The 72089-nt window shown below is 40.0% G+C and overlaps 2 protein-coding genes and 2 non-coding genes across 4 annotated transcripts; 2 read left to right on the top strand and 2 right to left on the bottom strand.

The window, feature by feature from the left end:
• Positions 1 to 11924: 11924 nt before the first annotated feature.
• On the bottom strand, positions 11925 to 12031 carry LOC131222005 (small nucleolar RNA R71). The gene has a single exon (XR_009159715.1). It is a non-coding gene; the product is annotated as a small nucleolar RNA R71 (small nucleolar RNA).
• A 25101-nt stretch (positions 12032 to 37132) lies between these two features.
• On the top strand, positions 37133 to 58818 carry LOC131219974 (uncharacterized). The gene is made up of 8 exons (XM_058214955.1): positions 37133 to 37313; positions 38110 to 38219; positions 54520 to 54764; positions 54942 to 55425; positions 55872 to 56130; positions 56701 to 56754; positions 57121 to 57689; positions 58810 to 58818. The coding sequence occupies exons 1-8, from the start codon at positions 37133 to 37135 to the stop codon at positions 58816 to 58818; spliced, it is 1911 nt and encodes a 636-aa protein (XP_058070938.1).
• On the bottom strand, positions 53403 to 53509 carry LOC131222245 (small nucleolar RNA R71). The gene has a single exon (XR_009159951.1). It is a non-coding gene; the product is annotated as a small nucleolar RNA R71 (small nucleolar RNA).
• Positions 58819 to 65120: 6302 nt separating the features above from the next.
• On the top strand, positions 65121 to 66018 carry LOC131220396 (RING-H2 finger protein ATL74-like). Its single transcript, XM_058215326.1, has one exon. It carries the CDS (start codon positions 65264 to 65266, stop codon positions 65948 to 65950), a length of 687 nt encoding a protein of 228 aa, XP_058071309.1. The 5' UTR covers positions 65121 to 65263; the 3' UTR covers positions 65951 to 66018.
• Positions 66019 to 72089: the final 6071 nt, after the last annotated feature.

Below are 72089 nucleotides of genomic sequence, written 5' to 3'. Positions count from 1 at the left end.
ATCATTAACATCAGGAGCAATGAGAATCTTGTGTCGAAAATAATGGTGGAAAAACTACAACTAAAAACAGAAAGGCACTCATCTTCGTACATGATTGGATGGATTAAGGAGGTCAACAAAACAAAGGTAACCAAACAATGTTGTATATCCTTTTCTATTGGTAAATATTATAAAGATGAAGTAATGTGCAACGTAGTCAACATGGAAGCCAATCACATGTCACTTGGTCAACCATGATAATATAATATTGATGCTACACATAAAGGTCGGGATAATGTATTTATTTTTATTAAATACGGTAAAAAGATTATCCTTGTCCCTATGGGAATGAAAAACCAACCCAAGACTTCTAAAGTGGAGGGACGGTCTCTCATAACCGAATAAAATTTTGTTAAACAATCGGATGAAACAAGAGATGTAGATGCATCAGTTGAAAAGGAAAAATATATGGAGCCTGGAATATCCTAGAGGATTTGAAACCAGTGTTGTAAAAGTTTAAGGCGATTGTGCTCGATGAACTCCCTAATAAATTGCCTCCCATATGAGATATACAAAACCATATTGATCTTGTCTCAGAGGCAAGTTTGCCTAATTGGCCACATTATCAGAAAGGATGCGAGATTTTGCAGGTACAAGTAAAGGAACTGATCCATACTAGTCAAGTCAAAGAGAGCATGAGTACATGTATTATGTTAGCTCAAGAGCCTAATGCAAAGTACAAGGAGAAAGCTGAAAAACATCAGTGCCAGAAATTATTTAAATACCATGAGCAAAGTCCCTTAAGTAAATCGAAGAAGAATTTTTTCCAAGTGGAGGGTTCTGATGTGGGACGTGGCATGGATACATTCCTATCGTGGTTGGACCAAAAGAAGGTGAATCCTAAATTGGCCATAACTTTTGATCCGAGTATCGATACAGGGCACACAAACTATCAGCAACCAAAGGTGTTCAAGGTAAGCGATCAAGTTATAATCCATCTATGCAAAGAGAGATTTCTGACCGAGACTTACAACAAGTTGAAGAACAAGAATATTAGACCGGTATCGATCCTCCGAAAGATCAATGACAACGCTTACGTTGTTGATCCTCCAAAAGACATGGAGATCATGCATACTTTCAACATCGTAGACCTAACCGAGTATAATGAACCGAAGTTGGACGAGAATACGAGGAAGAGTTCTTTTGAAGTGGAGGGGACTAATGTAGAGTGGGTCGCGAATACTTTCATGTCCAAGATGGACCAGAGAAGGCTCAATCGGAGGCGGAGGTGATCTAGACCATTAAAACCTTACAATAGGTGTATCTCGCAAACCAAAATGATTTACTCAACATACCATGTATGATTTTGGTGTAAGAGAAGCTACTTTAGGCAATCCTTTATTTCCATCTTTACTATTTATAGTAAGTTTTAATTTGATTATAACTCTTCATCCGTTGAGCTTTAGGAGTTGTGTCCAACATGAAAAGTGTTTAGAAAAATTAAGAGAATAATGTGGTTAAGCCACATAGGTCACTTACTATTTATAGTAAGTTACAAATTTTAGAGAGTTTTAGTTGTAGTTTAATTTTAAAACTTCTTCCAAGGCTTGGTATCCATATTTGAAGGGCCGTAGACTCATTTTTTCAATTATCAATCAATTTACAAATTTCTATAATTTATTTCTATTTTTCCTTATTTTCCCTCATGGATTCGAAAAGTCTCTGTGAGGAGTCCAGATAAGCTCCGTGGATTCGGAGTAGTTACCCCCTTAAGGAAGACGGTGATCGACCTCATCACACCCATCCCTATGTCACAAACTCATTCCTTTCGCACCACCAATGCAACTACGATAACCATCATTGCTAACCCCTGCAATCTCATCCTTTGGTCATCTTCCTCACCATAAATCGTGCAATGTATAGCTAGTAGCAATGCCCAAACCTCCATAACCCTCTTGCTGGCCTCTATACCCATCTCCAACACCATCCTCATACCTCTACCCCTATTTGAAAAGCCATCAACGCTACAACTACCATGCCACTATAATCCATCAACAACCATTTCCATGGCAACCTCTGAGATCCTTGTTGTGACAACGCCACCTACCAGCCACGACACAACTGGAGATCTAATGTCATTTATCTAAACTCGTTCTTTAACAAATCTGATAATGTTGTCGATCATTTAGATCACCAGCTCTTCCTCTCTCAAAAATCCATCGTCATCTAGACCATCATCACCTCAAAACCCCAACTGTCAAAAACCTCAAAGCTCCTGCTCGGAATCACTCTCAAATTCTACAACAACTTGGACATTTTTCGATGTCCATTTTTTCTTCCAAATCCAGAGACAATCGAACTCACCTCATGCAAGACCAATTGTGTAGTCCATGCATGCTACTTACAGCCCTAGCTCCAACCATTACACAACCCCTGCCTATTGCTCGCACAACGTCGCTGGCATCTGAGGGCACTGAGACAATGTCGCACCATTGTGCAAACTCCATTGCATGCTACCATAAACAACATTTTATTGCCAAATCCATCCATCCTCCTACATTGACCATTTGCGATCAATGGTCTGACCATCTCCATTATCATCAGTGCAATAACCACTCATCATCCAGTTGCCTTTTCCCCATTTGGTATAGGGTAGTGTTCATATTATTTTAACAATTCTATGTTGTGGTGGCCACGTAATTTATATATATATATAGAAGACTTGCTTGCCTGGGATCTAACAGCATTCGATAAATTTTCGTTGAAATCAGCTTGGCATGGCATCCGGCAGTAGAGGCCGAGGGTTCCTTGGGCTCGATGGGCTTGGAACGATGCCCTCCCACCTAAAATTGGAATTTTCCTGTGGAAAATCCTACATCATGTCATTCCTGTGGATGCTACAATTAAGAATTCAAGTGTAAGTTTGGCATCTAAATGTGAATGCTATTGTGCTAAGTTCGGCCTTTCGATGGTCGCTAGCGATGAACAATGCCTCCAGCAAATGCACAATTCTCATCAGCTCTAGCGCCCTCATTCCACAATCCCTGAGGAGTCTCGCCCAGGCCTGTTGCGCCGAGACCAGGACCTCTTTAGTAGACCAGTCAATCAGCCTTCCTAGACCTCGGGCACTCTTGTTTCCAGCCCTATTTTGTCCCCTTAATCTCCACTCTCCCCGTCTGATTATGGTTATTGTCATCTGCCTCAGCAACCGTCGACGCAGCATTCCAATGGGCTGCCTTCTGCTATACTTCAGCTACATCTCCTCTCCCCTTCAGCGCACGGTGAAGAGACCCTAGATCATCTCCTATGCTCTGGCTCGATAGCTTCAAAGGTCTAGATGCATTTCCATAGAATTTTTGATGTCCCTATCATCCCAAACCAAACCATCCAACAGAAAATTGCTTTCTGGATGTCAAAAGTGTCTCCTTCATCTCGCATCAAGCGGCTGCTGGGTCTTGCCCCTACTCTTATTACCTAGGAAATATGGTTGAGCCGCTACGCCTCACACTTTCATGGTGTTAAAATGTCAGCACAGAAGATTATATTCTGGATTTCCAGATGGATGCAGGAAATCGGTAACCCGTTGCTTGACATCGCCCACCCGACTCTCAAGGACGTCGCCACTCTTCAGGCCCTTCATCTGGATTGTCGCAGAGTCTACTCTGGTATCATGCCTGAGATTGTTAAATGGATGAGACCCCCATTGGGCTGGGTTAAGTTGAATGTCAATGGCTCTTCTCGTGTGAACCCGAGCGAGAGTGGTGGTGGTGGCATCGTTAGGGACACCCATGGTCGGGTGATTTTCACTTTCCATAGGTATTATGGCCTTGCCTCTAACATGGTAGCAGAGGCCCAAGCTATGCTTAATGGCATCACTCTCTGCAGCAAATTGGGTCTTTCCAGCATAGTTGTGGAATCTGACTCCACGGTGGTGGTGGAAGCGGCAGCGTACCCCCACGCCCATTGCCCTTGAAATATCTGGTACAGGTTGGGAGCCATCCATCTCTTCAGCCGATCCCTCAACCTTTATATCAGGCATATCTTCCGTGAGGGTAACTTTATAGCAGACGCGCTGGCAAGGATGACAAGTGAAGGATGCGGTAATTCGTTCTATTGTTCTCAATCGGACTTACCGAGAAAGGTCAGGGGTCTTTTGGTTCTTAATAAAGTGGGCCTGGGTTACTTGAGAACCTGATGTTAGTGTGGACCAGCTCCTTGTTTTTCTTTCAGTGGTTTTTTGGGTCCTTTTTTTTAGCCAGGCTGTCCTTAGCCGTCCCTTTTGTTTATGTTTGTGTGGGCGAGTCAGTCTATTAGGCGAGGTATACGATAGGCCTGGCTCCTTTCCTTTTTGTTGGAGCCAGCCCAAAGCGCTGTACATCTGATCTCTTTCTTCTAATAAAATTGGTGGCGTGAGCCCATATATATATATATATATATATATATATATATATATATATATATATATATATATATATATGTTCTCCTCTTAAATTCATGCAGAGAGTACATCTCTTTAAATTTTGAGGCATATTTGCGAAATTGAGGGGTTATTCATTAAAAGACCTATCTAGACACACATCAATAGAATAGGGTTGTTAAATGAAAGAATCAACACATTGTTAAAACAACCAATACCTTAATAAGAAAATTAATATTTGTTCCACATACATTCTAGAATAAAGTGATATTATACTCTATCCATCTCATAACCGCATGCCGACTAAACTTCGTGACAATGTTTGTCCTTATTTTGTTCTCTTTGATTCCTTGCCTACGTACTTGTTATTTAGGATCTTTTGATGTGTTTGTTATGTTCATCTTTTCACATTGAGTGACACAAATTTTTAATAAAGTTTTTCCGTTGTATGTATCTCAAATTTGGAGACACCCAAAAGAGTTATAGTTGCTATGACCCTTATGCTCGTTGCATTCTTGTTTTGATAAATATTGTCATCTTAGAAAATGTTCCATTTCATTCTCCAAATTCACCAACTATGAGAAATATATCTATTCTCTATAGTGGGTTAACATGGTTCCTTGATATACCCCATGTTTCATGTATGACTCCAACTCTTGTTCGGGCTTATTAACAACAATTAGAGGTGGGCATCAAGTCAAGTTAGACCGGATTAGGTCCAACTCGACTCGATCCAGTTTTTGCAAGCACCTGACCCAAACTCGATCTAATTCGGGATCGAGTACAGCGGGGCTGACTCGATCCAAACCGATTCCTTACTGGCCTGAACCAAACCGAGTCCGACTTAGTCAAGGAAACCAAGTCAGATCAAGTTGAGTTTGTTTGGTCGATTCAAACTGGGTTGAGTTAAGAAGAGCCAGAGACTCTGGTTCTAGGAAGGAAATAGGAGGGAAATCAGAAGAGAAAGAGGGAGAGAAAAAAGGAGAGGAGGGAAATCAGGAGAGAAAGGGAGAGAAAGGATGAGAGAAAGAATGAGGGAAGGAGAGGAAGTCGACTCGAGCTGCAGTGTCGCACCATGCCAGGCCATCCGCTGAACCTGATTCAGCAACCCAAACTCTCCTCTCACACCGGGTAGGACCTCAAAACCAGGTCAGGCCCTATTTGCTGGTCGTGCTTCAATTAGCAGGACGGTAAAGCTAGTATGGTTGTAGCTATTACACGCCACAAAAGTTCATCTGGCGGCGCTGGCTCAGGTAGGGTTAGGGTTCAGGTAGAAAAAGGGTAAAGGTTAAAAAAAAGTAAAATTTGACTTTATACTACCCGATTCCAGTCCGAATCGGATCAGATCGAACCAGATCTGACCGAATCGAATTCCAGATCGAATCGGATCGAGTTGCTACATGACCCGAACTCAACTCAGTTTGGCAATGGATTCGAGTGGGTCTACTCGATCTGACCTGACCCTAGATTTTGATTCGGATAGGATCGGATCCGACCGGTTTAATCGAGTCAGATCTGACGAGTCGGGTCTGATCCTGCCCACCTTTAACAACAATAGAAAGAAACACCTCCCCTCTTCCTCCTACTACTCAACCTGTAGCCGATCCTTTTCTTCTAGAGGTATGTTGATCTAATCGTATATCACATCCCTCCTAATCAACTCATTTGCTCTATATTTTCTAGTCTCAAGTTTGTCTCTATCACTATTTCAGATTCTCATGCTTCTACACATGAATGTTGGAGGGATGTCATACGTGGTCAAAGAATTATAGACTTTAACAAATAATCACATATGGAATCTCATTCCTCACCCACCTAGTCAATAGGTGATTGGAAGTAAATGAATATACTTTACCAAGAAAAAATTCATAAGTTCTCCTGAATGATACATAGATCATCTTATAGGCTATAAATAGGAGTATGGCATTGACTATGTGAAAACCTTTGCTTCAGTAGCAAAGATGAAAATTGTTCAAATACTACTTGCATTTACCATGACTCATAGTTGGCCTATTCAACATATGGACATTAAGAATGCTTTTCTCCATCAAGATTTATAAGATATTATGTACATAACTTAACCTCTTGATTCCAACATAGGTTAGAAAATTTTAATGTGCAAACTTCGAAAAGCACTATATGGGCAAAAACAAGCACCTCATGACTGGTTTCAATGGTTCCATTAGGTTGTGACTAGTGCAGGATTTCGACAATGTGGTAATGATCCATCATTACCCATACAATCTTCCTCATATGGTATTGTGATCCTACTTGTTTATGTTAACAATTTATTCTTGGCCAAAAATGACACAATCGGAATAGCAAAGTTTCAAAAGGCTCTTTAATCATCCTTTTATATGAAAGATCTAAGCAATTTTACATATTTTATTGAATTGGAAGTTTCTTGTACCGATTATGATATATTTGTTATCCAGTAAAAATATACATAAGATATTATCAAAATTACACATTTTTCTAAGCATAGGACTGTCGAGATGCTAATGGAATTGAATGTTTAATATAGTAAATAAGATAGTGACTTTTGGAGCAATCTATCATATATCGTCACCTCATTAGCAGTTTTGTTTACTTAACACTGTCTAGACCTGACATCGCCTATGCTATACATGTTATTAGTCAATTTGTTCCTAAGCCCCGTACCTTACACATAATGGCATAAATCGATTATTGTTTTTTTCATCTATAACTCATCTTGAGCATGTTGCATATATATATATATATATATATATATATATATTGATGCTGACTTGGTAGGATGTGCTCTCACTCAGCAACTTACTGATGGGGTTTTCCTCCTCAATTCAGAGGAGAAGTAGTGCAGCGCGGATGTCCCAAATCTAGTTTCACTACGCTACTCGACCAGTCGAGTAGCCTGCTCGACCAATCGAAGAGGCCTGCTCGACCAGTCGAGGGTCGCTCAACTCAAAGTCCAACAAGCTCTATTTTTTGGCCTTGACCTGTGGAGGGCCTGACTCGACCAGTCAAGGGACTGCTCGACCAGTCGAGGCCCTGGCTCGACTAGTCGAGGGTTACGCAGATTTAGTCCAGATTTGGTGCGGACTGCGTAAATTTGAGGCGGTTTTCGCAGAGGTGCGAAAAGGAGTTTCCTAAACTATAAATAGGGGTCCTAGGGTTATTCTAGGGTAATGCAAGGGGGTTTTCTAAAGCTATGCAAGGGTTTGCTAAAGGGTTTTAGGGCTATCAAAAGGTGAGAGAAAGAGAAGAGAGAGAGGAAGCTTGTGGAAGGGAGGATTCTGCTCATAGAGGTGATCTACTTCGGAATTGACATCTCAGCGCTTCTATGTTCTCGTGATCAGTGAGATCTCTCCGTTTTTCATTATTCTCTTATTGTTCATCCCTCCTACATAAGTGAAGAAAGTTTGATCTAAGCAGTGTGTGCTCGTGATCGGTTGTAACGTTCTACTTCATAGTGAATTATTGCTCTGGATGAGGTCTCGTGGTTTTTGCCTCTTTGATGGTTTTCCACGTAAAATCCCTTATGTCGTGTGGTTTGTGCTTTGATTTATTTCATTGTTTTATTATATCCATAATTCTAGTGTTTTTGGGAGGCGAGATCCTAAGGTTTTCGTGCAACGCTCCCAACAAAGTGGTATCACAGAGTTCAAGTTGGTTGAACGGAGTGGGATCAGTTCTGAATTATGGAAGTTAGCTCATCAAGGATGATCAATCTCAATGGTTCTAACTGGACCATATGGAAGGATAAGATGGAGGACTTGCTTTATTGCAAGGACTTGTATGCTCCAATTCTAGGCATATCTGCAAAGACAAAGGATATGACAGATGATGATTGGAAGAAGTTGGACCAGAAGGTGGTAGGGTTTATTAGACAATGGCTGGATGATTATGTATTCCACCATGTGTCTACAGAGACCTCAACCACTAGCCTATGGTTGAAATTGCAAGGGTCGTATGAGAGGAAGATAGCCGGTAATAAGATTTTTCTGATAAGAGGACTTGTGAATTTCAAGTTCAAATATGATAGTTCTGTGGCTAAGCACAGGAATGAGATCAGCATTATATTGAACCAGCTCTCTGTTAAGGGTCAAATATTGCATATCAGACCCTATTACTGCCGGGATTTTCAAACATGATACTGTTTAACAGCCCGATTTAAATCGTGTTTGTGTTGCAGGGCATGTTTACCAGCCTGGACTAGGAAAAGGTACTAAAAGCATGGATTTAACGGTCCGAAATCACTAAGGCAAGCAACGGACCCCAGGAGACTAAGATCGACGGATGTGCATGCCAGGGATTCAAGAAAATCGAGAAACTGAAGCTCAAGTGGCCCGAAAGACATCCAGAATGCAAGATCACAGGGTTCCCACCATCCGTTCAGCTCGAAAATTCATACATCGCCCGAGGACCATAAATTAACCGTACACGTCAAATTTCATCCATTCAATCCCTGTGCAAGTGTCCCAACGGACAGATCAGCCACTAAAATCATGATTTGGGGCCCACCAGATCTTTGGATATGTCTCAATTTTAATCTGAACCCCGTAAATAAGGTTCTAAAGAGGATGGACGGAGCAGATTTGTCACAAACATCTCCATGGGACCTACATGTACAGTGTGTGTGCATGTACTGAAGTGCACCAGGCGTACACCAAATATCCAAAAGTCGGTCAGCAAGCGCTGACCGACTATTCTTCTCAAATCCGGAACTCTCTCACAGCGGCGAACGTGGGTCCGCCGATTCCTCTCAGTGGGGCCCACTCCTCTTCCAAAGCATCAATCGGGACCGTCCATTGTGTGCATAGGTGGGGTATTTACCTCACCAAGGCGGCCTCTTGAGACCATGTAAGATGTTGCAGAATCCTAACCGTTAAAGGCATGATGAACGGCGGAGTAGAAGATATTGTGGGCCACATAGAATTTGGTCCAAAAATAGTGATTCCCACCTGTTTTTTCGAGTAGAATGCAGTGGACGGCTTGGATTTCTCAAAACAACAGTGAAGTGGGCCCCACCATCGTCACAGCGTCAATGACGCTACTCTATTTTGCGTCCGGAAAATCTAGAATTTCTGTGCGGTTTTGGACCACTATATTTGATCAGATGTATGATCCAAACCATCCATCGTGTATCTCGTCCAAAGATTCCCCAAGGGACGTTGTTTATTTGAAAAAAATGTGAGGGAAGTGGAAGTTTTTTTCTTCCGTTTTCTTGGCTGCGAAAAGACCTACGCACCGGCCTTGTTGTGTAAGGAAGTCTTCCTGCTCGTGAAACTTCCGCAGGGTGTGCGAAAATCCTTCTCCGACAACAGTTCTATAAAGACAGAGAAAGTGAAAGGCCGGGGCATGATTCAAGGAAGGAAGGGAGCTTGGCTTGGTTGGAACGAGAAGACAGGAAGAGGAAAGGAAATTTTTTCCTTATTTTCTTTTTCTTATTTTTCTTTGCTGTTATTTTTTCTTTCCTTATGACTCCTAAGGATTTTAGCTTAATCATGGTCGGCTAACCCTCTTAGCTAAGGCTAAGGGGTGAAGCTTGTGGCGTGATGGGGTTGATCCTACGGCTTGGATGCATGTGATGAACTGACGTTGATTCTAGTTTGATTGAATGGAATGCTTTCAAGTTTTTAATGATTTATTGTGACTTAAATTACAATATATTTGTGATGGCTTTGAGTATGTCCATTCCCTTATTGTGACTATGCGGTTAGGAAACTCTGTTGTTCACCATTGCCCCTTGGACATGGTTGGATAACGGAACTCTTCCTGACATTCATACATCACTCAGATTGGCTGTGAATTGGTTTGATTTTATTGTTTGCTTTGTCTCATGGGCATGGTTTTGTGATGGAATCCACTCTAATTTACACCTGTCTGATCTCTTGAAACTAGATCAAGTAAGATCAGTTTAATTTCCATGGTTCTTGATGCAGGCATAAGATCTCCCTGATCTCTACAAGTGGATCCTCTAAATCCCTAGTTTCCTATCTCTGATTTCTCTTAAGTTTTAGATTAATCTCTCACCATTATTCATCACTTTCTATTTGGTTTAGATCACATCTTAGTCTAGTTCTAGTTCTACTTGGTTTTAGATAACGTACAGGTATCAGTCCCTTGGGATTCGACCTCGGTCTTACCGAGTTTATTACTACATCATAACCCTATACTTGGGGAGTGAACAAGTTTTTGGCGCCGTTGCCGGGGACTGACGGTTGTGATTCTCTGAAATTAATTAGGTTTAGAATTAGTTTAATATTATAATTTGACTAACTTTAGTTTTAGGTTTTTTATTGATTTCTAGAACTAACTTGTTTCCATGTTTTGTAGGATCCTGACATAAGTTCCTAAATTGGTAATTCCTTCCTAATTTCTCTACTTTTTCCACTTTTAAAATTAGGGTTTAAATTTTAGAAATCTTCTAATTCTAGTATTTTCTTATTTGTAGGAAGTAGTTTATTTGTAGAAATTTTCCTCTTTTATTTTTAGAAACTAGGTTAGTTATTTCCCTTTTTAGGAATTAACTTTCTATTTTTATTTTTAGTAACTTTCTAATTTTAACTCTTTTAGAATCTAATTTTGTTTCCTAATTTATTTTTAGAATTTTTGTTTAGAAACTAACCTTCCTATTTTGTAGGCCTTTAAGATAGAAATTTCTAATTCGGTAAGTTCCTTCCCTACTTTCTATTTTTCAGTTCTCTTTTAGTAATTTACTTTCTAGTTTAGGACTTTCCTAATTTATTTTAGAAATTTCCACTTTCTTTTAGGAATTCCTTCTTTTAGAAATCAGTTTATTGCTATTTTTCTTTTAAAAGGATTGTTCTTCTCTTTTTAGAATCTAACTTATTTTGTTTTATTTTGTAGGTTTTTAACTTAGGGACTCCAATTTGGTAATTTCTTTCCAACTCTCTCTTTCTTTCTAGATTTTCTTTCCCTTTCTTAGGATTAGGTTTTGAATTTAATTGAGGGCTATGAGTGTTTCATACCCAAGTGGGCCTGTGACAACACTCGACGTCTCTTGACTGAAGGAGGATTGGTTGAGGGGTTGACTATCCATCGCAGGACTAGACACCACTCGAAATCCCCTGAGTTAACTGAAGTTATGGCTAAAGACCAACCTCCTCTACTTCCACCTAGGGTGGAGGATACCCAAGATGAGAATGAGGTGCATCAGGCACCCCCGCCTCGTACTTTACGAGATTATCTACAACCGGCGGGAGTGAGTACGCCCTCATGCATGATTTTTCCTGAAAACACAGGACAAATGGACATCAAGCCAGGAGTTATCCAACTCCTTTCCAAATTCCATGAACTTGAATCAGAAAGTCCATATTTACATTTGAAAGAGTTCGATGAGATTATAGCTACATTATGTTTTCCTAATGTATCTGAGGATACAACCAGGCTGAAACTCTTTCCTTTTTCCTTAAAAGAGAAAACTAAGACGTGGTTACATTCACTGTGTCCTAGATCCATTAGCATATGGAATGACATGCAGAGGGAATTCATAAAAAAATTCTTCCCACATCATAAAACGATTACCCTCGAAAAAGCAATCATGAACTTTGCCCAAAAGGAAGATGAAACATTCTTCCAATGTTGGGAAAGGTTCAAAGATTTGGTCAGTTCATGCCCACAACACGGATTTCAAACGTGGCGCATTACAAATTTTTTCTATGATAGACTGACATCTTCCATGCGCCAAATGGTCGAGACAATGTGTAATGGAGAGTTCATTAATAAAGATGTTGACGAGGTATGGGATTACCTCGATAGTCTTGCTGAAAAAACACAATCATGGGACTATTACCCAAAGTCGAACACCACGTCTAAGCCGACTCAATTAAAGGAGAAAGGTGGATTATATCTCTTGAAAGAAGAGGATGATCTCAAGTGTAAAGTGACTACGCTCATAAGGAAAGTTGAGGCCATGGAAGGAAAGAATGATAAGGTTAATGAAATTGTTTGCGGCATCTGTGATTGCAACATTCATACAATTGAAAATTGTCCTACAATACTCGCCTTTCGAGGAGTATTGAATGAACAAGCTAATGCCGTAAACAACTATCAAAGACCTTTTACTGGACCTAACTCCAATACGTACAATCCTGGTTGGAAAAATCATCCAAACTTTAGTTGAAGGAATGGACAAATGGCTACCCCTCAAGGTTTTTTCAATCAAAATCCAAATCAAGTGAAACCTCAAGAGGAACCGGTTCAAAATTTCATACAAGAGCTAGCTTAGGCAATGCGAGAAATTATAGATTTTATGCAAAAGATAGATTCTCGTATGACGGTTATAGAAAAGGAGATGCTTCCTGCACAACCTCTCCCCAATCCTAAACCGCAGTACGAGATTAATGATCCCAGCTCTTCAAATCAGATGGGGCACGCTAAATCCATCACCACTCTTAGGAATGGAAAGATCATTGATAAAACTCTTCCGGTTAGGCCCGAAAAGCCTCAAGAACCAGAAGAGGACAACAATGATGGATCCAGTGATGCCCCACAAAAATTAGAACCGGAACTTCTAGAGAAGCCAGTTGCTCCATTCCCCCAACGGTTGGTTTCACCAAAACCTCTCTCTAACTCTCAGGATATCCTAGAGGTGTTGAAACAAGTGAAAGTCAATATTCCTCTACTTGATGTCGTGAAACGAATACCTTCATATGCCAAATTTCTGAAAGACTTATGCACGACCAAATAACGGCAGAATATTCAAAAGAAGATCTTCTTGACCTAGAAAGTGAGTGTCATCCTAAAGCAAGAAGTGCCACAGAAATTCAAGGATCCCGGTAGCCCAACCATATCATGTGTAATCGGGGACCATCGAATTGATCATGCACTTCTTGACTTAAGAGCGAGCGTCAATCTGATTCCCTACGCGGTATACAAACAGTTAGGTTTGGGGGAATTAAAACCAACCCTAACCACACTACAACTTGCTGATCGCTCTGTTTGTATACCCAGAGGGATAATTGAGGATGTATTGGTCCAAGTTGATAGATTTTACTACCCTGTAGATTTTATCATCCTGGACACCGAACCCATCAATAACATAAGCACTCAGATCCCCGTCATTTTTGGTCGCCCATTCCTTGCCACTTCAAATGCAATTATCAATTGCAGGAATGGTGTCCTGACTATGTCTTTTGGGAATATGACATTGGAGTCAAATATCTTTTTCAATAACGGCAGAAACTTAAAGGAGGATGACGATTTCCACGACATTAACATGATTGACTCTTTAGTGGAAGATACGACACCTCTAACCTTATCCTCCGACCATCTAGAGACGTGCCTAGCCCACTCCCATGATTTTGATGATGACATGATTAGGGAGACGTGCGCCTTACTTGATATTGCACCGGTACTGGAAGTTAACCAGTGGAGGCCACAATTTGAAGAATTGCTACAAACCGATGTAGTGCCTCTACCATCTAACCTCAAGCCGCCAAAGCTTGACCTAAAATGTTTGCCCTCTGATTTGAAATATGCCTATTTAGGTCAAGATAAGACATACCTGGTGGTGATCTCTGCCCACCTGGAGAAAGAACAGGAGAGTATGCTCATATCTACTCTCATTGAGCATAAAGGAGCCTTGGGATGGACGATAGTGGACCTCAAGGGAATCGATCCCTTGATTTGTACTCACCGCATATATCTTGAGGATAATGTAAAAACCACTCGAAAACCATAACGTAGATTAAATCCAAACATGAAGGAAGTGGTTAAGGCCGAGGTTCTTAAACTATTGGACGTGGGTATCATATACCCTATATCTGATAATCAATGGGTGAGTCCAACTCAAGTGGTCCCTAAGAAGTCCGGAATCACCATTGTAGCCAATGCTAATAATGAACTCGTGCCAACTAGAGTCACTACTGGTTGGAGAATGTGCATTGACTACAGGTGTTGAGGGTCAAATATTGCATATCAGACCCATTTATTGCATGGATTTACAAGCATGATACTGTTTAATAGCCTGATTTAATTGTATTTGTGATGCAGAGTGTATTTACAAGCATGAACTGAAAAATGGTGCTTAAACCATGGATTTAACGCTCTGATGATACCCAAGGCAAGGGACGGACTCCAGGGGACGAAGATCGATGGAATTATGCATCAAGGATCCGAGGAAATCAGGCCATTCACATTAAAGAGGCCCGAAATTGGTGAAGAATGCAAGATCACATAGTTCCCGCCATCTGATTGGCTCAAAACTTTATACATGGCCTGAGGGCCATAAATTAGGCGTACATATCAAATTTCAGCCATCGGATCACTATGGAAGTGCCCCAACTGACAGATCAGCCCATAAACCATTGATTCTGGGCCCACCTGATATCTGGAACTGTCTCAACTTTGGTCTCGGCGATTTAAATAAGATGAGGAAACAAATGGATGGTTTGGATTTTGATAGAACATCACAATGGGCCCCACATATACAACGTGTGTATATGAGGTACACACGTACCCGAGCCGCACCAAACAAGCTAAAGCGGGTCAGCAGCGCTGACCCGCATCTTCTTCCCAAAAACGGAACTTCCGTTTCACGCGGCGAGACGAACGGACGCGGTACGTTTTTGCGGACGCTAGTGGGCCCCACACATTGTCCCAGTAGGAAATCCAAACCGTCCATCTTGTAGAGGGCCATGAGTTCTTCAAACCCATGCTAAACTTTTGGACCCATGCAAGCACACGTGCACGATACAGAGGCCATAAGTGGACCCTGCAACGTTCAAATTGATGTTTGGGTGATTTCTTCTCCGATTCCGCGTCGACGTTCAAAACTACCCATTCTTGGCTGAAATCTCGTCCTCAATCCAATGGACGGGTGGATTTCTCCGAAAATACCTCTGGGGCCCACCGAACACGTCAGATCCTGTGTTGGCCCGGCGCCTTCGGGAAAACCGGAGTTTGCGGACGATAGTGGGCCACGGTCATCGATAATTTTAGTGATCCATACCGTCCATTGTGTCCACAGGAAGGCCAATACCCTAGCCAAGCTTTCAGAATTGTCAGGTAGGTCGATATCACGCCGCAAAGACACTCCAAACGCAAGTCGTTTTGCATTTTTACTGCGCAAACGAACTCAGTTGCTACGAAAGCTCTTCTATTCCGACTCCAACACAGTCTCTGATGCGAAAAACTTCCGCATGGAGGTCGGAAATTGGGTGCCGACGAGGGTGCTATAAAAAAAGAGAGAGAGAAAGTGTACAAAAGGAAGAGAAACGGGGAGAGGAAGGGCAGTCGTGGAGGCACCTTGGCTGCTGCTGAGCGCTGGAGCAGGAGGGCTTGGTTTTGGCTGCTGTCAAGGGGTGGTTTGGGTTGGACGTCTGGGTTGGCTTTGAAGGAACGGAAGAAAAAAAGAAGAAAAGAAGAAAAAGCTGAGGAATGGAAAGCGAGAACGTGAAGCCTTCACGGGAGAGAGAGTTTGTTTATTCTCTTTAGTTTTTTTTTTGTTTTCTTCTTCTTCTTTTCTTTTCTTTTTGAGATTTAGCCTAATCATAATTATGTTAGGCTAAACCTCTTAGCTAGGGCTAAGAGGTGACGCCTGTAGCGAGATGGGAGACACTATTTCTTGCTTTTCATTTAAATTTTTGAACTGAACTTGGTTTTGAGTTGATTATTAAAAGAATATTTTCTCAGTCTTTAATGGTCTGTTGTGACTGAAATTACAATGGGTTTGTAATGGCTTTAAATATCTCTTTTTCTCTTTTGATGTTTATGACGTCAGGAAGCCCTGTTGTTCACCATCGTCTCCTGGGCATGGTTGGATGATCGTACCCTTCCTAACTTTCATGTACTTTTGATTGGTTGGTAATTAGTTTAATCCTGTTATTTACTTTGTCTCCTGGGCATGGTTAGATGATGGAATCCATTCTAATTCATATACCTTTCATCTCTTGAAAACCAGATCAAGTAAGTTCAGTTTGATTTCCATGATTCCTGAAGCAGGCATAATTTCTCCCTGATCTCTACAAGTGGATCCTCTGAATCCCTAGTTTCTTCCTCTGAATTCCTTAAAGTTTTAGATAATTATTCCACAATTATTTCTTAAATTCTATTTGGTTTAGATTACATCTTAGTCTAGTTCTAGTTCTACTTGGTTTCAGATAACGTACAGGTATCAGTCCCTATGGATTCGACCTCGGTCTTAACGAGTTTATTACTACATCACAACCCTATACTTGGGGAGTGAACAAGTTTTTGGCACCGTCAAAATCACTTCGAATTCATCAGAAAGCCTGAAAAATTAAAAATTTTCACAACTTTTGCTCAAGACCAAGAAATACTGATTAGGAAACCTAGTCTCCCACCCCCAACCAAAAATCTACATTGTCCTCAATGTAAAAGAAATAAACATGCAATGCACATGGGACAAAATAAGTAAATGAGAAGTGATAGGAAGATAATACCTGAAAAAATCAAGAGGCTTTCCATAGCTATTTACGTAAAAGGGGGTCAGTACAAGAGAGAAACCAACAACAGTAAAGACAAAATCCTACCTATACCACTTTTGCAGGTGCTCTCGATTGCATTTAGCATATGCAACAAGCCTTTAAACCCCTAGGTTGCCTCTAGTGGACGAGTTGTAGTCTCGTGAGGGTTTGCAGTAATGTTACCCACAAACATTGAACTAACTAATGATAAAAATGAAATGAAATGAAGAGCTGGGTTGCCTCCCAGGAGCGCTAAGTTTACCGTCTTCAGCCAGACAAATAAAGCAACTATCCTAATCCTAAGAAAGCAAGGAAAAACTACTGAGTCAAGCCGCAAGGTTCCTCTTTCGGCCAGTATCTTGATAAGTTTCTCAGTAAGTTCCTCAATAGGATCATCCGAAAGCCCTTTTTGCAATAGGCTTGGACGCCTTGGAGCATGACCTTCCATAGAAACTTATGTACCTCGTTAAAGTTTTGCTGTTGATTCGCTTGAGGTATCCAAAATATATATGATTCACCTGTGTCAGAAAAAGTTGCAAAGTTAGTATCCCATGGTGAATCAGAGACTACAGGTAGATCAAATTGAGAAAAATTTTCAGGAAGTGGTGTAGTCTCAACACATTCCAAAGTAGCAAACTTCAGTTCAATTTTCAGCTCCTCCTCCCCTAATGGTAAACATTCAGGGTCTGTGGAAGAAGGGGCTTCAAAGTAAGGGTTCTCTCGGTCAGTGATGACTACCAAGATGTTGTCTTGCAAGGCATTCACTATGTCTCTTATCATGGGATCATTTGAATCTGCAAAGTGTGCCAAACAATCATCAAAAGAGTTGGGACATTCAGCTGAGGGTGATTCATTTTTCACATTAAAGCTTGTGATGATCTGCCCAATGAATCCATTGTCTTTAAAGGTAAACGGAGGTGTGCTCTCTTGCTCCAGCCCTGCACAGATAGATTGAAAATCAATAGGGGAAGCATCGATGTGATCACTTTGTTCATTGAAACTACTCAATCGAGGTATTGAATTGTCAAACGTGTACAGCTCAAATGGTGGCCTCAACTTAGTGGTTTCAATTTCCAAGGTCGTAGCAAGCAACTCGTCCTTCTCCCGAATCACATCATCATTTAATTCAGAGGAGTGGTCCAAACATGTTTCACAAGAGTTAGAAGGGTCTATTGTAAGGGGCTCATCCTCCACCTTAAAATCAGACATGTCAGGTGAGGGGAGTGGCTCATTATGACCGACCACTTCATGTACGTCTTGATCATTGACCTGGACCAAACTTGAGATTGATTTTAGGGGACTTTGGGCTGTATATTCATGATCATCATCCCAATAAGCATCATTGTCTAATTTCGTGCAGTACACACTTGGGATAGGGTTGCTCTCCTCACATTCTACACCTAAGTTCGGTTGAGGTTTGAAAAAACTAACCTCTACGTCATCATTGAGATCCTGTGTGTCATGTGATGAAAGTGTGTCATCATCACTGTATTTGAAAGATACCCAAGCATCTTGACCATTCCTTTGAACAGTCATCGAGATCAACTCATCGGGAAATTGAACCATATGCTCATTGATAGAATCCAACTCCTCATTTGTAATTCCAGAGTTCTTCCAAAGCGAGTTAGGATAACTTTTCTCACATTGTATTTCTGGAATGAATTGTGGTTAAGATAACCGAGCCTTCTCTATCTTATCAAGGCGCGAATTAAGCGCTTCCAACGATTTTCTCATTTCCGTGAGATAGGCAAGGCTACGCTGAGCTAAATCCTCTTGAATTGTTTCTGGTTGGATATCAATGGTAGGGTATCCAAGAGGATAATCATTATAACATATAGTTGGTTCATCTTCCAAATCAACGGTGCCAAAAACTTGTTCACTCCCCAAGTATAGGGTTGTGATGTAGTAATAAACTCGGTAAGACCGAGGTCGAATCCACAGGGACTGATACCTGTACGTTATCTGAAACCAAGTAGAACTAGAACTAGACTAAGATGTAATCTAAACCAAATAGAATTTAAGAAATAATTATGGAATAATTATCTAAAACTTTAAGGAATTCAGAGGAAGAAACTAGGGATTCAGAGGATCCACTTGTAGAGATCAGGGAGAACTTTTGCCTGCATCAGGAATCATGGAATTCAAACTGAACTTACTTGATCTGATTTTCAAGAGATGAAAGGTATATGAATTAGAATGGATTCCATCATCTAACCATGCCCAGGAGACAAAGCAAATAACAGGATTAAACTAATTACCAACCAATCAAAAGTACATGAAAGTTAGGAAGGGTACGATCATCTAACCATGCCCAGGAGACGATGGTGAACAACAGGGCTTCCTGACGTCATAAACATCAAAAGAGAAAAAGAGATATTTAAAGCCATTGCAAACCCATTGTAATTTCAGTCACAACAGACCATTAAAGACTGAGAAAATATTCTTTTAATAATCAACTCAAAACCAAGTTCAGTTCAAAAATTTAAATGAAAAGCAGGAAATAGTGTCTCCCATCTCGCTACAGGCTTCACCTCTTAGCCCTAGCTAAGAGGTTTAGCCTAACATAATTATGATTAGGCTAAATCTCAAAAAGAAAAGAAAAGAAGAAGAAGAAAACAAAAAAAAAAACTAAAGAGAACAAACAAACTCTCTCTCCCGTGAAGGCTTCACGTTCTCGCTTTCCATTCCTCAGCTTTTTCTTCTTTTCTTCTTTTTTTCTTCCGTTCCTTCAAAGCCAACCCAGACGTCCAACCCAAACCACCCCTTGATAGCAGCCAAAACCAAGCCCTCCTGCTCCAGCGCTCAGCAGCAGCCAAGGTGGCTCCACGGCTGCCCTTCCTCTCCCCGTTTCTCCTCCCTTTGTACACTTTCTCTCTCTCTTTTTTTATAGCACCCTCGTCGGCACCCAATTTCCGACCTCCATGTGGAAGTTTTTCGCATCAGAGACTGTGTTGGAGTCGGAATAGAAGAGCTTTCGCAGCAACTGAGTTCGTTTGCGCAGTAAAAATGCAAAACGACTTGCGTTTGGAGTGTCTTTGTGGCGTGATATCGACCTACCTGACAATTCTGAAAGCTTGGCTAGGGTATTGGCCTTCCTGTGGACACAATGGACGGTATGGATCACTAAAATTATTGATGACCGTGGCCCACTATCGTCCGCAAATCCCGGTTTTCCCAAACGCGCGTAAGCCGTACGCAAAGGCGCTGACATGTTCGGTGGGCCCCACAGAGGTATTTTCAGAGAAATCCACCCCGTCCATTGGATTCAGGACGAAATTTCGGTCAAGAATGGGTAGTTTTGAACGTCCATTGACGCGGAATCAGAGAAGAAATCACCCAAACATCAATTTGAACGTTGCAGGGCAGTCCACTTATGGCCTCTGTATCGTGCACGTGTGCTTGCATGGGTCTAAAAGTTTAGCATGGGTTTGAAGAACTCATGGCCCTCTACAAGATGGACGGTTTGGATTTCCTACTGGGATAATGTGTGGGGCCCACTAGCGTCCGCAAAAACGGACCGCGTCCGTTCGTCTCGCCGCGTGAAACGGAAGTTCCGTTTTTAGGAAGAAGATGCGGGTCAGCGCTGCTGACCCGCTTTAGCTTGTTTGGTGCGGCTCGGGTACGTGTGTACCTCATATACACACGTTGTATATGTGGGGCCCATTGTGATGTTCTATCAAAATCCAAACCATCCATTTGTTTCCTCATCTTATTTAAACCGCCGAGACCAAAGTTGAGACAGTTCCAGATATCAGGTGGGCCCAGAATCAATGGTTTATGGGCTGATCTGTCAGTTGGGGCACTTCCATAGTGATCCGATGGCTGAAATTTGATATGTACGCCTAATTTATGGCCCTCAGGCCATGTATAAAGTTTTGAGCCAATCAGATGGCGGGAACTATGTGATCTTGCATTCTTCACCAATTTCGGGCCTCTTTAATGTGAATGGCCTGATTTCCTCGGATCCTTGATGCATAATTCCATCGATCTTCGTCCCCTGGAGTCCGTCCCTTACCTTGGGTATCATCAGAGCGTTAAATCCATGGTTTAAGCACCATTTTTCAGTTCATGCTTGTAAATACACTCTGCATCACAAATACAATTAAATCAGGCTATTAAACGGTATCATGCTTGTAAATCCATGCAATAAATGGGTCTGATATGCAATATTTGACCCTCAACAACAGGAAGTTGAATATCGTCACGAGGAAAGATCACTTTCCTTTACCATTCATTGATCAGATCCTGGAAAGGTTAGCTGGTCATTCCTATTATAGTTTCCTTGACGGATATTCGGGCTACAACCAGATAGAGATAGCCCCTGAAGACCAGGAAAAGACTACATTTACATGTCCCTACGGCACCTTTGCCTACCGAAGGGTGCCATTCGGACTATGTAATGCCCCTGCCACCTTTCAGCGATGTATGCTTAGTATCTTTTCTGATATGGTAGGGCAATATCTAGAGGTCTTCATAGACGATTTCTCTGTTTACGATCCATCTTTCAGCAAGTGCTTGGAAAGTCTTGAATGTGTGCTGAAAAGATGTGAAGAAAAAAACTTGGTACTTAATTGGGAGAAGTGTCATTTCATGGTTCAGAAGGGAATTGTCCTTGGGCATATCATCTCGTCCAAGGGAATCGAGGTAGATAAGGCAAAAATCGATCTTATCTCTAACCTACCTCCACCCAAGAACATCAGAGACGTGCGATCCTTCTTAGGACACGCGGGATTTTACAGGCGATTCATAAAGGACTTTAGTCTCCTCTCTCGTCCTTTATGTAATCTTCTTCAAAAGGATGCTCCATACAAGTGGACTGAGCAATGCCAGGAAGCTTTCACCAAGCTTAAGGGCACGTTAACCACTGCACCTATCATACAACCGAGCCTTCCTTTTGAGCTTATGTGCGACGCTTCTGATTATGCTCTTGGAGCGGTTCTAGGCCACAGAAAAGATAAGAGACCCTACGTCATCCATTACGCGAGTAGGACTTTAAATCCGACCCAAGTGAACTACTCAACTACGGAAAAGGAGCTCTTAGCCGTAGTATTCGCCTTGGACAAATTTAGGTCCTGCCTGATCGGATCTAAGATCATTATGTATACAGATCATGCGGCACTGAAGTATCTTCTTTCTAAGAATGATTCTAAGCCCCGCCTGATACGATGGATCCTTCTACTCCAAGAATTTGATTTGAAAATTAAAGATAAAAAGGGAGTAGAAAACGTTGTGGCCGATCACCTTTCTCGCCTTAATACCTCTGATCCCCTTAAGATGACCCATATCAACGACATGTTCCCTGATGAACAACTGTTTAGAGTCTCCCATTTTCCTTGGTTCGCTGATATTGCTAATTATCTTGCCACAGGTTCCATACCGACACAGTGGACTGCGCAAGATAAGAAGAAATTCTTCACCGAGGTGCACAACTTTTTCTGGAATGATCCGTATTTATTTAAATATTGCCTAGACCAAATCCTAAGGAGATGTGTACCAGACGATGAGCATCAGAGCGTCATCTCCTTCTGTCACTCACAGGCCTGTGGTGGTCACTTTTCTGCTAAAAAGACCACGGCCAAGATTCTGCAATGTGGCTTTTACTGGCCCACTATGTTTAGGGACACTCATGAGTTTTGCAAAGCTTGTGAGCGTTGTCAGAAATTGGGAGCATTGTCCCGTCGAAATATGATGCCTTTGAATCCCATCCTTATCATTGAAGCATTTGATTGCTGGGGCATCGATTTCATGGGACCATTCCCCCAATCATTTGGAAATCTGTATATTTTGCTCGCCGTAGATTATGTCACTAAATGGGTCGAAGCGATTCCGTGTCGAACTAATGACCATCGCACGGTCATTAAATTCCTAAAAGAAAACATCCTTTCTCGATTCGGAACGCCTCAAGCCATCATTAGTGATGGGGGCTCACACTTTTGTAATAAACCATTTGAGAGCTTAATAAAGAAATATGGTATCTCTCATAAGGTGAGCACCCCGTACCACTCACAGATAAGTGGGCAAGCTGAGATTTCTAATAGGGAAATTAAACACATTTTAGAGAAAATGGTTAACCCTGATCGTAAGGATTGGTCAATCCAATTGACCGATGCCTTATGGGCATACCGTACTGCCTTTAAAACCCCTATTGGAATGTCTCCCTTTAGACTTGTCTATGGGAAAGCTTGTCACTTGCCTGTGGAGCTGGAACATAAAGCGTACTGGGCGATCAAAAATTTTAATTTCAATCTGGACAACGCTGGCTCGCTACGCAAACTTCGATTGAATGAACTGGAGGAAATCCGGAATGATGCGTATGATAATTCGAGAATTTACAAGGACAAGATGAAAGCATTTCATGACCAACACATTTTGCGAAAATCATTCATGCTTGGTCAGAAGGTCCTTTTGTACAATTCTCGATTACATCTCTTTCCGGGTAAGCTTCGATCCCGTTGAACTGGCCCTTACATTGTTGTTACTGTTTTTCCTCATGGGGCCGTTGAAATTAGAGATCCCGACAATGGCAAGGAGTTTAAAGTCAATGGACATCGATTGAAACCATTTGTCGAGAAATTTGATTCAGAGGACATGTCCATACCTCTGACTGATCCTGTTTACCAGGATTGATCTCCTAGTCTGATGGAGGTATAGGTGGGTTTATCGCTTTCATAAGACTAGGGTAGTTGCTTTATTTGTCTGGCTAAAGACGGTAAATTTAGCGCTCCTGAGAGGCAACACAGCTCTTCATTTCATTTCATTTTTATCATTAGTTAGTTCAATGTTTGTGGGTAACATTACTACAAACCCTCACGAGGCTACAACTCGTCCACTAGGGGTAACCTAGGGGTTTAAAGGCTTGTTGCATACGCTAAATGCAATCGAGAGTACCTGCGAAAGTGGTATAGGTAGGATTTTATTTTGTTATTTTTGTGTTGCTTTCTCTCTCGTGCTGACCGACACCCTTGCTGCGATCTCTTGGAAAGTGTCTCTCGATTCATCATCCAGGTACTATCTTCTCATCACTTCATATTTACTTTTCGTTGTCCCAAGTGCATTGCACGCTCATATCTTTTACATTGAGGACAATGTAGATTTTAGGTTGGGGGTGGGAGATTAGGTGACCTAATCAGCATTTTCTTGGTCTTGAACAAAAATTGTGAAAATTTTTAATTTTTCTGAACTTTCTTGTGAATTCGAAGGGATTTTGACAGCCATCTAGGGCACTTGGAATTTCAAGATACATGATGTTGGAAATTTAAGACGCTTGGATTCAGTATCTGTTAGATTGCATAATTAAGTTTAAATTGTTAATCCAGAATTAGAAGTTGCAAACATTGATTGAGTTATGATCTCACATGTCACATCTCGCTTTCACATTAAGGTTTCAGTTTGATATTGAAGGATTTACTTGGTACTCACTAAGCATGAAAGGAGCCGGCCTAAGAAAATTGAAAGGATTGGGTGAATAATCTTCACCATAGGTTTGCTCCCTATAGGTGAAGGTTTGATTTCCCAAAGTAGCCGACGGAAAGGGGTGGGCAATGGTCTTCATCATAGGTTTGCTCCCTATAGGTGAAGATTTGATTCCTCCCCTTGGCGGTATTTTAATGAAAAAAAAATATATCAAAGGTCGATTAATGAAAAGATGATCCGTGAGGAAAGTTTTAGTTATTATGAATTATCTTAGTGTTTACCGATAATATCATGAAATTAAGAAGTGAACCTTAATGATAAGCCGAGATTACACGATACACCCATGGAATTCAATATTTAGAATCATTCTAATTAATGGATTAATATTTGAGCTTAATTATGAAGTTTACCGTGAGCTTGATTTCAGGAGAAAGTAATGCCAACATTCATGAATCTTAGAAGTCGAGTATCTGAATTGTTTTCATAAATCTCTTGAGTTTGTAGAAATTGTCCTGTAATTCTCAATTTATTTTTCGCATACCTTGCTCGGGACTAGCAAGATGCTGGTTGGGGGTTGTGTTGAGGGTCAAATATTGCATATCAGACCCTATTATTGCCGGGATTTTCAAACATGATACTGTTTAACGGCCCGATTTAAATCGTGTTTGTGTTGCAGGGCGTGTTTATGAGCCTGGACTAGGAAAAGGTACTAAAAGCATGGATTTAATAGTCTGAAATCACCAAGGCAAGCGACGGACCCCAGGAGACCAAGTTCGACGGATGTGCATGCCAAGGATTCAAGAAAATCGAGAAACTGAAGCTCAAGTGGCCCGAAAGACATCCAGAATGCAAGATCACAGGGTTCCCACCATCCGTTCAGCTCGAAAATTCATACATCGCCCGAGGACCATAAATTAACCGTACACGTCAAATTTCATCCGTTCAATCCCTGTGCAAGTGTCCCAACGGACATATCAGCCACTAAAATCATGATTTGGGGCCCACGAGATCTTTGGATATGTCTCAATTTTAGTCTGAACCCCGTAAATGAGGTTCTAAAGAGGATGGACGGAGCAGATTTGTCACAAACGTCTCCGTGGGACCTACATGTACAGTGTGTGTGCATGTACTGAAGTGCTTCGGGCATACACCGAATATCCAAAAGTCGGTCAGCAAGCGCTGACCGACTCTTCTTCTCAAATCCGGAACTCTCTCGCAGTGGCGAACGTGGGTCCGCCGGTTCCTCTCAGTGGGGCCCACTCCTCTTCCAAAGCATCAATCGGGACCGTCCATTATGTGCATAGGTGGGGTATTTACCTCACCAAGGCGGCCTCTTAAGACCATGTAAGATCTTGCAGAATCCTAACCGTTAAAGGCATGATGAACGGTGAAGTAGAAGATATTGTGGGCCACATAGAATTTGGTCCAAAAATAGTGATTCCCACCTATTTTTTCGAGCAGAATGCAGTGGACGGCTTGGATTTCTCAAAACAACAGTGAAGTGGGCCCCACCATCATCACAGCGTCAATGACGCTACTCTGTTTTGTGTCCGAAAAATTCAGGATTTCCGTGCGGTTTTGGACCACTATATTTGATCAGATGTATGATCTAAACCATCCATCGTGTATCTCGTCTAAAGATTCCCCAAGGGACATTGTTTATTTGAAAAAAATGTGAGGGAAGTGGAAGTTTTTTTCTTCCATTTTCTTGGCTGCGAAAAGACCTACGCACCGGCCTTGTTGTGTAAGGAAGTCTTCCTGCTCGTGAAACTTCCGCAGGGTGTGTGGAAATCCTTCTCTGACGATAGTTCTATAAAGAGAGAGAGAAAGTGAAAGGCCGGGGCATGATTCAAGGAAGGAAGGGAGCTTAGCTTGGTTGGAACGAGAAGACAGGAAGAGGAAAGGAAATTTTTTCCTTATTTTCTTTTTCTTATTTTTCTTTGCTGTTATTTTTTCTTTCCTTATGACTCATAAGGATTTTAGCCTAATCATGGTCGGCTAACCCTCTTAGCTAGGGCTAAGGGGTGAAGCTTGTGGCGTGATGGGGTTGATCCTACGGCTTGGATGCATGTGATGAACTGACGTTGATTCTAGTTTGATTGAATGGAATGCTTTCAAGTTTTTAATGATTTATTGTGACTTAAATTACAATATATTTGTGATGGCTTTGAGTATGTCCATTCCCTTATTGTGACTATGCGGTTAGGAAACTCTGTTGTTCACCATTGCCCATTGGACATGGTTGGATGACGGAACTCTTCCTGACATTCATACATCACTCAGATTGGCTGTGAATTGGTTTGATTTTATTGTTTGCTTTGTCTCATGGGCATGGTTTTGTGATGGAATCCACTCTAATTTACACCTGTCTGATCTCTTGAAACTAGATCAAGTAAGATCAGTTTAATTTCCATGGTTCTTGATGCAGGCATAAGATCTCCCTGATCTCTACAAGTGGATCCTCTAAATCCCTAGTTTCCTATCTCTGATTTCTCTTAAGTTTTAGATTAATCTCTCACCATTATTCATCACTTTCTATTTGGTTTAGATCACATCTTAGTCTAGTTCTAGTTCTACTTGGTTTCAGATAACGTACAGGTATCAGTCCCTTGGGATTCGACCTCGGTCTTACCGAGTTTATTACTACTTCACAACCCTATACTTGGGGAGTGAACACTCTCCGCTATGAAGGTGGTCCTGGACGATGAACTATAGGCTTCGCTATTGCTTAGCTCCTTGTTTGATAGTTGGGAGACATTGGTGGTGTCTCTAAGTAACCCCGTGCTAGACGGAAAGGTGTCCATGGAACAAGTAACCAGTTGTCTCTTCAATGAGGAGACAATGAAGAAGCCTCAGGGGTCTACTCAACAAGAGGCCCTTGTGATACAAGATCGAGGGAGAGGAAAGAACAGAAAGGGCAGGAAGGCCCGAGATAAATCAAGAGGCAAATCGAGTGTTAGGAAGGATATTAAATGCTGGAATTGTGACAAGAAGGGCCACTACAATCATGAATGTCATAAGTAGAAGAATGACAAGAAAAAATAATGAAGATAAATCAAAATCCACTGCGGTCGCCTCAGATGGTGACTTTGTAATTATTCTTTCGGTGGATCATGATATTTGTCTCCTGGCTACGAGTCAGGACATCGACTGAGTGATAGACTCAAAAGCCTCGTTTCATGCGACTTCACGTAAGGATTTCTTCACAAGCTACAAGTCCGGTGACTTTGGGGCCATGAAGATAGAAAATTCTAGCATATCGAAGATCGTAGGGATCGGTGATATTTGTGTGAAAACTGACATGGGCCGCACATTGGTTCTCAGGGATGTGAGGCACATTTCAGACATTCGCCTCAACTTGATGTCGACAGGAAAGTTGGATGATGATGGCTATAAAAGTCGTTTTGCTAGTAGGCGCTGGAAGCTCATCAAGGGTTCGTTGATCATAGCCAGAGGGAAGAAGTGTCACACCCTTTACAAGGCAAGTGTCAGTGTGTGAAAGGGTGGGTTGAACGCAGCGGAAGATTCAGCTACTGACATGTGGCACAGGCGTCTAGGTCACATGAGTGAAAAAGGGCTTCAGCTACTAGTAAAGTAGTCCTTCCAGACGTGACAAGTATACCTCTCAAAACCTGTATTAACTATTTATCAGGGAAATAGCATAGAGTTTCATTTGTTAAATCTGCTTCTCATGTTAATAAGATGCATGCATTAGATTTAGTTTATTCTGATGTTTGTGGTCCTATAAGGACAAAAATCTTAGGTGGGGCATTGTATTTTATCACTTTTATACATGATGAATCTAAGAGGGTTTGGGTTTATGCTTTGAAATCCAAGGATGAGGTCTTTGGTGTGTTTAAAATGTTTCATGCTATGGTCGAGAGAGAGACAGGTAGATCATTAAAGTGCATCTGCACTGACAATGATACTGAATATATTGGTGACTTCCATAAGTATTGTAAGTCTTTGAGTATACGGCATGAACAGATGGTTCCCAAGACCCCCCAGCATAATGGTGTGGCTGAGGAATGAATCGCACCATTGTAAAGAGAATCAAATGCATGTTATCCCATGCAAAGTTGGCCAAGATGTTCTAGGGAGAAGCAATACACATGACAGTATATTTGATAAACAGGTCGCCATCAGCCCAGTTGAATGGAGAAGTACCTGAGAAGGTGTGGATTGGACAAGATCCATCGTACAGTCATCTCGCAGTGTTTGGATACAGGGCATTCATTCACGGACCAAAGGACGAGAGGTCCAAGCTTGATACGAAGATCAGGCAATGTGTGTTTTTGGGGTACAGTGATGAAAATTTTGGCTACAGATTGTGGGATCCGACCGAGAAGAAGCTTGTCAGGAGCAGAGATGTGGTTTTCTTTAAAGATTAATATATAGAGTACATTTGTAAACTAGAGAAGACCCATCCTAGTTCAGGTGAGATAGAAGATATGGATCCAGTTACTCCTCCTGTGGTACCTGATAACGGGTGAGTACAGCAAGGTGCAGAGGACGAGAGAGTTCCTACAGAAGATGGACCGGGAGAGCAGCCCCCACCAGATCCACCTATTGAGCCATAGGTGAGGAGGTCATCAAAGGACAGATATCCATCCAAGAAGTACTCACCGCATGAGTATATTATGCTCACTGATGGGGAAGAGCCAGAAGATTATTCTAAGGCCCTAGCCAACGAGCATAAGGGAGAGTGGTTGAAAGCTATGCAAGAGGAGATGAAATCCTTGCATAAGAACCACACCCATGATATAGTGAAATGGATACTACGGTATTTAAGAGGCTCATCCAGGTTGAGCCTATGCTATGGTGAAGGAAAACCTGCGTTAGAAGGTTACACACTTGTAAATATGACAGGTGACATAAACTCTAGAAAGTCTACATCGGGGTTCATGTTCACATTCGTAGGGGGAGCGGTCTCTTAAGCTACAGAAGGTCGTAGTATTGTCGACGACAGAGGCCGAGTACAGTGCAGTTACAGAGGCATGTAAAGAGATGTTTTGGATGAAGAGGTTCCTACAGAAACTTAGCTTGAAGTAAGAGCAGCACATGGTCTATTGCGATAGTCAAAGTGCTATACACTTGAGCAAAAATCTAAGTCAGCACTCCAAGTCAAAGCACATAGAGATTCGGTATCACTGGATCAGGGATACTTTGGAACAGAATGTGCTACAGCTTGAGAAGGTCCACATGAACAATAATAGGTCAGACATGATGACCAAGGCATTGCTCAAGGAAAGTTTGAGGTTTGTAGAAACCTGGCTGACTTGAAGAAGGCAAATTCCTCCTCAGTCGAAAAGGGAGAGATTTGATGGGGTTTTTCTCCTCAGTTCAGACGAGAAGTAGTGCAACGCGAATGTCCCAAATCTTGTTTCACCACGCTGCTTGACCAGTCGAGTAACCTGCTCGACCGGTCGAAGGGGCCTGCTAGACCGGTCGAGGGTCGCTCGACTCAAAGTCCAACAAGCTCTATTTTTTTACCTCGACCTATCGAGGGCTTAGCTTGACCAGTCGAGGGTCCGCTAGACCAGTCGAGGCCCTGGCTCGACTAGTTAAGGGTTACGCAGATTCAGTCCGGATTTGGTGTGGACTACGTAAATTTAAGGTGCTTTTCATAGATGTGCGGAAAGGAGTTTCCTAAACTATAAAAAGGGGTCCTAGGGTTATTCTAGGGTAATGCAAGGGGGTTTCCTAAAGCTATGTAAGGGTTTGCTAAAAGGTTTTAGGGCTATCAAAAGGTGAGAGAGAAAAAAGAGAGAGAGGAAGCTTATGGAAGGGAGGATTCTGCTTGTAGAGGTGATCTACTTCGCAGTCACTACGTGAAAAAATGACGGATTATTGCTTGGTTTAAAGACGCTTTAGAGACAGCCGTAAACCGTCTCTAAACTTTTAGACGGCCCTTGACCGTCCTTATTATTGTCTTAAAAATTTTAACGTCCACAAATCATTTAAGACGGTCAAAAACCGTCGTTAACTGCAGATAAAAGATGGCCATTGACCGTCTGGAATAAGAGACGGTCTCTGACCGTCTTATATGCCAGCATTTGAGACAGTCAAAGACCGTCCGTATTAGAGACGGTCATTGGCCATCTCTTACTGGTAATTTAAGACTGTCAAGGACCGTCTCAATTAGAGACGGTCGTTGGCCGTCGTTTCCTGCAATCTGGGACTGTCAAAAATATTCTATATTAGGGACGATTCTTAGCTGTCTCCGTTTGAGACTGTCAAGGACCGTCTCTATTAGAGACGGTCTTTAACCATCTCATATGCGGTCATTTGAGACGGTCCAAGACCGTCCGTATTAGAGACGGTCATTGGCCGTCTTGTATTGGTAATATGAGACTGTCATGAACGGTCTCAATTATAAACGGTCATCGGCCGTCTTTTACTGTTTTTCTAAGCCAGTCAAAAATAGCCTGTATTAGGGACGGTCCTTAGCAATCTCTATTTGAGACTATCAAAGACCGTCTCTTTTAGAGACAGTCCTTGGCCGTCTTATTGTGGTTATTCGAGATTGTCAAAGACCGTCTGCATTAAAGACAGTCCTAAACCGTCTCTAATGCTCAAGTCAAAAATTAAAAATAAAAAAATTTATGAATTTTGAAAAAAAAAAAAAGTTAAAAAGCTTGGAAAAATAACTAACAATGTTTAAGAAAAGAATTTAGATTTTGAAAAAAAAAAATTAATTTTATAAAAATCTAGATTTTGAAATAAAAATTAAGAACTTTTAATAATGTTGATAATTTTGAAAAAAAAAATTCGATAAGAAAATGATATTTTGAAAAAGAAAATTTTAAAAATTAAACAAAATTATAAAAAAATTTGACAAATTGTTTAAAAATATATTTTTTAAAAAAGAAAACTAAATTTTGTATTTTGAAAAGAAAAATTAAAAAGTTGTATAACAAAAGTGATATTTAAAAAATGATATTTTGAAAAAGAATATTTAAAAAATTAAACAAAATTGTGAAAAAATTGACATTGTAAAAAAATATATATTTTTTAAAAAAGAAAACTAGATTTTGTATTTTGAAAAGAAAAATTAAAAAGTTATATAACAAAAATGATATTTAAAAAATGATATTTTGAAAAAGAAAATTTAAAAAATTAAAAGAAATTGTGAAAATTTTGACAAATTGTAAAAAAAATATATTTTTTAAAAAAGAAAACTAGATTTTGTATTCTGACAAGAAAAATTAAAAAGTTATATAACAAAAGTGATATTTTAAAAATGATATTTTGAAAAAGAAAATTTAAAAAATTAAACAAAATTGTGAAAAATTTGACAAATTGTAAATAATATATATATATATATATATATATATATATATATATTAAAAAAGAAAACTAGATTTTGTATTTTGAAAAGAAAAATTAAAAAGTTATATAACAAGATTTCGATAAAAAAATGATATTTTAAAAAAGAAAATTTAAAAAATTAAACAAATTTGTGAAAAAATTAACAAATTGTAAAAAATATATTTTTAAAAAAAAGAAGAAAGAAAACTAGATTTTGTATTTTGACAACAAAAATTAAAAAGTTATATAACAAAAGTGAGATAAAAAAATGATATTTTGAAAAAAAAATTAAGAAATTAAACAAAATTGTGAAAAAATTGAAAAAATGTAAAAAAAATATATATTTTTTAAAAAAGAAAACTAAATTTTGTATTTTGACAAGAAAAATTGAAAAAAAAAAAAAGGGGGATCTATACCAAATTGAATGGATGTGGCCTACAATACACAAGATGGGATTAAAAACATGTAAACGTGAAAAGAAAAAAGAAGAAGAAGAAGAAGAAGAGTGTTAACTCGAGGTTAAGAAAAAATATACACGTTTAAGAAAGAGGAGTGCAAATCAAAGTTCCTCAATACCTTGGTAAAAAAGAAAATGGTCTATATTCAATAGTAATATCAGATGGTTGAGATTATCTAATCATTGTGATATTAAAATAAGTGTTCTACCCAACAAAATAAATGTGCCCTTCAATACAATAGGAGTGCAAACCAAAGGAGATTGAAGCATATAGATGTTTAAAAAGAATAATACAAGTCAATGTTCCTCGGGATAGTCAAAAAGAAAATGGTCTAAATTAATCCAACAGCAATTTCAGACAGTTAAGATCATCCATTCAGTGTGACCTTTGGATAGGTACAGATATGCCAGGTGCAGGGTGGGTGAGTTGCCAACATTAAGAATTGGTACCAAATGCATACATTAGTATAGGCCATTCTCATGTTATCATTTTTCAGCTATTAACTCGTCTCCAAAGCAATGAGATGTAAACTTGCATAGCTTAGATATAATTTAAGCTGCTTGTTAATTAAAAAGGAACTGGAATATAGTTAATTAAGCCAAATGGAATCTCAAAAAAAGAAAAAAAAGACGACCGACATCCATCCAATCGTACCAAGTCCACCAATCAGGTGGCAGAGATTGTTCCATGAAAGGCATTCCCAGCTCTCCACCCATCCACAGTCGGTCCCCACATATTAGCTCTAAGGACTCTAAAACACTAAAACACAACACATAAGTCTCACTAGAAACCCTAGAACTTACAGAAACACAAGACACTAACACAGACAGAATTTTTTCCAAATGGAATCAAATTAATATCAGAGGTTAGTTTCCAAACACCACTAGTAGAATCGAACAATCTTTAATAAGAAAACAAAATCAAGCCCTACAACCCCTAGAATTCAACATACAGCCTCATCAAAACAGCAAAATCTAAAGGTGAAAAAATCATCATAAAAGCGATTTCATGACCCACCTGAGATTATTGAGTTCTTATGATTCGAAATCACATCCTAAATATATGATGGAAAAATATATGGACGATATCGATATACATAAAATATATCAAGGTGGGCCATACACGGTTAGAGTAACACCCATGAAGGAGTTATCTAAATAGTGAAATGGTACTATAAGGTCACCTCTTGGGAACTTCCCATGTGAGGTTAATCTGTGTGTGCCCCACCATGATGTATGTAGAACATCAACACCATGCATTTGATGTATCCCATTTAAGTCCAAAAATCAATCGTATACAAAAATCAGGTGAGCCATAGCATCTAAAACTATGTGAAGACATCCCTAAAACATATAAAAGCATTCAATTGGTGGGGCCCACATGAGTTTTGGATGTGTGTGAAACTTGGGCTGACTCCTCATCCAAGTAGGACACACGTATATAATGAATGGGCTGGATCTATGAACCACATCTAGGTGGGCCCAATAAATGATTATGAATGTTTTAATGGGAGGGTAACCCTCTCAACTATAGTATGTGGTGTGGCCCACCCAAGTCATGGATTGACTTTATTTTTAAGCTCGGGGCCCAAAGTCACGGTTTATAATATCCACATCGTCAATCCATTTTTCCATATCATTTTAGGGCCCATTTGGACAAGTAGATTGGAAGGGATTGGAAGTTAAATCCCTATAGATTGGCTGGGCATGCCAAACAAACTAGGTGATCTGATCCTGGGATATATAGCAATCCCATGGATCTTAAGACAATCTACTGACAACACCATCATTACCTTTAAATCCCATCCAATCCACCCTAATCCGGTCAAATTTGCTTGGGACATGTTTGGTTCGAGGGATTGGAAGGGATGGGAACGTTTAATCCTGGGATTGGCCGAGTGTGCCAAACAGACTTGATATAGCAATCCGAGGGAATATAGCAATTCCATGGATCTTAAGACAATCCATTCACAACACCATCATTACCTTGAAATCCATGCCATCCACCCTAAAACCATTCAATCCCTTCCAATCCACCCATCCAAACAAGCCCTTAGTGGTTGAGTCCACAATTAAAGTATATCTAAAGCTCAAGTGGACCATACCACGGAAACAGTGGGAATAATGATTTCCACCGTTGAAATCTTCCTAGGGCCTACAGTGATTTTGATTTGTCATCCAACCTGTTCAATAGATCACAAATACATGGATGAAGGGAAAACTAAAATATCAACTTGATCCAAAACTTTAGTGGCCTCCCAAAAATTTTCAATGGTAGACGTTCAATTTATACTGTTTCCTATGATGTGGTCCACTTCAGATTTTTATAGGCTTCAATTTTGACCTTACGTAATAAAATTATATGTTAAAATGGATGGATGGAGTGGATAAATTGAATAAATCATAGTGGGCCCCACAGGATGCTTAGGGTATAAGGGGCCCTATAGGGCCTAAAATATGTGTCTTATCTAAGCCGTCTATATATTTTAAAATATTATTATAGGGCATGAAATCAAAAATCATCTAGAACGAAGGCTAAAGTGAACTATATGGTAGGAAACATGGAGATTAAATCACATGTATTTGCTATGGTGGGGAACAGATTGACTACTCCCTCTGACACCGGCCAATGGCTAGTGGTCAGTGCTCTGTGGGGCCCACCATGATGTATGTGTATCATCCATGCCGTCCATCTATTTTTATATATCATTTTATGAGATGATAAAAAAAATGAGTTATATCTCAATCTCAAGTGGACCACATTACAGGAAATAGTGTTGAATGAATTTTGACCATTAAAAATGTTTTGGGGGCCATAACAGTTTTCGATCAAGCTGATATTTATGTGTGTAGAACATCAACACCATGCATTTGATGTGTCCCCTTTAAGTCCCAAAATCAGTTGTATACGAAACTCAGGTGGGCCATAGCATCTAAAACTATGTGAAGACATCCCTAAAACATATAAAAGCATTTGGTGGGGCCCACATGAGTTTTGGATGTGTATGAAACTTGGTCTGACTCCTCATCCAAGTGGGACACACATAATGAATGGGCTGGATCTATGAACCACATCTAGGTGGGCCCAATAAATGATTATGAATGTTTTAATGGGAGGGTAACCCTCTCAACTATAGTATGTGGTGTGGCCCACCCAAGTCATGGATTGACTTTATTTTTAAGCTCGTGGCCCACCATGGAATGGTGCATCCTGTTGCGGGGCAGATCCAAAGTTCAAGTGGACCCACCATAGAAAAGAGTGGGATAGTGACACCCACTATTGAAACCTTCTTAGGGCCCGCCGTGATGTTTATTTGAGATCCAACCTGTTTATAAGTTAATACAGACATGGAATAAGGGAAAACATATATATTAGCTTGGTTGAAAACTACATAACATATTAACGATAGAAATTTATTTTTTATTATTTCTTATGGTGTGGTCCACTTAGACCTTTAATCTATATAATTTTTTGGCTCATCCACTGAATTATATATCAAAATTGATGGGCGGTTTAAATCAAACACAAATATTTTAATGGGCCCCATGAAGCCCCTCAAGGTGGACTATACCATCTAAAATCATGTGAAGAAATGCCTAAAACATATAAAAGCACTTGGTGGGGCCCACCTGAAATTTTAATACATATGAAACTTGGTCTGACTCCTCATCCAAGTGGGACACACAAAATGGATATATAATATGTAAATCAAAGTAGGCCCAAGGTCAAGTCTGGCATCAGGTTGGTTAAGGTCAGGCTAAAGGAGCTGGGCAACAAAGAGTTCTGTTGGGGCCTATATGACCTAATAAACAAATTGGATGTCAAATAAATAGTAAAGTGGGCCTTAGGAGGATTTTAATGATGGATATCCAATCACTATTGTTTTCATGTGGTGTGGTCCACTTGAGATCTATATACCTCTCATTTTTGGGCCCTACCATGATCTATGTTTTGTATCCACACCCTCCATCCACTTGGAGAGATCATTTTATGGCAATGAACAAAGAACGAGTTAAAGCCAAAGTTCCAGTGGACCCCAGATAGAAAACAGTGGGACAGTAATGCTAGTGTGGTCCATTTAATAATTGTAAATTATTCATGTTTGGGATCACGATCTAAAATGATCTCTCCAAAGTGATGAACAGTGTAGATATGATAAATACATCATTGTGAGGCCCATTTAACTTAGATCTCCTTTAAACCGTTCGTGCAACTTAGAGCTCGAGGAGCGTCAGCGCTCTCTCTCCCTCTCTGAAATGGATTGGCTACTCCCCCTACCACTAGCCATCTGTGGGCCCCACCATGATGTATTTCATCCATTCCGTTCATCCATTTTTACTGATAATTTAGGTCTTGATCCAAAAAATTAGAGGGATAGAAATCTCAGGTGGACCACACCACATGAAACCAATAGTGATTAGATATCCACCATTAAAATCCTCCTAAGGTGCAATGTACTGTTTATTTGACATCCATCTGTTGATTAGGTCATAAAGGCCTAGATTAAGGGAAAAAACAAAAATCAGCTTGATCTAAAACTTCTATGGCCCCCAAAATGTTTTTAATGGTCGACGCCCAATAGTGTTTTCTGATTGTGTGGTCCACGCAAGATTTATTTCAGTCTAATTTTTTGTGATCGTACACAAAATGATTTTATGAAATGTATGGACGGTTGGATGAAACAAATCGATCATGGTGGGGCCCATAGAGCGATACCAGGTCCAAAGTTAAGTTAACGTTTTCAGGCTACTGGTTTTTCATTGTGAGTCTTGCATTTTATGTAAAATGGTGTTGACTTGTCCATAACAATAGTGGCTAAGATATAGAGTTATCCAGACCATAGAAATAACCGATCTAGTTGTAAATAGTAAATATTTATAATTTTAATTATTTTGTAAAACGATTTTAACCATCCAGAAAATGGTCTCATGCATGTACGACCGTTAATAGATTTGGTGTTATAACTAATGGTAAACTCACAATATACGGATTTGAAATTTTTATCTTCTTCAAAAGACGAAAACCATCAAACGCCCGCTCCTCATTTCCTATTTTCCCTCTTTTCCTCATCTTCCATTGACGAGAAACCCTCTCTCTTTCTCTCTCTGTTGTGAAAAGCCATGGCGGCAGCAGCAGCAACAACAGCTGCAGTAGAAGCTTCTTCAGGATCTAGCGGTGGAGGAGGATCCACAGATTCCTACATCGGCAACGTGATTAGCTTGACATCCAAATGCGAAATCAGATACGAAGGCGTCCTCTACAACATCAACACCGATGAATCCAGCATCGATTTGCGGAATGGTACTCTCTCGCCCTCCCCATTTTTTCTCCAGATTAGGGTTTTTAGGGTCTGGAATGGTTTTTGTGGGATTTTGGTATATAGGTTTTGATTTTTGTTGGATTTGGGGATATGGGTATTGTTAAATCTGACGTGAGATTTGTTGGGTTTTTAGGAATTTATTTATTTATTTTTTCTTTTCATTTTATATGGGTTTTGAGTGTATTTTTCAGTTTTGTTTATATATATAATTTTATAACCAGGAAGTTTTTATTTATTTATAGAAGATTCTGTATGGTTGGTGGAATGAAAATGCTAGATGTGTATAACCAGGTTTGTCTCATCTCATCTCATGTCATTTAAGTGTATCCAACATCAATAGAATGTTAATTCTAACATATCGACCTTTGAAACCTTTCCAAAATTATCAGAAATGACATAGGTGATTATCAAGCAAATGCTAGATGTGTATGCATAGATGAGGGCTTTGCTTAGTGAGGCATGCATTTCGTGAAATTATATTCACATTGTGATTAGGACTTCAGCCTCAGTGTTGTTGTGATATTCATGATGAAGCAATATATTCCATGCAGAAATTGCTGTTGTCATTGCCTCCTTAATATTATTTCATTTACTTGTCCCATTCTCTCTACCATGTCCTTCAATTACAACTTCTCTTGATATGTGAGAAGGGTGTATTCTGTTTGCATTTTTTGCATAGACCTGTTATTAATGTTGATTAGCAGTTCCACATTCATCAGCATCTTTCCCATCTAATTATTTTGGAAGAAGATTTGCACTTATATTTCATTTTGCCAGTTCTAATAACGTTCTTTGCTCAGAACCCTATAAGGCCTTCGCCTCTTTCTGGCGATTATAGCCAGCAAACCTATCGTCCACACAGACCACCTGGTCCACCTACTGAAGAGGTATGTCTTACAGTGTGAAAGAAATAGAAATTTTGATTAAAATGTTGCAAAAGTTCCTTAAATTAATCCAAACCTTTTGTCAATTTCCATATGGGATATTGATAAGAAATTTGGGTCTTTGTTAAAGTGAGAAAGTAGTTAAATTGCTTCCCAAACTGCATTTCTATAAGAAATGTCTTGCCTTGCTAGGAACTAGTCTTCCCTAAATCCACTTGTACTCTTGGTAGGATTCCATATGAGATACTTCTGTTTGTTGGCTTCTATTATTATATTTTGAATCATAAACTAATATCTATCAGTTGTGTGGCCCATTGTCTAATCTTCAACATATGAATTAGTTGTGATTGTCTGTAGTACATGAGCCCACTGGATGAACATGTACTCAATGTACAGTGGGAGACTACAACTTAATGTGTTTTATGAATCCTGACTTAATGTGTTTCAACGGAGGATTATGTGTATCATACTTTGGCTGCAAAAGCTAGTGGAGAATTGTCCTTGAAGTATATATTTTCTTTTGGAGCATTTGCACAACAACCCCTTCTGCACATGTATGTATTTGCTATTGTGTTTCCAACTGTCTATAAAGAATGGAAATTCTTCCTTAACTCTTGTTAATATGAAAATGCCATGTTTTACTTTGTTTCCGATGTCATGGGATGAAATAGTCTAGTATGTTTCCCCAATAAATTCAATTTATACTGTTTTCAATTGTCCCTTTGCATGTCTATTTGGTTAGTGTGATTTTTGCACATTGTCTTGTCCTTAGTGGAGTACATGGTGGGGTCTACTAAATGGATGTTAGAATAGTATCATATGTAACTATTTTGTTTATTTGCTCGATCTAGATTATCCATTTTCAAGCGATTGATCTGATGTCTATTTGGTTAGTGTGATTTTTGCACATTGGCTTGTCCTTAGTGGAGTGAGTGAATGGATTGTCTAGATCATTAATTAACCATGCCACTTGTCAATTGAAGCTTTGTGCATGTTGGGCTCTCTCCCTCTGTGTGTGTGTGTGTGTGTCTTGGAGATCACTGATTGTATGTCATTTGTGAGGGGTGGTCCTGCGGTTGTGGTGTCTTGGAGATCTTGTTGAAGTTTTTGTTGGAAAGTCTTTGAATATTTAAGGCTGTTGTGTTTTATCAGAAACAATAGTAGGGTCTTATTAGGAATTCTAAACTGATTTGTTCCCTTTGGTTGGATTAAAAACAGGTTTACTAATTTTAATTTGCTGAACTTTCATATTCTTCAGATTTTTTGGATTGTTTTTCTTTTAGATTTTTTGAATCTGGATGTAGCAATAAGGTTTTGCTGGTCATTATCATTTGGACCAATTTTTGGGCATCTTTCTTCCAAATTTATAATAATCTCCTTGTGGTAACATTAGATTTTCCTAGATTTGTTTTCTTTAGTAATTTAGCCGTAAGAACTCCCCTCTTTTTTGGTTTCTAGGTAATTTGTTGATTTGAAGTAAAGAAAAGGTGTTCACCTAAAAAAAATGGTTCTTATTAACTAATTTTATAAGACAAATATTGACTCGGCTAAGTTTTCATGGCCCGATGGATTGGCCAAGTCAATGCAAAACTTGGCTGATTTTTGTATAGGACTGATACATAGTATGAATCAGCGAAGTGGTTGCAGGTTTACATATCTGGGGCTAGTACTTTTTCAAGATGAGGAGTAGCTCGAGCTGTTAGCGAGGTTGTAGTTGGCAATCTGGTCAAGTGAGATCTTACACATTTCATTCCATGTTAGCATTTGGTGGTCCCTATTCCATGTTAATTTAAATGGTTCTCTTGAAAGCACCTTTATTCCTTTCTTTGTTTTAGAGTGCATTCTAGAGACATTTGTATCAGACTGAATTGATGGAAGGATTGAATGTCATTAAAACATCTCAATAGGCCCTGCACGTCAATTTGTATGTTCAGCTTATCCTAGGGACATTTGTATCAGACTATGAATTGAATTGGCAAAATTTAATCAAGTGGAAACAAGTACTTATGTTTGGGAGATTTTCTTTGTGGTTCTCATTTCCATCCGTGGCTTGGTTTTATTTTCACTTCTCATTGGGTAATATGCAGGTACCACATGCCTTTAACCATTTGTGTGTCAATGATCTGATTCTTATATATTCATGTGATGGATTTATGTGGATTATGTATTTTTTGGCCTCTCATTTGGTTATTCTTTAAAAGATTCTGTTTTTTCCTTCATGCTTAGTATTTGTTTTATGCCATACATTGATTGTGTATTTGAATTTTTTTAAATGCACCAACCAGAAACGATTTGAGACGACGTTTAATGATACTTTGCTAAATATGAAATTTATGACCTTTAGTAACTTGGTTAATTAAAAAGAACTACGTAGTGGCTCTCTCATTTACCTGGCATTGAAATTGGCCATGGGAGAGGTGCATGCCCATGACACTGACAGCGTTATAGATTGAGCTGGGCACTAGGGCTGCAGTCAAGACAGACCTGACCCAACCGGACTTAAAGCCTGAATACTAATGACATGGACTCTGCTGAGCATGACCACTAATGGGAATATCAAATTTTTAGATCCCTCCCAAGACAGAAGAACAACGGGCCAATGAACTCACCTACGTTTAGGAGATTCGACGATTTGGACCTAATTCAACAAAAGGGTTCAAGAATCAAAGTATAAATCCATTATACAAGTCCGATTTTTGGGATACCACCTATATACATTTGAATTCATAGCATGGATGGTTTAGTTTGAGTTTACCAAGTGCGAACCATGAAATGCATATGCAAGCATATGTTACCAAGTGCGAACCATGAAAAGCAATGCATTTTTCATTTCCTGTACATGAAGCTGATAGCCTGATATCCAATGGGCCTGAGGCAGCCCCTTTGTGTTAGGTACTTGACATGTGCCTCCTTGGTTGCACCTGCATTGTTAATAATTTTTAGGCTAACCCAGATAATAGAAAGTAACAAGGTGATTTTCACTTTAGCATATGAATATCTAGAAAGCAAGTCAGTTGGAGTCACATAAATCCAACACTTGACTTTCTTGTGCAATATCTAGAAATCAAGTCAGTTGGAGTCACGTAAATCTAGCCTAAAGAGTTGGGGCTAATAAATCTTGACTAACTGTGACTGAGTGAAGTATGCTTTGAACTCCCATAATCACAGTAAATTTTTTTTTTCCTGTATATTGGTGACCTTAAGGGATTGTTTGGACTTTTTATGGTTAACATGCAAATTCTTTGAGCAAAATTGAAAGTTCTGGATGTCTCATAAGGAAGAAGGACAGGTAAGCCAGTTAATTATGCCCATTATGATAGTTTATCACTTGTTTTCTCTTTCAATACAGCAACATCCTAGTATACCTGTTACATACCTATTAAAATTTCAAAGCATTCTTCCATCCATACCTATTAGGTATGATGTTTTATACACGTTCTCCTGAATTCAAGAGCATATCAAATAACTCACTACTTCAACAGAATTGCAAAAGAAAGCCTATCCAAAATAGCTACCTAAGACTGTATTTACCACCTTATAAACCCAAAACAATTTCAACCCTCACATTCTTGGGCTAACAAGTCAATATCAAATTGGTTTAATATTGCTCTAGTACCTTTTTTCTCTAAGCACCACGATGCTTCTCAGCTTGTCTTTGTTTTTTTCTGGTGTCCTTTTTTTTTAGATAATCAGATCAGTTTTTGCTTTGACAAGACATGTCTGGTTTTTTGCCCAGCATCAGCTGAACTTCTATGGACAGAGAATTAAGAAAGATCCAATTATTAAATCATAATTCTTGCAGTCCAACCTTATTTCATATCAGTTACCATGTAAGATGTGCAATGTGAGGTTAAAATCATAATTCTTTATTTTTTTGTGATTGGTGACAACATGTGTGGCATGTTGTGACAAATCTTTTTTCTCCTTTGAATTGTAACAGACTATATCGGTTTCTCTGTCATACAGGTTGTGGCTATCAAAGATATAATATCACCTCCTTATAGGGAAACATTTAATGATGTGTACAGGTAAATTCATTTTTTTATTCCTTATATTGTTTCCCAGTTATATTTGTGTTGGTTTCAGAGTACAAGTAGCAATAGAAAGTGTTGGTCGATTGTGGCTTATAGACAAAGGGATGAGTAACCAACAATACGAATATGGGATGCCTTCCCCAGGTATCCAAATGCTTTTACATATAATTATGTTGTTTTTAAATGTATTTGATCGAAATTGATGGAGCAGACCCGGATGTGCGTCGGAGTTATCCGGATGTTGAGCGGGGGTCCCTGGAAGGTGGGAACTGCTATTATGACCATGATGAAGCTGTCCATTTCCTATGGACAGCATTGGAGTGGCCTGACCATTTAGACGGGCCATGTTTATATATTAACTCAAAATTGATGGAGCAGACCCAAATGTGCGTCGAAGCTATCCGGATGTTGAGCGAGGGTCCCTAGAAGGTGGGAACCGCTGTTATGACCATGATGAAGCTGTCCATTTCCTATGGACAGCATTGGAGGGGCCTGGCCATTTGGACATGCCGTGTTTATGTATTTGATCGAAATTAATGGAGCAGACCCGGATGTGCGTCGGAGCTATTCGGAAGAGCGGGGTTCCCTGAAAAGAGGGAACCGCTATTATGACCATGATGAAGCTGTCCATTTTTTATGAATAGCATTGGAAGGGCCTGGCCATTTGCGCCGGATGGCCGTGTTTATATCTGTATTTGCAGGGACCATACCCTTAACCTAAACCAAAACCTATGACCTAAAACCTTAACCTATAACCTAAACCTCAACCTTAACCTAAACCTAAACCTTAACCTAAAACCCAAAACCTAAACCTAAACCTAAAACCTAAATGTATTCTCAAATCCCTAAACCTAAACCTACACTTAATCCTAATCTTAACTCCCTAACTTAAACCTATACCTAAGCTTGAAAACCCAAACATAAACCCAATCCCAAACCCGAACCTAAACCTTAACCTTAACCTATTCTCAATTCCCTAAACCTATATCTTATAACCTAAACCTAAACCTAAACCTATACTTATAACCTTAACCTAAACCTAAACCTTAACCTAAACCTATAACCTTAACCTATAACCTAAACCTATAACCTAAACCGAAATCAAAACATATAACCAAAACCAAAACCAAAACCTATATCCTAAACCCGAACGCATTCTCAAATCCTATAACCCATAATCTAAACCTAAACCTAAACCTATAACCTATAACCTAAACCAAAACTTATAACCTAAACCAAAGCCAAAACCTATAACCTAAACCCGAACCCATTCTCAAATCCAAAAACCTATAACCTAAACCGTTAACTTATAACCTAAATCAAAACCTATAACCTAAACCAAACCTAAACCTAAAACCAAAACCTAAAACCTAAATCTATAATCTATAACCTAAATCAAAACATATAATCAAAATCAAATCTCAAAACCTAAACCTAAACCTAAACCTAAACCTAAAACCTAAACCTAAACCTATAACTTAAACTCAAATCCCTAAACCTAAACCTAAACCTAATCCTATAACCTAAACTTAAATTCCTAAACCTTAACTTATAACCTAACCTAAACCTATACTTATAACCTAAAACTATTCTCAAATTCCAAAACCTATAACCTAAACCTAACCTTTCCCTAAACCTATAACCTAAACTCAATTCCCTAAACCTAAACTTAAACCTAAACCTAAACCTAAACCTATAACCTAAACTCAAATCCCTAAACCTTAACCTATAACCTAACCTAAACCTATACTTATAACCTAAAACTATTCTCAAATCCCAAAACCTATAACCTAAACCTAAGCTTTCCCTAAACCTATAAGCTAAACTCAATTCCCTAAAGCTAAACCTACACCTAATCCTAATCTCAACTCCCTAACTTAAACCTAAATATAAACTTGAAAACTCAAACTTAACCCCAATCCCGAACCTGAACCCGATTTCCTAAACCTAAACCATAACTCATTCTCAAATCCAAAAACCTATAACCAAAACCTCAACCAAAACCAAAACTTATAACCTAAACCCGAATCCATTCTCAAATCCCAAAACCTATAACCTAAACCAAAACCAAAACCTATAACTTAAACCCAAACCCATTCTCAAATCTCAAAACCTATAACCTAAACATAAACCCTAACCTAAACCTATAACCTATAACCTAAACCCGAACCCATTCTCAAATCCCAAAACCTATAACCTAAACCTAAACCTTAACCTAAACCTATAACCTATAACATAAATCAAAACCTAAACCTAAACCTAAAACCTAAGCCTATAACCTATAACCTAAATCAAAACCTATTACCTTTCCCTAAACCTTAACCTACAACCTATAACCTATAACCTAAATCAAAACCAAAACCAAACATAAACCTAAACCTAAACCTATAGCCTATAACCTAAACCTAAACCTAAAACCTAATGTATTCTCAAATCCCTAAACCTAAACCTACACCTAATCCTAATCTCAACTCCCTAACTTAAACTTAAACCTAAACTTGAAAACCCAAACCTAAACCCGATCCTGAACCCGAACCTGATTTCCTAAACCTAAACCTTAACCTATAACCTAACCTAAACCTATACCTATAACCTAAACCTATTCTCAAATCCCAAAACCTATAACTATAACCTAAACCTTAACCAAAAACCTATAACCTAACCTAAACCTAAACATATAACCTTAACATAAACCTAAACCTAAACCTATAACCTTAACCTTAACATATAACTTTAACCAAAACCTATAACCTAAACCTATTCTCAAATCCCGAACCCGATTTCCTAAACCTAAACCTTAACCCATTCTCAATTCGCTAAACCTATAGCTTATAACCTAAACCGAAACCTAAACCTATACCTTAACCTAAACCTATAACCTATAACCTAAACATAAACCTAAAACTTAAATATATTCTCAAATCCCTAAACCTAAACCTACACCTAATCTTAATCTCAACTCCCTAACCTAAACCTAAACCTAAACTTGAAAACCCAAACCTAAACCTAATCCTGAACCCGAACCCGATTTCCTAAACCTAAACCTCAACCTATTCTCAATTCCCTAAACCTTAACCTATAACCTAACCTAAACCTAAATCTATAACCTAAACCTAAACATATAACTTAAGTGTATTCTCAAATCCTTAGACCTAAACCTACACCTAATCCTAATCTCAACTCCTTAACCTAAACCTAAACCCGATCCCGAAACCGATCCCGATTTCCTAAAGCTAAACATTAACCTATTCTCAATTCCCTAAACTTATATCTTATAACCTAAACCTAAACCTAAACCATAACCTAAACCTAAACCTAAACCTATAACCTTAACCTAAACCTAAACTTAAACCTGTAACCTATAACCTAAACCTAAACCTAAAACCTAAATGTATTCTCAAATCCCTAAACATAAACCTACACCTAATACTAATCTCAACTCCCTAACCTAAACCTAAACCTAAACTTGAAAACTCAAACCTAAACCCGATCCCGAACCCAAACCCGATTTCCTAAACCTAAACCTTAACCTATTATCAATTCCCTAAATCTATAGCTTATAACCTAAACCGAAACCTAAACCTAAACCTAAACCTATAACCTATAACCTTGACTTAAACCTAAACCTAAACCTGTAACCTATAACCTAAACCTAAACCTAAAACCTAAATGTATTCTCAAATCCCTAAACCTAAACATACACCTAATCCTAATCTCAACTCCCTAACCTAAACCTAAACCTAAACTTGAAAACCTAAACCTAAACCCCATCCCAAATCCGAACCCGATTTCCTAAACCTAAACCTTAACCCGTTCTCAATTCCCTAAACCTATATCTTATAACCTAAACCGAAACCTAAACCTATACCTAAACCTAAACCTAAACCTATAACCTATAACCTAAACATAAACCTAAAACCTAAATGTATTCTCAAATCCCTAAACCTAAACCTACACCTAATCCTAATCTCAACTCCCTAACCTAAACCTAAACCTAAACTTGATAACCCAAACCTAAACCCGATTTTGAACCCGAACCCGATTTCCTAAACCTAAACCTTAACCTATTCTCAATTCCCTAAACCGTAACTTATAACCTAACCTATACCTAAATCTATAACCTAAACCTAAACCTAAAACCTAAGTGTATTCTCAAATCCTTAAACCTAAACCTACACCTAATCCTAATCTCAACTCCCTAACCTAAACCTAAACCTAAACTTGAAAACCCAAACCTAAACCCGATCCCGAACCCGAACCCAATTTTTTAAACCTAAACATTAACCTATTCTCAATTTCCTAAACCTATATCTTATAACCTTAACCTAAACCTAAACCTAAACCTAAACCTATAACCATAACTTCAACCTAAACCTAAACCAAAACCTGTAACCTTTAACCTAAACCTAAACCTAAAACCTAAATGTATTCTCAAATCTTTAAACCTAAACCTACACCTAATCTTAATCTCAACTCCCTAACCTAAACCTAAACTTAAACTTGAAAATCCAAACCTAAACCCGATCCCGAACCCGAACCCGATTTCCCAAACTTAAACCTTAACCTTTTCTCAATTTCCTAACCTATATCTTATAACCTAAACCTAAGCCTAAACCTAAACCTTAACCTAAACCTAAACCTGTAACCTATAACCTAAACCTAAACCTAAAACCTAAATGTATTCTGAAATCCCTAAACCTAAACTTACACCTAATCCTAATCTTAACTCCCTAACCTAAACCTAAACCTAAACTTGAAAACCAAAACCTAAACCCAATCCTGAACCCCAACCCGATTTCCTAAACCTATACCTTAACCTATTCTCAATTCCCTAAACCTATAGCTTATAACATAAACCTAAACCTGTAACCTAAACCTAAAACCTAAATGTATTCTCAAATCCCTAAACCTAAACCTACACCTAATCCTAATCTCAAGTCCCTAACTTAAACCTAAACCCGATCCCGAACCCGAACCCGATTTCCTAAACCTAAACCTTAACCTATTCTCAATTCCCTAAACCTATTGCTTATAACCTAAACCGAAACCTAAACCTATACCTTAACCTAAACCTAAACCTAAACCTATAACATATAACTTAAACATAAACCTAAAACTTAAATGTATTCTCAAATCCCTAAACCTAAACCTACACATAATCCTAATCTCAACTCCCTAATCTAAACCTAAACCTAAACTTAAAAACCCAAACCTAAACCCGATCCGAAACCCGAACCCGATTTCTTAAACCTAAACCTAAATGTATTCTCAAATCCCTAAACCTAAACCAACACCTAATCCTAATCTCAACTTCCTAACCTAAACCTAAACTTAAACTTGAAAACCCAAACCAAAACCCGATCCCGAACCCAAACCCGATTTCCTAATCCTAAACCTTAACCTACTCTCAATTCCCTAAACCTATAGCTTATAACCTAAACCTAAACCTAAACCTATAACCTATAACCTTAACCTAAACCATAACCTAAACCTAAACCTAAAACCTAAATGTATTCTCAAATCCCTAAACTTAAACCTACACCTAATCCTAATCTCAACTCCCTAACCAAAACCTAAACTTGAAAACCCAAACCTAAACCCGATCTCAAACCCGAACCCGATTTCCTAAACCTAAACCTTAACATATTCTCAATTCCCTAAACCTATAGCTTATAACCTATACCTATACCTAAACTTAAACCTATAACATATAACATATAACCTAAATCTAAACCTAAAACCTAATATATTCTCAAATCCCTAAACCTAAACCTACACCTAATCCTAATCTCAACTCTCTAACCTAAACCTAAACCTAAACTTGAAAATCCAAACTTAAACCCGATCCCGAACCCGATTTCCTAAACCTAAACCTTAACCTATTCTCAATTCCCTAAACCTATAGCTTATAACCTAAACCTAAACCTAAACCTAAACTTAAACTTTAACATAAACCAATAACCTATAACCTAAACCTAAACCTAAACCTAAAACCTAAATGTATTCTCAAATCCCTAAACCTAAACGTACACCTAATCCTAATCTCAACTCCTTAACCTAAACCTAAACCTAAACTTGAAAACCCAAACCTAAACCCGATCCCGAACCCGTACCTAATTTCCTAAACCTAAACATTAACATATTCTCAATTCCCTAAACTAATAGCTTATGACCTAAACCTAAACCTAAACCTAAAGCTTAACCTAAACCTAAACCTAAACCTATAACCTAAACCTAAACCTATAACCTAAACCTAAACCTAAACCTAAAACCTAAATGTATTCTCAAATCCTTAAACCTAAACCTACACCTAATCCTAATCTCAACTCCCTAACCTAAACCTAAACCTAAACTTGAAATCCTAAACCTAAACCTGATCCCGAACCCGAACCCGATTTCCTAAACCTAAACCTTAACCTATAACTTAACCTAAACCTAAACCTATAACCTAAACATAAGCCTAAAACCTAAACCTAAACTTAAAATCGAAATGTATTCTCAAATCCCTAAACCTATACCTAATCCTAATCTCAACACCCTAACCTAAACCTAAACCTAAACTTGAAAATCCAAACCTAAACCCGATCCCGTACCCGAACCCGATTTCCTAAACCTAAACCTTAACCTATAACCTAACATAAACCTAAACCTATTACCTGCACTTATAACCTAAACCTATAACCTAAACATAAGCCTAAAACCTAAACCTAAACCTAAAATCGAAATGTATACTCAAATCCTTGAACCTAAACCTACACCTAATCCTAATCTCAACTCTCTAACCTAAACTTAAACCTAAACTTGATAACCCAAACCTAAACCTGATCCCGAACTCGGACCCGATTTCCTAAACCTTAACCTTAACCTTAACCTATTCTCAATTCCCTAAAGCTATAACCTATATACTATAACCTGTAACTAAAACCTAAACCTTAACTTAAACCTATAACCTAAGCATAAACCTTAACCTAAACCTAAACCAAAACCTATAACCTAAACCTTAACCTATAACCTATAACCTATAACCTAAACTTATAACCTATAACCTAAAACCTAATCCTAAACCTAAACCTAAAACCTAAAACCTAAACCTAAACCTATTTTAATGATCAGTTTTATTTTTAAAAAGTGCCCACTTTTTTGGAAGAAGTTTATGCAGTTCTTCATGATTCTGAATTATAATGTTTTGTTGGTTTAATATTTTTTTTTCAAGTGAAAGACACAAAGAAAATTGTTGCTGATTTTTTTTCTTTTTTTATTTATGATGTTAAACTTATATGTATTTATGTGTGGATGAATGTAATGTGGATAAGATTGCTTGTGTTTGGATGAATGTAGTTTATATTTGGATGAATGTAGTTTATGTTGGATTTACGTAGTTTGGATTGTTTAGATGGATGTGAATGTGAATATGATGAAATATATTATATAACAGGTGTATATTAGGAAGAATACGATGAAATATATATATTGACCCTCTTATAAAGGACGGTCTATGGCCATCCTTTGAAGGCCTATAAGGGACGGTCCATGACAGTCCTTTTTAAGGACGGTCCATGATCGTCCTTTTAAAGGACGATCTATAGCCGTCCTTTGAAGGCCTATAAGAGACGGTCCATGACAGTCCTTTTTAAGGACGGTCCATGACCGTCCTTTTAAAGAATGGTCCATGGCCGTCCTTTGAAGACTTATCAGAGAAGGTCTATGTTGAGGGTCAAATATTGCATATCAGACCCCATTTATTACCTGGATTTATAAGCATGACTCTGTTTAACAGCTTGGTTTAACTGTGTATGTGATGCAAGGTGTAATTACGAACTGAGACTAAGAAAGGGTGTTTAAAGCCGGGATTTAACGCTCTGATGACACCAAGGCAAGGGACGGACCCCAGGGAACCAAGATCATCGAATTTACACGCCAGGGATCCAAGAAAATCGAGGAATTGAAGCTCAAGCGGCCTGAAAAGTGTCCAGAATGCAAGATCATAAGGTTCCCACCATCCAATCAGTTCGAGACTCCATACGTGGCTTGAAGACCATAAATGAACCGTACACGTAAAATTTCATCCATTGGATCGCTGTGGAACTGGCCCAACAGACATATCAGCCCATAAAACCATTGATTTTGGGCCCGCCCGCTATCCAGATGTACTTGAAAATTGGTCCCAACGCATTAACTGAGCTGACAATATGGATGGACGGAGCGGATTTCTCACAAACATCTCAGTGGACTCCGCATGTACATTGCGTGTACATAGTGCACCGCTGCCCGCGCCGCACCGGATGGTCAGCCCGGTCAAAGACGGTTGACCCGTCTCCTTCTTCCGCATCAACAGCGGACGGACGCTGTCCGTCCGTTTTTCATTAGTGGGCTCCATCCATCGCAGATATCCGAAATCAGAACCGTCAATCGTGACCAGAGGGTGGGTATAAGCCCCGCCTAGGTGGATTTTGGCCCCATCAAATCATCGCATATACACGAGGACTCAAACGGACGTTCGACGGCAGAATAGAAAATCGTGAGGGGCCACACCGAAATCAATCTAATCTCACCACTCCCGAACGGTTTTTCGTCCTGAACATAATGAACGCCTTGGATTGCCCAACACAACAGTGAAGTGGGCCCCACCATCAGTACAGCGTAAGTATTACGCACCCTGTTTTCGCTTCCGGAAAATCCAAAATTTCCGGCCGATTGTGGGCCACTGCTTGTGATCGGATTGGTGATCCAAACCGTCCAGATGATGACCGAGCCAGGAATGACCCTAGCCATGAAGACGGTCTTGAGGTTATTGGACGGCAAGCCTCCCAAACTGAGGCCAAACGCAACTCTGTTTGCGTTGCTGCGCACGCTGCTGCATCGCTGGCTGCGTAAGACGTGTTTCTAAGAGCTTTCCGCAGCCGAGTCCTGCCAGGACTCCACAGTAGGGAGGTGAGAAGAAGGATAAAAGGAGAGAAGGGAGGACGGCCATAGGGGATATTTTTTTTGGAAGGGGGAGGTTGCTGTACGTGGAGTGCTCGGTCTTGGGCTTGAACGGGGAGGAGATCAGCTCTTGTTTTGGAGTGCACGGCTGGGTTTGCTGCTGTGCACGGCTGGAAAAAGAGAGGTCTGCTGCTGGATCGAGGGGCTGGCAGCGTTCTTAGCATTGAAGGAAGAGAGGAAGAAGCGTGGAGCGGGTTTTTTTTTCTTTCTCTCTTTCCTTCTTGTTCTTTTCTTTTCCTGTTTTATTTTTTGCTGTGTTAATCAGCCCATCCATGTGTAGCTAATCCTCTTAGCTAGGGCTAAGAGGTGAAGCTTGTATTGAGATGGGAGACTACTTTATGCTTTTAATGTGAATGCATGAACTGAAATTGTTCTTTGATGATTATCATAAGGAATATTTTTTTTCATCTTTAATGGTCTGTTGTGACTGAAATTACAATGGGTTTGCAATGGCTTTGAATATTTCTTTCCTCTTTTTATATTTATGAAGTCAGGAAGCCCTGTTGTTCATCATTGTCCCATGGGCATGGTAGGATGACAGTACCCTTCCTGATCTTCATACATTGTTGATTAGTTGGTAATTAGTTTAACCCTGTTGTTTGCTTTGCCTCCTGGGCATGGTTTGGTGATGGAATCCATTCTAATTCATACACCTTTCATCTCTTGAAACCTATATCAATGGCAGTTCAGTAAATTTCCATAATTTGTGATACTGGCATAAGATCTCCCTGATCTCTACAAGTGGATCCTCTGAATCCCTAGTTTCCTTTCTCTGAATTCCTTAAAGTCTTAGATAATTATTCCACAATTATTTCCTAAACTATATTTGGTTTAGATCACTTCTTAGTCTAGTTCTATTTCTACCTAGTTTCAGGAAACGTACAAGTTTCAGTCCCTGTGGATTCGACCTCGGTCTTACCGAGTTTATTACTACATCACAACCCTATACTTGGGGAGTGAACAAGTTTTTGGCGCCGTTGCCGGGGACTGACGGTTACGATTTTCTGAAATTAATTGGTTTTAGGATTAGTTTAAGATTAGGATTTTACTAACCTTAGTTTTTATTTATTTATTTATTTATTTCTATTTGAGTTCAAAACTAACTTGTTTCCTATTTTATAGGATCTGGACATAAGTTTCTCAATTGGTAATTCCTTCCTAATCTCTCTACTTTTTCATATTTTTTGAATTAGGGTTTAAATTTTAGAAATTTTCTAATTCTAGCACTTTTAGAATCTAATTTATTTTCCTAATTTATTTTTAGGATTTTTGTTTAGAAACTAACCTTCTTATTTTGTAGGCCTTTAAGATAGAAATTTCTAATTTGGTAAGCTCTTTCCCTACTTCCTATCTTTCAGTTCTCTTTTAATAATCTACTTTCTAGTTTAGATCTTTCCTAATTTATTTTAGAAATCTCCACTTTCTTTTAAGAATTCCTTCTTTTAGAAATTAATTTACTGCTATTTTTCTTTTTAGAATCTAACTTATTTTTGTTTTATTTTGCAGGTTTTTAACTTAGGACTTCAATTTGGTAATTTCTTTCAACTCTCTCTTTCTTTCTAGATTTTCTTTCTTAGGATTAGGTTTTTAATTGAGGGCTGCGAGTGTTTTCATGCCCAAGTGGGCCCGTGACAACACTCGACGTCTCTTAACTGAAGGAGGATTGGTTGAGGGGTTGACTATCCATCGCAGGATTAGACACCGCTCGAAATCCCCTGAGTTAACTGAGGTTATGGCTGAAGACCAACCTCCTCCACTTCCACCCAGGGTGGAGGATACCCAAGATGAGAATGAGGTGCAACAGGCACCCCCGCCTCGTACTTTACGAGATTATCTACAACCGGCGGGAGTGAGTATGCCCTCATGCATGATTTTTCCTGAAAACACAGGACAAATGGACATCAAGCCAGGAGTTATCCAACTCCTTCCCAAATTCCATGGACTTGAATCAGAAAGTCCATATTTACATTTGAAAGAGTTCGATGAGATTATAGCTACATTATGTTTTCCTAATGTATCTGAGGATACAATTAGGTTGAAACTCTTTCCTTTTTCCTTAAAAGAGAAAGCTAAGACATGGTTACATTCACTGCGTCCTAGATCCATTGGCACATGGAACGACATGCAGAGGGAATTCATAAAAAAATTCTTCCCACATCATAAAACGATTACCCTCGAAAAAGCAATCATGAACTTTGCCCAAAAGGAAGATGAAACATTCTTCCAATATTGGGAAAGGTTCAAAGATTTGGTCAGTTCATGCCCACAACACGGATTTGAAACGTGGCGCATTACAAATTTTTTCTACGATGGACTGACATCTTCCATGCGCCAAATGGTCGAGACAATGTGTAATGGAGAATTCATTAATAAAGATGTCGACGAGGTATGGGACTACCTCGATAGTTTGGCTGAAAAAACACAATCTTGGGACTATTACCCAAAGTCGAACACCACGTCTAGGCCGACTCAATCAAAGGAGAAAGGTGGATTATATCTCTTGAAAGAAGAGGATGATCTCAAGTGTAAAGTGACTACGCTCATAAGGAAAGTTGAGGCCATGGAAGGAAAGAAGGATAAGGTCAATGAAATTGTTTGCGGCATCTGTGATTGCAACATTCACACAACTGAAAACTGTCCTACAATACCTGCCTTTCGAGGAGTGTTGAATGAACAAGCCAATGCCGTAAATAATTATCAAAGACCTTTTACTGGACCTAACTCCAACACATACAATCCTGGCTGGAAATCATCCAAACTTCAGTTGGAGGAATGGACAAACGGCGACTCCTCCAGGTTTCTTCAATCAAAATCCAAATCAAGTGAGACCTCAAGAGGAACCGGTTCAAAATCCCATACAAGAGCTGGCTCAGGCAATGCGGGGAATCACAGATTTTATGCAAAAGATAGATTCTCGTATGACGGTTATAGAAAAGGGGATGCTTCCTGCACAACCTCTCCCCAATCCTAAACCGCAGTACGAGAATAATGATCCCAGCTCTTCCAATCAGATGGGACATGCTAAATCCATCACCACTCTTAGGAGTGGGAAGATCATTGATAAAACTCTTCCGGTTAGGCCCGAAAAGCCTCAAGAACCAAAAGAGGACAACAATGATGGATCCAGTGATGCCCCACAAAAAGTGGAACCGGAACTTCTAGAGAAGCCAGTTGCTCCATTCCCCCAACGGTTGGTTTCACCAAAACCTCTCTTTAACTCTCAGGATATCCTAGAGGTGTTGAAATAGGTGAAAGTCAACATTCCTCTACTTGATGTCGTTAAACAGATACCTTCATATGCCAAATTCCTAAAAGACTTATGCACGACCAAGCGAAGGAAAATTATTCAAAAGAAAATCTTCTTGACTGAGAGAGTGAGTGCCATCCTGAAGCAAGACGTGCCGCAGAAATTCAAGGATCCCGGTAGCCCAACCATATCATGTGTAATCGGGAACCATCGAATTGATCACGCACTTCTTGACTTAGGAGCGAGCGTCAATCTGATTCCCTACTCGGTATACAAACAGTTAGGTTTGGGTGAATTAAAACCCACCCTAACCACACTACAACTTGCTGATCGCTCTGTTCGTGTACCAAGAGGGATAATTGAGGATGTGTTGGTCCAAGTTGATAGATTTTACTACCCTGTAGACTTTATCATCCTGGACACCGAACCCATCAATAACATGAGCACTCAGATTCCCGTCATTCTTGGTCGCCCATTCCTTGCCACGTCAAATGCAATTATCAATTGCAGGAATGGTATCATGACTATGTCTTTTGGAAATTTGACATTGGAGTCAAATATTTTTTTCAATAATGGCAGCAACTCAGAGGATGATGACGATTTCCACGATATTAACATGATTGACTCTTTCGTGGAAGATACGACACCTCTGACCTTATCCTCCGACCATCTAGAGACGTGCCTGGCCCACTCCCATGATTTTGATGATGACATGATTAGGGAGACGTGCGCCTTGCTTGATACTGCACCGGTACTTGAAGTTAACCGGTGGAGGCCACAATTTGAAGAATTACCACGAACCGATGTATTGCCTCTACCGTCTAACCTCAAGCCGCCGAAGCTTGACCTAAAACCTTTGCCCTCTGATTTGAAATATGCCTATTTAGGTCAAGATGAGACATACCCGGTGGTGATCTCTGCCCACCTGGAGAAAGAACAGGAGAGTATGCTTATATCTACTCTCATTGAGCATAAAGGAGCCCTGGGATGGACGATAGCGGATCTCAAGGGAATCGATCCCTCGATTTGTACTCACCACATATATCTTGAGGATAATGCAAAAACCGCTCGGTAACCACAACGTAGACTAAATCCAAACATGAAGGAAGTGGTTAAGGCCGAGGTTCTTAAACTATTGGATGTGGGTATTATATACCCTATATCTGATAGTCAATGGGTGAGTCCAACTCAAGTGGTTCCTAAGAAGTCCGGAATCACCATCGTAGCCAATGCTAATAATGAACTCGTGCCAACTAGAGTCACTACTATTGGAGAATGTGCATTGACTACAGGAAGTTGAATACCGTCACGAGGAAAGACTACTTTCCTTTACCATTCATTGATCAGATCCTGGAAAGGTTAGCTGGTCATTCCTATTACAGTTTCCTTGACGGGTATTCGAGCTACAACCAGATAGAGATAGCCCCTGAAGACCAGGAAAAGACCACATTTACATGTCCCTACGGCACCTTTGCCTATCGAAGGATGCCATTCGGACTATGTAATGCCCCTGCCACCTTTCAGCGATGTATGCTTAGTATCTTTTCTGATATGGTGGGGCAATATCTAGAGGTCTTCATGGACGATTTCTCTGTTTACGGTCCATTTTTCAGCAAGTGCTTGGAAAGTCTTAAATGTGTGCTGAAAAGATGTGAAGAAAAGAACCTGGTACTTAATTGGGAGAAGTGTCATTTCATGGTTCAAAAGGAAATTGTCCTCGGGCATATCATCTCGTCCAAAGGAATCGAGGTAGATAAGGCAAAAATCGATCTTATCTCTAACCTACCTCCACCCAAGAACATCAGAGACGTGCGATCCTTCTTAGGACACGCAGGATTTTACCGGCGATTCATAAAGGACTTTAGTCTTCTTTCTCGTCCTTTATGTAATCTCCTTCAAAAGGATGCTCCGTACGAGTGGACTGAGCAATGCCAGGAAGCTTTTACCAAGCTTAAGGGCATGTTAACCACTGCACCTATCATGCAGCCACCCGACTGGAGTTTTCCTTTTAAGCTTATGTGCGACGCTTCTGATTATGCTCTTGGGGCGGTCCTAGGCCAGAGAAAAGATAAGAAGCCCTACGTCATTCATTACGCGAGTAGGACTCTAAATCCTGCCCGGGTGAACTACTCGACTACGGAAAAGGAACTCTTAGCTGTAGTGTTCGCCTTGGACAAATTTAGGTCCTACTTGATCGGATCCAAGATCATTATCTATACAGATCATGCGGCACTGAAGTATCTTCTCTCAAAGAATGATTCTAAGCCCCGCTTGATCGATGGATCCTTCTACTCCAAGAATTTGATTTGGAAATTAAAGATAAAAAAGGAGTAGAGAATGTAGTGGCCGATCACCTTTCTCGCCTTAATACCTCTGATTCCCTTGAGGCGACCCATATCAATGACATGTTCCCGATGAACAATTTTCGAGTCTCTCATTCACCTTGGTTCGCGATATTGCTAATTATCTTGCTACGGGTGCTATACCTAGACGATGCAAGATAAGAAGAAATTTTTCACCGAGGTGCGCAACTTTTTCTCGGGATGATCCTTATTTATTTAAATATTGCCCGGACCAAATTCTAAGGAGATGTGTACCGGACGATGAGCATCAGAGCGTCATCTCCTTCTGTCACTCTCAGGCTGTGGTGGTCACTTTTCTGCTAAAAAGACCACGGCCAAGATTCTGCAGTGTGGCTTTTACTGGCCCACTATGTTTAGGGACACTCATGAGTTTTGCAAAGCTTGTGAGCGTTGTCAGAAATTGGGAGCATTGTCCCGACGAAATATGATGCCTTTGAATCCCGTCCTTATCATTGAAGCATTTGATTGCTGGGGCATCGATTTCATGGGACCATTCCCCCAATCGTTTGGAAATCTGTACATTTTGCTCGCCGTGGATTATGTCACTAAATGGGTCGAAGCGATTCCGTGTCGAAAGAATGACCATCGCACGGTCATTAAATTCCTAAAAGAAAACATTCTTTCTCGATTCGGAACACCTCGAGCCATCATTAGTGATGGGGGCTCACACTTCTGTAATAAACCATTTGAGAGTTTAATGAAGAAATACGGTATCTCTCATAAGGTGAGCACCCCATACCATCCACAGACAAGTGGGCAAGCCGAGATTTCTAATAGGGAAATTAAACACATCTTGGAGAAGACGGTCAACCCTGATCGTAAGGATTGGTCAATTCGATTGACCGATGCCTTATGGGCATACCGTACTGCATTTAAAACCCCTATTGGAATGTCTCCCTTTAGACTTGTCTATGGAAAGGCTTGTCACTTGCCTGTGGAGTTGGAACATAAAGCGTACTGGGCGATCAAAAATCTTAATTTCAATCTGGACAACGCTGGCTCGCTACGCAAACTTCAATTGAATGAACTTGAAGAAATCCGGAAAGATGTGTACGATAATTCGAGAATTTACAAGGACAAGATGAAAGCATTTCATGATCAACACATTTTGTGAAAATCATTCACGCCTGGTCAGAAGGTCTTTTTGTACAATTCTCGATTACATCTCTTTCCGGGTAAGCTTCGATCTCGTTGGACCGGCCCTTACATGGTTGTCACTGTTTTTCCTCATGGGGCCGTTGAGATAAGAGATCCCGACAATGGCAAGGAGTTTAAAGTCAATGGCCATCGATTGAAACCATTTGTCGAGAAATTTGATTCAGAGGACATGTCCATGCCTCTGACTGATCCTGTTTACCAGGATTGATCTCCTAGTCTGATGGAGGTATAGGTAGGTTTCCTGTTTTCTTAGGACTAGAGTAGTTGCCTTATTTGTCTGGCTGAAGACAGTAAACTTAGCGCTCCTGGGAGGCAAACCAGCTCTTTATTTCATTTCGATAATTAGTTTAATGTTTGTGGGTAACATTACTGCAAACCCTCACGAGACTACAACTCGTCCACTAGGGGTAACCTAGGGGTTTAAAGGCTTGTTGCATACGCTAAATGCAATCGAGAGCACCTACGAAAGTGGTATAGGTAGGATTGTATTTTTGTTATTTTATTTTACTTCTGTTGGTTTCTCTCTTGTGCTGACCGCTTTTACGTAGAAATCTTTGGAAAGCCTCTTGATTCTTTCATCCAGGTATTATCTTTCCATCACTTCTCATTTACTTTTTGTCCCATGTGCATCGCATGCTTATTTCTTTTACATTGAGGACAATGTAGATTTTAGGTTGGGGGTGGGAGATTAGGTCACCTAATCAGCATTTTCTTGGTCTTGTACAAGAGTTGTGAAAATTTTAAAAATTTTCTGACATTTTGTTGAATTTGAAGTGATTTTGACAACCATCTTGGATTTAGAATTACAGGATAAGTGAATGTTGGTGAATTACTACTCTTGGATTCAGTCGCTCGTTAGATTTCACAGTTAAGTTTGAATTATTAATCCATGATTAGAAGTTGTAAACATTGATTGAGTCATGATTTCACATGTCACATCTCGCTTACACATTAAGATTTCAAGTTGAAACTGAAGGGTTAATTTGGCAATCACTGAGCATGACAAAAACCAGCTTAAAAGATTTGGCCATCAGGGTATAAAAAAGAACTACACTATGGGTTTGCTCCCTATAGGTGTAGATTTAATTCCCCATGAATGATATGTGAAAAAGTTGGGTGTACAGTCTTTACCTTAGGTTTGCTCCCTATAGGTGAGGATCTGATCCCTCTTCTTGGCGTTACTTCTAATAAAAAGATCAAAAATTAAAAGAATAAAAGGATAATGTGTAAGCCAAGTTGAGTTATCGTGAATTCTCTTAGTGTTACCAATGATATCCTTAAATATCGAGGTGAATCTTAATGTTGACAAGTCGAGATCAGACTATATATTCCTAGATCTCAATGGTTAGAATTTTTCTAACTAATGGAATAATACTTTGAACTTGATTATGAAGTTTACCGTGTGCTGGAGTCTAAGAAAAAGCAATATCCAACATTCATGAATCTAAAAAATTCTCATATCTAGATTACTCTGCAAAAATCACTCGAGTTTATAAATTGTTCTGTAATTCTCAACTTATTTTTCGCATACTTTGCTCGGGACTAGCAAAATGCTGGTTGGGGGTTGTGTTGAGGGTCAAATATTGCATATCAGACCCCATTTATTACCTGGATTTATGAGCATGACTCTGTTTAACGGCTTGGTTTAACTGTGTATGTGATGCAAGGTGTAATTACGAACTGAGACTAAGAAAGGGTGTTTAAAGCTGGGATTTAACGCTCTGATGACACCAAGGCAAGGGACGGACCCCAGGGAACCAAGATCATCGAATTTACACGCCAGGGATCCAAGAAAATCGAGGAATTGAAGCTCAAGTGGCCTGAAAAGTGTCCAGAATGCAAGATCATAAGGTTCCCACCATCCAATCAGTTCGAGACTCCATACGTGGCTTGAAGACCATAAATGAACCGTACACGTAAAATTTCATCCATTGGATCTCTGTGGAACTGGCCCAACAGACATATCAGCCCATAAAACCATTGATTTTGGGCCCGCCCGCTATCCAGATGTACTTGAAAATTGGTCCCAACGCGTTAACTGAGCTGACAATATGGATGGACGGAGCGGATTTCTCACAAACATCTCAGTGGACTCCGCATGTACATTGCGTGTACATAGTGCACCGCTACCCGCGCCGCACCGGATGGTCAGCCCAGTCAAAGACGGGCTGACCCGTCTCCTTCTTCCGCATCAACAGCGGACGGACGATGTCCGTCCGTTTTTCATTAGTGGGCTCCATCCATCGCAGATATCCGAAATCAGAACCGTCAATCGTGACCAGAGGGTGGGTATAAGCCCCACCTAGGTGGATTTTGGCCCCATCAAATCATCGCATATACATGAGGACTCAAATGGACGTTCGACGGCAGAATAGAAAATCGTGAGGGGCCACACCGAAATCAATCTAATCTCACCACTCCCGAACGGTTTTTCGTCCTGAACATAATGAACGCCTTGGATTGCCCAACGCAACAGTGAAGTGGGCCCCACCATCAGTACAGCGTAAGTATTACGCACCCTGTTTTCACGTCCGAAAAATCCAGAATTTCGGGCCGATTGTGGGCCACTGCTTGTGATCGGATTGGTGATCCAAACCGTCCAGATGATGACCGAGCCAGGAATGACCCTAGCCATGAAGACGGTCTTGAGGTTATTGGATGGCAAGCCTCCCAAACTGAGGCCAAACGCAACTCTGTTTGCGTTGCTGCGCACGCTGCTGCATCGCTGGCTGCGTAAGACGTGTTTCTAAGAGCTTTCCGCAGCCGAGTCCTGCCAGGACTCCACAGTAGGGAGGTGAGAAGAAGGATAAAAGGAGAGAAGGGAGGACGGCCATAGGGGATATTTTTTTTGGAAGGGGGAGGTTGCTGTACGTGGAGTGCTCGGTCTTCGGCTTGAACGGGGAGGAGATCAGCTCTTGTTTTGGAGTGCACGGCTGGGTTTGCTGCTGTGCACGGTTGGAAAAAGAGAGGTCTGCTGCTGGATCGAGGGGCTGGCAGCGTTCTTAACATTGAAGGAAGAGAGGAAGAAGCGTGGAGCGGGTTTTTTTTTCTTTCTCTCTTTCCTTCTTGTTCTGTTCTTTTCTTTTCCTGTTTTATTTTTTGCTGTGTTAATCAGCCCATCCATGTGTAGCTAATCCTCTTAGCTAGGGCTAAGAGGTGAAGCTTGTATTGAGATGGGAGACTACTTTATGCTTTTAATGTGAATGCATGAACTGAAATTGTTCTTTGATGATTATCATAAGGAATATTTTTTTTCGTCTTTAATGGTCTGTTGTGACTGAAATTACAATGGGTTTGCAATGGCTTTAAATATTTCTTTCCTCTTTTTATATTTATGAAGTCAGGAAGCCCTGTTGTTCATCATTGTCCCATGGGCATGGTAGGATGACAGTACCTTCCTGACCTTCATGGCATGTTGATTGATTGGTAATTAGATTAATTCTGTTGTTTGCTTTGCCTCCTGGGCATGGTTTGGTGATGGAATCCATTCTAATTCATACACCTTTCATCTCTTGAAACCTATATCAATGGCAGTTCAGTAAATTTTCATAATTTGTGATACTGGCATAAGATCTCCCTGATCTCTACAAGTGGATCCTCTGAATCCCTAGTTTCCTTTCTCTGAATTCCTTAAAGTCTTAGATAATTATTCCACAATTATTTCCTAAACTATATTTGGTTTAGATCACTTCTTAGTCTAGTTCTATTTCTACCTAGTTTCAGGAAACGTACAAGTTTCAGTCCCTGTGGATTCGACCTCGGTCTTACCGAGTTTATTACTACATCACAACCCTATACTTGGGGAGTGAACACCAACTTCCATATAGATGATGCGTCCTTGATGTATTCAATCACGTGTAGACCACCTGGATAGATTCATAAGAGACGGTCCAAGACCGTCCTTTTTAAGGACGGTTCACGACTATCCTTTTTTAGGACGGTCCATGACCGTCCTTTTTTCGTCAATAAAAATGACGGTTTTCGACCGCCCTTTAAGTAATACGACACGTCAAAATTTGACGACCCTTGCGACGGTCCATGACCGTCCTTTTTGGTCATTTGAGATGGTTTTAGACCGTCTTTTTTTCGCAGTTTTGGCGTAGTGAGTCGACGTCTCAGCGCTTCTACGTCCTCGTGATTGGCGAGATCTCTCCGTTTTTCATTATTCTCTTATTGTTCATTCACTCTTACGTGAGTGAAGAAGGTTTGATCCAAGCAATGTGTGCTTGTGATCGGTTGTAACGTTCTACTTCATAGTGAATTGTTACTCTAGATGAAGTCCCATAGTTTTTACCTCTTTGAGGGTTTTCCAGGTAAAATCCCTTGTATCGTGTGGTTTGTGCTTTGATTTATTTCATTGCTTTATTATATCCATAATTCTAGTGTATTTGGAAAGCGAGATCCTAAGGTTTTTGTGCAACGCTCCCAACACTTATTAAGGGATATTACATGTTTTTTTGCACTTCTCTTATCTTTTGGAAACGAAATAAGCAAACAACAATCTCTAAGTCCAGTAAAGAGACTGAATATAGAGCTATGACTTGTGCCTATAGTGAGATCATTTGGTTACGATAGCTACTTTTAGATTTTAGAATTCATATTACGGCTCCGATTTCAGTTCATATTGATAACACCAGCACTATATAAATAGCACGTAATCTTATTTTATCATGGACAGATAAAGTACATTAAGATTGATTGTTATTTCATTAGTGAAAATTTTTAATTGAGAATTATTTCTCCTTCACATCACATTTGAAAATCATATTGCGAACATTCTTACAAAGATTTTAACGATTACCAGATATCCTTTTCTCGTTGGCAAACTGCTACTAATTGATTACCTACATCGGTTTAGATCAGTTTAAAGGTAGTGATAGAGATTTTATTGACTTTCCTTCCACATATATCCCTCCATAGATATCATTTTGGTTCATTTCCTTTTCATATGTCAGATGACTTTCATTACTAACCTTCCTTCTATACACATTATACATCCATATATAAATCACAATTGAACTAAAGAAATTATACAGAAAATCATCTGAAAAATTGTCCGTGTTTATCTTGTTATCATGTTCATCAATCCATACCGTCCAATTGGTAGAACCAATGTGGATTTGCCATAGAAATCTGACCCACCCAACGATCCTAATCATCCAACTGGGGACCCTCAAATGCACACTTACAAGGAAATGATAATGACTCCAAAGTTAATATGGCCGTGCCAGATGCTTAAGATCGTCCGATATATGAGATTCATGTTCAATGTTCCACTTGCAGTGGGCCCTACAGCTGACATGATCTGAGTTGACACCAATGGCTGCCAAGTGTACGGCTGATGAGTCACTACCATTTAGAAGGTAGTGAAAATTGGGACGCGGATTTCCTGCGAACGCCTTTCGCAGGAAGTTCCTGCGCAAGTATGCTGGGTGGGACCCATTGCAATGCATGATAGAAATTCATTCCGTCCATCGGTTTTTGATGGCTCATTTTAAATTAGGTGGATACAAAACTCAAGTGGGTCACACCATAGGGAAAATTGGGGAAAGAAATTCCCACCGTTGAATCCTTCCTGGACTCCATCTTAATGTTTATACTCTATCCAAACCGCTTATAATGTCATTCCGAATGGGATGAAGTGAAAACATCAAAAATATAGCTTGATATAGAACTTTTATGGCCAAAAGAATGATTCAACGGTTCTCACTGAATACCCAATGTTTCCTCTCGTGTGGCCCACATGAGTGTTATACACCTATTGTTTGGTCTCACGTCCTAAAATGAGCTCTCAAAACGTATGGACGGGGTGGATTTTACACAAACATCTCGGTGGGTCCCACCCAGCATCCTTGCGCAGGAACTTCCTGCGAAAGGAATCCGCGTCCTGAAAATTGAATGGTCGGATAACCAACATACGAAGAACAAAATAAAGTATCAAACCCTCCGATGCATTGGTGTATCATATATGGTGACCGTAGCCTTTGGATGATCTTTGGTCATGTTTCAGTGATCCAAACCATTTATGCGATGGTCCTTACAGTCTAAGGTGGATGCCAAAAAAATTATTATGAGATTGTAAATTCTCAATACTTTTTTCACTTAACTCTTTTCTCTTTCAAAATGGACCGTCCACTTAGATGTTAGTTTTTGAGAAATTTCAGGATATTCACATCTGAAAATTTACTACTAAGCCCCATCAGGAGTGTATTCTATCAGTTCAACGGTTTGGATCATTGAAAAATGATTGTAGATCAAACAAATCGTACAACCGTGCATCCCCAACCGCTGCTTCCAATGGAAGGAAAGAATACCAGGAGAAAGGAAGCGGATTGGGTCCTGCCCCAGCCTGGACGGACTCGATACAGGCAGGGGTTCTGTGGGGCCCACCGTTATGTATGGGTTTAACCCACGCCGTCCATCCATTTTTCCAGATAATTTTAGTTAAGGGACTAGAAATGAGGTAGATCCAATGCTCAAGTGGGCCACATCACTGGAAGCAGCGGTCATAATGATTCCCACCGTTGAAACCATCTAAAGGCCCATCATGATATTTATTTTCCATCCAACAAATACAAATATAAGCTTGATCAAAACTTCTACCTCTCCCAAGAAGTTTCTAATGGTGAGCGCTCTATTCCAACTGCATGGCTCACTTGAACCTTGGATCTTACTCGTTTTTTTTTAATCATAACATAAAATGATCTGAAAAAACAGATGGACGGAGTGGATCGAACTCACACATTAATTTGAGCCCCACAGAGCCCCTGCCTGTACCGATGCCATCCAGGCAGTTCCAGGACGCAATCCGCTTTCGAAAGGAGAAGATGTACAGTTTTCAGCTGTTACAAGTGGGGCCCATACTTCATTGATCCAGATCATCCATCTGTTGGGCCCACCATGGATGAACAAATCCCCAAAAGATAAAATCCTAACCACCCATCTTGGTCGTTTTTCCCATTGTGTTATTTCTCTTCTTAACCCTCTATCTGCATGTTACTGATTGAAAGGTTAAAATGTACTGTAGTCCAAAAATTTTGGCCTGTGATCCATCCACAGTGAGGCACAAAATAACAACGGTCTGGATTTCTGATTCATTGGCACCACTTGTAGAAACCAAAACCCGAGTATCAATAGCATCACAGCCTAGTGGGGAGGATCATATAATTCCTCAAGATAACAAATCCAAAGACCAAACCCTTAAGATGCCATACCTTTTAAGCGCATAAAAGAAGGCAGTGGTTTGTCACGTAAGCATATCCCATGCCACCATTTCACCATGTCATTGTATCACCACCCTCCATTGAGGTGGGCCACACACTCTCCTCCCTCATTGCTCCCCTTAGGTACCATGTGGTCCTTTTCATCTCAATCCTCCCACTCATCTCCCCTCCTCCCTTTCCTTCTCTCCCCCATCTCTCCATGGAACAACCCTCCCTCCCACATAACCATAAGCTTCTAGTGTCCACACTAGCTCCCACCCAAAGCCCCACTTCTAGCATCATCTCAGCCATTGATCCTGAAGACACACCGCTCGACTTCAATGTCGTCGTCATCCTCGCCGCGATGCTGTGCGCGCTAGTTTGTGCACTTGGGCTCCACTCCATGCTCCAGTGTGTGGTCAGGTGCACCCAACGTGTAGTCACAGAGCCCGTCGAGTGGGTTGCGGCCCGCCGGCTCAACGCCGGCCTTAAGAAGGAAGACGTGATCGCGCTCCCCACTTCCACCTATGCGACGTCTGGCTCGCCGGGGTCTACCTCCAGGTGTGCCATCTGCTTAGCAGACTTCTCTGATGGTGACAAGATCCGGCTCATCCCCAAGTGTAACCATCGATTCCATGTTGCGTGCATCGACACATGGCTCATGTCCCACTCATCATGCCCCACCTGCCGACAACGGCTCTCAGCACACCATTCCACAGCCTCTCTAGAGATTGTCACATCCGTTTGAACTTATAGTGTATGTGATGATCAGCTTTGAGCCTTCTCAAAGGCTATAACGTTCTCTAATAATTGTTATATTATGCTTTATTTGTTTAGGGTGCGTTTGGTTGCACCAAATATCATGAAAGTTCATGATATTTCATGATATTTGGTGCAACCAAACGCACCCTTAGATATTACACTCCAAAACCATCAGTTTCATTTTCTGTTATGTGTCACTATCCATCATGTGGTCCATGATTCAATGCAACCTCTTTTCTTTCGAGCATCTATCCGCTTAGGCTTTGCAAACAAGAGAGATCTCGACCGTTGGATCTTATGCTGGTTGATTGTGCATTTGTGCTAGTGGTTGCAAGTTGCAAGACATACCCAATAAAAAGCTAGCAATAAGATTGATAGAAAGGAGATGGGCCACTTGGGTTGTCACTAGACATTCTCAATCAAGACAACAATGTGGTTGTAGGACACTTAGATGGGCCATATTTAGTATGAGAGCTTTTTCCTATTGGGTTTGTATAGAGCACTCAATGCATTTGAAAGTAGCTACTCTTTGGTGGAGCCACAGAGAAAGAGTTCAATAATATGTGGAGGTAGTGAAGTCCTCTTGAGTCATGTACTATGTAGAGATGTGGGGTAGACAACGAACATGAACTCTCTCATTATCTCTTTTCATAGCATTGTTGAAATTCAGGAAAAAAGAGAGACATGATATTTCTCCATAAAAGAGAGAGCCTGTGGTTTCTGTGGGGCCTGCCAGGGCCTCACTTCTGGCCATGGGAGAAAAAGGCGCCCCCGGCATACTTTCACTGATCGAATTGGCAGTTAACCTTTGTAGAAAAAGGGTGACGCGCACTCAGACGTGCCGATCCCACCACCTATCTGAATCAATCAAAGTGTTGTTACATGCGTGGTGAGATTAGCGTGAGAAGATTTTTGTGTCCACTCCGTATCCGTAATAGCTGAGATTGATGATATTTCATACCATTAAGGATGTAACTTTTCGCTCCGGTGTCCGTTTTTCCCCAATGATTTTACACAAACCTGTGCATATAAGTGATTCATGCATAAGGTGGATATCTGTGGACCTTGTGCTAAAGTATAGTTTGATCCTTGTCCAGCTCGCGACAGTAGTCATTTAGGCCCAATCGATGGTCATTCCAATCCAAATTAGACTGACAATCAAGAAAATTTTCAACAAATGAATGGTTAAAAACAACCAATATCGCCACAGCTTCCAGCGGCCTATTAATCGACGGGTTTATATTAAACAACGTATACATTTGCCAATCTTATCAAGTTTACGAAATGGTAGAAATAATGGGTCCAAATCGTAATAATTAACATTCAAACTTAATGGCATACCCAGATCAACGAACGCAAAATGCAATCACACAAGAAATAGGGAAAGAAAAGAGATGGAAATTTTAGGAAAAATCTGAGTTATTTAAATTGCAGCTTACAATCCAAACACCCGTCCAAACATTCAAGAATAAGGGCTCTCGAGCTTCGAACTCCAAGAAATGCACTTTCAGTTAATTTCCAGTAAAAATTCCTTAGAAAGCCTCAAAACAAAGAATTTATACCAATTGCTGCAAATATCCAACTAATCTTGATTAAACCCTAACTATTGCCAAATGTTCCAACTAACCACAGACACCTAATCACCTACTAACCTCACACAAGAAAATACCTTGGAATTTCAAAACTCAACACACGTTGGCCATATGATATCCTCCACTCGCTAACCAGGCCATGGACGCGTGGGCTCTCCCCATCGAAACTTTGAGAACTTGCAAAACAAATCATGATTGTGTTTCCTTTCAAGAACCCTATCTGGGAAAATCTTGAACCGAAATTTCTTTTCTCTTACCATGTATGTACCAGTTGAAATGAAATTACATGGAAAAGGGTGGTTTGGGAGCTTTCACAACGATACCTAATTAGAATTATAGTTTGAAATTTGAGCTAGTTAATCAGGGACTCCCAGAGTCGACTAGGCTAAGTCATTCACTGTCGGTTGTGGAAAAACATATAAGTTTTGTTTCGGTATTGTCGGGAGCTGCAGAAGCAAACTCCAAGTAGAATCAAACAAGTGAGAGACAAATGCAAACAAAACAACACAAAGAACACATGATTTTATAAGGAAAAACTCTTACCGAAAAAACCACAGCATAAACCAACGAACAATCTACTATGAAAACGAAAGTACAAGAGAGATAAACTTACAAATATGAAAACTCAAGTTTCCTCCCTTCCAAACTCTAAAAATGATTTAGCTCTCGTTGTTCTCTACCCTAATCCCATATTACACCAATATATATAGTGTTATACCCAGAAAATGAAACAAATCATGTAATTACGTAAAACTGCATGCGTCGTCGATTTAAGCTCTGATAGATCGACATCAATTAATTAAGCAACCTTCGATCAATTTGATCGAACCCTCGTGTTCAATCAATCGAACATGCTCAAAAGTGTACAAAGAATTAACAAGAATTTTTTGAATTATGTTGATCAATTGACCCTCCAAGTTCAATCAATTGAACTTGTCCAAAATTGTCCAGAGATTTATTTATTTAATCCGGAGTTCACTCGATTAATCGAGCAGTTTGTTCAATCAAACGAACTCCCATGTTTTTGCACAGATTGAAGACATTTAGACAGCAAGTATGACTTAGGCTAGTTTCCTTGGTTTAAGCATGACTTGGTGTCGCTTAGTGGGTCAATTCATGATTCAGGCTGAGTTTTCTGACCTGAGTCCAGATTTTTGAATATGGTCAGAATAATATTGTGTTAAAAGAAAAAATTTGAAAAAATAAAAATAAAAATAAATTTACTCTAAACATCGGTGCTGCATGATGACACCGTCGATCATTGTACCGATAATGCTTGGAGGAAGAATTTGATGTGAATAGAGTTGAATCCATCAAATGATGAATATTTTCTAGTATGTTTACCCCACACCATGCCACGTGAAACAAATTACAGGCCTGTTTGGACGGAGGTGAATCTTGATATGTTCCATACAAATGGATTTTAATATGAATTTTTTGGCATTCACCCCAAAATGTTGCAGGCGGAAGTCGTGAAGGCATTAAAAGGGCAATTGTTTGGATTTCTATCCCAAAAAAATAAAAAAATGAAATGGATAAGGACTATCCTGTCCGATCAGATCAGCTCAGCCCGTCCAAACAGGCCTAAGTCAATTTTTGTCTAAAATTAGGTTTATTTAAACCTAAAGAAGCCATTTTCACTTAGAGAGACTTCCAAGTCCTCTATGATCTTTAGAATCTTAAATTGGCAATAAGTCAATCTTCTTTTGTTCCTCTAAACCTAATACACTGGTAACTTTTCAAAATTCAACGAGGAAATTCCATCATCCTCAATGATCCAAATGCAAAACTGATAGGATTTTTCAGTATAAAGGATGCTTACTGTTTGGATTGTGTTTGGGGCGGCTTGGATTTCATGAAGTGAATAATGTAGGATCCAATTTTTCTGCCTTCACTATGCCAAACCAAGATGTGGGAGAAGGCCAGGGTTTAGGAAAGTTGGTAAAGTGATGTAGAGCGGGTCACGGACAGTTTTATGGCCAAGATGGATCAGAAAAGGCCCGGTCGACAACAGAAGTGATCCGGACCATCGGACCTTAGATCGGGTGTATCTCGCAATCCGGAATGAGTTATCTGACATAAAATATATGATTTTGGGGTACAACGAGCTACTTTAGCCAACCAACCCTGCTATGCAGGGTTGCGCAGCCCGGAATTGCGAAAAACCCCTTGATCAACGGTCGTTTCCCTGTTTTAATTTTGTTTTTACTATAAATAGTAAGTTTTAGTTTGATTATAACTCTTCATCTGTTGGGCTTTAAGAGTTGCGCCCAACGTGAAAAGAGCTTAGAATAATTAGGAGAACGGTTTGGTGAAGCCAAATAGGAAACTTACTATTTTTGGCCGAAAACCATGCACACTAGTAGACATCACAACCGTCTATAAATAGTAAGTTTACTATTTATAGTAAGTCACGGATTCTAGGAGTTTGAGTTGTAGTATGATTCTAATTTCTTTCCCATTGCTTGGTACCCCTATTTAGAGGGTTGTGAACTCGTTTTTACTCATTCATTAATCAATTTCGAATTTAGTATAATTTATTTATATTTCCTTCTTTCTTTCCTCGTGGATTTGAGAAGTCTCTGTGAGGAGTCCGGAGAAGTTCTGTGGATTCGGAATAGTTATCCTCTTAAGGAAGACGGTGCTCGACCTCACGTCCTCCTCTGCGTCAGTTTGGTATCAAAGCGAGGTTTCTCCTCGGATTGATGGGTTCTAACGACGAGTCGGGCAACAATCTCATGGGCGGTGCTCCAAGGAATTTACCTTTAATGGCAACAGCTTTTGAAGTAGCGCAACGAGAGAATCAGCAAGTCATGCAAGGGCTGCAGGCTTCCATTGACCGTATAGCGGATCTCTTGGCAGAAAATCTAAGGCAACTCCGTGTTCTTGGTGGCAATCCTCCACCCCCAATTAATCGCCTTGATCGTAGGACCGTACCGGCAGTACATCCAAGGGTCATTCCTGAGGAAAGGGGCTTCAGTGAGGAGGAAATCGACGACATAATCTTCCAACACCCCAAACATGGCGGCAATCGAATAGATCGAACAGATCGAGAATTCAAGATGAGGGTTGATATTCCTATCTTCAATGGCCAACTACACATTAAGGATTTCCTCGATTGGCTTTCTAAAGTTGAGCGATTTTTCGACTATATGGACATCCCTGAAATAAAGAAGGTTAAGCTTGTGGCCTACAAGTTAAAAGGAGGAGCTTCAGCTTGGTGGGAACAACTACAACTCGTGCGAACCAGGCAGACGAAAGTACCAATCTGCACCTGGCAACGGATGAAGCAGAAGAATTGTCGACAGGGTAGTTAGTCGGTGAGAGAATACACAGAAGAATTTTACCGCCTGGCGGCGCGTAACGATTTGGTCGAGACTGAATCGCAGTATGTCGCCTAATTTAACGGTGAATTGCGCATGACTATCCAGAATCGGGTCCAGATGCAGTCCGTCTAGATGATGAATGATGCGATCAAGTTGGCTACTCAGGCAGAAGCGCAACTTGAACGTCCTAACACACGGACCTATCCTACTGCAAGGATACCTATGGCAGGTCTGCCCTAGGGAACTGCACAGCCTAAGGGGAAGGAGCCCATAGGAGCACGCACTCAACCCCATACATTTGAGAACCGAGATTAGGGAAGCGGGCAAGCTAGACCCCAAAGGGGCGTATCGACTGCTACTGCTCCAAGTAGAATTTCGAACCCCTATGCTCTGCCAAGGCCCGATAACTGCTATCTTTGTGGCCAACCGAGCCACCTATCAAATACTTGTCCCCAGCGAAAAGTGGCAAATCTCGCCATCAGTGATGGTAGCGCTAATAACACTTATGAAGATCCAGATATTAAAGAACAGGAGCATACTACCGAGGACGAGGAAGATGCTTCAGGTTGGATTCAGCAAGATCACGGCGAGTCGCTCGTCATGAGGCGACTATTATATGCGCCAAGAAAAGAAGTGTATCCACAGCGACATAACATCTTCCACACTAGGTGGACGATGAATCGAAAGGTTTGTGACATGATCATTGACAGTGGAAGCAGCGAGAACATCGTCTCCAAGGTCATGGTGGAAAAATTGCAATTGAAAACAGAGCATCATCCCTCTCCATATACAATCGGTTGGATCAAGAAAGTCAGTGAAACCAAGGTAACTGAACGATGCACCATATCCTTTTCAATTGGCAAATATTATAAGGATGAAGTAATATGCGATGTAGTTGACATGGAAGCATGTCACATACTACTCGGTCAGCCCTGGCAATCTAACCGTGACGCCACTCATAAAGGGCGAGATAATATATATCTTCGTCAAGGATAGCCGGAAGACCATATTGGCCCCTATGGATCCAGAGAGACCACCTGAACCTCTAAAGTGGAGGGCCATTTTCTCTTAACCATATGAGACTTCGTGGAAGAATCCAAGGAAATAGGACAGACTTATGCATTAATTGTAAAAGGGCAAGAACTCGAGCCTACCAACATCCCTAAAAGACTAAGGCCCCTGCTACATGAATTCAAAGAAATCTAGC

Source organism: Magnolia sinica, chromosome 12, assembly GCF_029962835.1.
Source record: "Magnolia sinica isolate HGM2019 chromosome 12, MsV1, whole genome shotgun sequence".
NCBI classification, from domain to species: Eukaryota; Viridiplantae; Streptophyta; class Magnoliopsida; order Magnoliales; family Magnoliaceae; genus Magnolia; species Magnolia sinica.
This window is presented reverse-complemented; position numbering and strand designations above follow the sequence as displayed.

Bases quoted from the DNA above. Each gene is read 5' to 3' on its own strand.
- LOC131219974 (XM_058214955.1), top strand. From the start codon at position 37,133: ATGGCGGCAGCAGCAGCAACAACAGCTGCAGTAGAAGCTTCTTCAGGA. The intron at 38,220-54,519 runs GTATGTCTTACA...GTCGTTAAACAG, and splicing joins CTGGTCCACCTACTGAAGAG to ATACCTTCATATGCCAAATT. The intron at 55,426-55,871 runs ATGCTTATATCT...AGTTTCCTTGAC, and splicing joins TGGAGAAAGAACAGGAGAGT to GGGTATTCGAGCTACAACCA.
- LOC131220396 (XM_058215326.1), top strand. From the start codon at position 65,264: ATGCCACCATTTCACCATGTCATTGTATCACCACCCTCCATTGAGGTG.